The sequence below is a fragment of the Topomyia yanbarensis genome, chromosome 3, assembly GCF_030247195.1.
Source record: "Topomyia yanbarensis strain Yona2022 chromosome 3, ASM3024719v1, whole genome shotgun sequence".
In the NCBI taxonomy this organism is placed as follows: Eukaryota; Metazoa; Arthropoda; class Insecta; order Diptera; family Culicidae; genus Topomyia; species Topomyia yanbarensis.
In genome coordinates, this window is record NC_080672.1 from 25,240,897 (window position 1) to 25,312,330 (window position 71,434).

At 41.0% G+C, this 71,434-nt stretch overlaps 5 protein-coding genes across 8 annotated transcripts in view; 2 read left to right on the forward strand and 3 right to left on the reverse strand.

Moving 5' to 3' along the window:
- Positions 1–229: 229 nt before the first annotated feature.
- LOC131692603 (vanin-like protein 2) lies at positions 230–2,736 on the reverse strand. Of its 2 annotated transcripts, none has more exons than XM_058979755.1 (5): positions 2,528–2,736; positions 2,287–2,472; positions 1,505–2,157; positions 869–1,408; positions 230–807 (listed from the first exon to the last, which is right to left on the reverse strand). In XM_058979755.1, exons 1-5 carry the CDS (start codon positions 2,594–2,596, stop codon positions 624–626), a joined length of 1,632 nt encoding a protein of 543 aa, XP_058835738.1. In that variant the 5' UTR covers positions 2,597–2,736; the 3' UTR covers positions 230–623. The 2 variants fall into 2 exon arrangements, with proteins under 2 accessions (XP_058835738.1, XP_058835739.1); XM_058979756.1 differs by having other exon boundaries at positions 233–807; positions 2,287–2,469.
- Positions 2,737–13,681: 10,945 nt separating this feature from the next.
- LOC131690238 (RNA polymerase II subunit A C-terminal domain phosphatase SSU72) lies at positions 13,682–30,987 on the forward strand. Its single transcript, XM_058975832.1, has 5 exons — positions 13,682–13,800; positions 13,859–14,234; positions 14,616–14,745; positions 14,822–14,950; positions 30,400–30,987. Exons 2-5 carry the CDS (start codon positions 14,002–14,004, stop codon positions 30,499–30,501), a joined length of 594 nt encoding a protein of 197 aa, XP_058831815.1. The 5' UTR covers positions 13,682–13,800; positions 13,859–14,001; the 3' UTR covers positions 30,502–30,987.
- On the reverse strand, positions 30,883–33,290 carry LOC131690237 (large subunit GTPase 1 homolog). Its single transcript, XM_058975831.1, has 4 exons — positions 32,950–33,290; positions 32,083–32,886; positions 31,327–32,025; positions 30,883–31,268 (listed from the first exon to the last, which is right to left on the reverse strand). The coding sequence occupies exons 1-4, from the start codon at positions 33,040–33,042 to the stop codon at positions 31,035–31,037; spliced, it is 1,830 nt and encodes a 609-aa protein (XP_058831814.1). The 5' UTR covers positions 33,043–33,290; the 3' UTR covers positions 30,883–31,034.
- A 6,816-nt stretch (positions 33,291–40,106) lies between these two features.
- Positions 40,107–42,587, forward strand: LOC131691670 (leucine-rich repeat-containing protein 47-like). Of its 2 annotated transcripts, none has more exons than XM_058978245.1 (4): positions 40,107–40,236; positions 40,293–40,800; positions 41,301–41,436; positions 41,491–42,587. In XM_058978245.1, the coding sequence occupies exons 2-4, from the start codon at positions 40,318–40,320 to the stop codon at positions 42,471–42,473; spliced, it is 1,602 nt and encodes a 533-aa protein (XP_058834228.1). In that variant the 5' UTR covers positions 40,107–40,236; positions 40,293–40,317; the 3' UTR covers positions 42,474–42,587. The 2 variants fall into 2 exon arrangements, with proteins under 2 accessions (XP_058834228.1, XP_058834229.1); XM_058978246.1 differs by having other exon boundaries at positions 40,128–40,228.
- Positions 42,588–58,014: 15,427 nt separating this feature from the next.
- The window catches only part of LOC131694231 (merlin), an 18,830-nt gene continuing 5,410 nt past the window's right edge, over positions 58,015–71,434 (reverse strand). For both annotated transcript variants that reach the window (XM_058982756.1, XM_058982754.1), the window contains exon 7: positions 58,015–58,339. In XM_058982756.1, the coding sequence (XP_058838739.1) occupies positions 58,320–58,339 (20 nt within the window). In that variant the 3' untranslated portion in view covers positions 58,015–58,319. The remainder of the gene's footprint in view (positions 58,340–71,434) is intronic.

The window sequence follows — 71,434 nt, forward strand, 5'->3', positions numbered from 1 at the left end:
ATCTATGCACTACAACTGAAGATATTTGGATTTTACTGAACGTACTTTTAATTTTAAAGGTAAAATTCATTTTTTCACTGTAACTCGAAAACTGTTCTACTGTAAAATTTTTGGACCTCATTTTCGGATTCAGCATGAAATTTTACATTAGAAATGGTGTTCGAATATTGAAGTTCAGATTTTTATTTTTATTTTGTAAACTAGTGTTATAGGTCTGGTCAAATACAACACAAAACCACGTTCGATGAGTTTAATATACCCTTAAAATCTTGGTTTATTGCAAAAAAAAATATTTTTCACGATTCTCAAATTTCTACGAGGTCGTTTTACAATCAATTTTCTATTCTCTAAATGTTTTGGAAAGAAGAAGAAATGACCGTGAAAATTACTCAACATTTTTATTAGAAAGCATCTTTGAAATTTTGGGGAGAACGCTTAATTCCGCATCCAACGACCTATTTATGATCAAAATCGGTTGAAAAGTGGAAGAGTTATTAATTTGTTTCCAAATTAGAAATTTTAAGAGGACGGTCTCATAAAATTTTCCAAAAAAGAAATAGTTGTAGAACAAATCATATTCTAGTTTGAACCAAATATTTTTCAGTCGTGGATTTTAGTTTTTTTTATGCTATACCGGTACTATCGGTTCCAGTGACCGGGCTTTCCATCGAAGTTTTCGCTGGCGGTTGTTGAATTGGACTGAAAAACTCAAAATCTTTGTGATTGAACGCGTAGATAGCGAACGTCTGCAAGTTGGTTACAGTGCTTGTGAGCTTGAGCTGAACGCTCTGAGAGTTGGTTGAATAGCTGAAATTGAACAGATAACATAATTAGATGTTTCGGTCATCAAAAACATTCAATCACTCACTTGACACTCGAATAGAACTGATACCGATCGGCGTCCAACGAGTGCAACATATCGTCAAGTGAATTTGGCATCACCAGCGTTCCGTTGGCGATGAAATTTCCCAAAATGGAAATTTCGTTGAATTCCAGATAGTTGGAGTTTTCGTTCATTGGCAGCCCACAGCTGGCCAGTGAAGTGTTGCGACAGGCGATAATTCCACAGGTTGAAATGTGTGCATCAGCGTGTCCTTGAAACGTTCGTACACCATCATAAGCTGCAAACCGATAATAGTGGGTTATATTTCGATCCAGAATCACGGTCAGTTTTACGTAGAAAAAGCAACAGAAGTCTCCCCTGCAAATTATTTGACTAATTTCGTCATGATTCTGGTTCGGGTTGATCTGCATCGTGGTAAACTGCTCCAGAAAGTCTCGACCCATGCGAATGTTCTCGAGAAGTTTTCCATGCAATCGACCGGTAACGGTGCTGGAGTCTACTTTGGAGGGGAGATTTGCTGCAACGTTTCGTTGGATTTTCGGTACACGAACGGGGAAAAGTTTCCTGGAAAGATATTCATTTGCCTTAGTGTATGACTGTTCTCATAAGCTCCAGATACATTATATTTTCGGACTCAGACCAGAAAAAAATCGTACTGACCTTGTCGGTTCTCCGGTCATGAACGAAAATACAGCCCCATTGCGACCATTAAACACACCCGTCCCCGTACTTCCGTCCAGATCGTAATTCGTACCGGACGCAATCAGGTTGACATTATTTGCGTGTGCCCAGCTCTCAAAGATCTGCGTTGACGTTAGGAACGGGGGCTCCGAAGTCCACCACGCTGGGAAAATGAAGTCTTTAATATTCCGTTTGATAAGTTCTAGCGTCGGTTGTGCAAACAACAGATCGAAACAGGTGAACACCCCGAACGTCACTCCAAAGTCAGTCTCGAACGTTATAATCTCCGGCACATGGGTAATGTTGGTACCCACTTCACCAAACAGGTTAAATTTGCGGTATCGTGCTATCACGGTTCCGTTACGATCGAACACGACATCTGTGTTGTATCTGTGGAAGCTATGGGAGCTACATGGTCGGGGGTCTTCCATCGGCACAGATTCACAGTCGAAGATCTCGGACAGATTTATCACAATGTACTTGCCTACTTCAGCAGCTAGACAGGACAGTCGGGATAATAACTCCAGAGAGTCGGGCCGACATGGTATAAGTTTGTCCTGTGGGTCCGGGACGTAAACCGGATCCGATAGAGTGTTGAGGGCCAGTTCAGGGAACACAATCAAATCCGTTAGCTGTTGAGTAGTAAAAAAAACGTTATCTTGTTAACTGACGGCGTGACGAATGAATTAAAATTTAAAGTCACGTTAATAAAAATAAAAAAAAATTGTTAACTGACGAATGGCATCACACTTAACGTTTACCTTCGCATCATCGGATCGAACAAACTGTTCATATACTTCCAAGTGCATCGCCGTTCTTTCGCGAATATTCATATTAAGAAGTTCGGGTCGAAACTCCACTACCCCTACGACGTAGCTGTCATCCTGTGGACCGGAAGAAGAAACATCTTTCTTGAGAGTATCTTCGACGGTGTTGCCGTAGTACTGCTAAGTAAAGTGATATGGTTTTTTACTAAACAATAATGATAGACGAGGATCTCACTTGTATCGATAGTCCAGTTTGAGACAGTAGAAACAGCAATGCACCATACAGATAGGCAATCCTAGTCATTATCTTTCAAATCGTTATCGCAAATGAGAGGTGGCGGTAGCTACTAATGATCTCAGTCGGCAGTTGTTTCCGATTTCTTTTTTCTTGACGAGCAAGTTAGGCTTCTGTCGATGGGTTGTTATAGACTGCATCTTATTTTTGTAAAGTGAATCTCTTAAATACTGAGTAGTCATGAATAATCAAAAATCTGTGATATCATTGTGTAATGTATATCATCGGCGGACAGACGCTAAGTCGCTTTCTTTTTCTTTCATTCATAGCCTTTAGTCAGCTCGTGGGTAGTTCCAACCAATAGAATGAAAGAAAAAATTTCCATTCGTTGTTTGAATAGGTGGAGTAAGATCAGGCCACCAAAATCTGATGATCCCATTCTTGAAGACGAGAGCCGCAGAGTCTCGTATGGTATGCGAGTAGCGTTCTCGATTTCACGCATCGTTCTGCACGTGTTTTTCGCAAGTGTTCTAAATTGTTAATACAATTTATAAATTAAAAATTTTCCCACCTAAAACGGCACTAGATGACGGAGTAACTATTTATGAAAATTGTAGGTTTAGGGGAGGTTTTTATTCAAAATTTTCTTTTTTTAAAGGTCGCTAAGGGACTCTCTCCGCTCGAGACGCGCTCCTCAGGTAGAAACCTTTTCATGGAATATTAACTCAAATTCATGTTAAAAAATCACAAAGCAATTTTCTCGATTTTAGTTGAAATACAACTTATTTTCTAATGGGGGTCCACCATATTAGATCGGCCGTTTTGAATTTCAAAAAACTGACTCAAAGTTGCCGAAAATAACCAACATAATCGATACAACAAAAAAAACTGACTTCAGATTCCTAATCAGCGATGTCCAAAACCCATAATTACATTTTGTCTGTGCTTATAGCTCAGCAAAGTCTTTTTAAGTCTCAGCTATCGAACTTCATTTTTGCTGGGATCTCCGCGTAAAAAACTGTTGAGTTCTTGGAAAAAGAAGCAAAAACGCCGAGATTCGCAGAAAAATTAAGTGTGCATGTGACACGTCGGTTCGTTGGTGATTATACTATCGTTCAATCCTAGGGGCAGATCACTCCTCGCCAGGGTGGTCAACCCTACGGATTTTCCCGTAGATCTACGGATTTCTGTCTTTTCTACGGACCTATGGAATAACTCGTAGAATCTACGGAATTTTCATTATTTTTTTTTTTTTCAAAAATCTGCGGAGATTTAGTAAAACCTATTTATAATCGAGTTTTTCTATCGATGTTCGGCCCAACAATTGTTGAACTTCCTCTCGTTTAGATTAATTAACTTTTCATGGTGTTCCTTAACCCTAACTAGACATAGGTCCAATTTCTTCACCCTCGCCTAACGTTTATGCTAGGTTTGAACGTACTGGTGAACCGGGTTTAAAAGTGAGGGTGAAGAAATCGGCCCATAGTCATTCATGCAGGGTCTCTCCGCTTTCTTCCACACACAGCATCCTGTCTGGTTTATGTCAACTTACCGGCTCAAAGGCAGGTACCGATTCCGAAACCAATAAAGCCGGAATCGGTTGAAGCATTTGAGCGGGTCATCGGAGAAGAACAAACCAGAATTCGAAGTCATACTTCAGCAGGATTTGACTGACATTCTTTCAAATATTTTTCAACAAAAAGTTTAAAAAGATACATATTTTTTTGGAAAACAGACCAATGTGGACAATTTCTCCAATGCTATACAAAATTTTAAAAGTATTGGATCCTTAACTGACCTATATTAAGTGTCTAACCTTTATACTACCGATTATTGTGGTACTCAGATTATTCCGAACGAAAACGATCGAAATAAAATGTTTTGTAAACCCAGAAAATCTATTTTAAATTTGTATGATTTATTTATTTATTTCTTGAAATATAAAAAACACCCAATGTAGTATATCTCTTGGTATATTTTGTATTTTGTTTTACTGAATTCGACAACTAAAATTTTGAACGTTTACGAAGAAGTTTTCTTTATTTTGCTAACCGTGCCAATGAGTCAGATTTTTATATTTGAACCAGTTTTGCAGTCTGGAATGTTTAGTGTCAATCAATGTAAAAATAACTGAAAATTAAACAGTGTTGGCTATCAATTATAGCACCACAGAGAACATACGTTCATCTTCAGTATTCAACTTGTGTAAAATCTCTAACGGTTTCGAAGGTAGTTTGGATATCTAAACCAGGTGCGCTACTGTCGTCATGTTTTTTTGTGGCTGAGTGCGACAGTCAAACTAGTCCGGAACCGATTCGGACTTCCAGCATGAATTCCAGCTCAAATGCGTCAACCGATAGAGTCGGAATCAGTTGTTTTCTTTGAGCTAGATTCCATGCTGAATCCATCCAGGATTTCAAACCGGTTCCGGAATCGATTTGACGGATAGTTGGGATAGGTTGGTGTGGCGGCGCTAGTGTTTTTCGTATATTAATTCAAATGTTTACACACGTTTTTTAAATATTTTTGTTCGATGATGGATGTCTGTTCTCTGTGATAGCACCTTCTACACGTATACGAACCACCGACGGTCTTATGAAGATGAATACAAGAAAAGTCATGGCTTTCGATTTCAAAAGTTTCTCCTTAGAATACATGTCTTGAAAAAAAAATGGAAATGCAACTTGCCTCGTCTGTTTCTTATTTTTAGGCAGCGATCGGTTCAGTGAAACGAAACAAACTAGGCTGGCAGAAAATGCTTTAACTTGATGACGCTGGATGGGTTAAAAAATGCGCCCAAAAGTGTGATACGAAGACATGTTGTTGACACCATTGAAGTCAGTTGTGGAGCAGTGTACGAGGTGTGCCTTTTGAAAGGAAAGCTTTCAAAATCGATCTGACTATAAACTCTGACAAGATAATGTTCATGTAGCTGCTGGAGAACGAGGCAGTCCGATCGATGGTAATTCCAATATAGCAATGGATGCGGCATGAAGTTGACGTCGAGCTCATAAATTTTGGGACACTAGTGATGTGCGATAGTAGTGCTAGCCGCGATGTTAAAGCGCATATTGTAGCTACTAAATTGACTTTCTACAGCTTGCGGTGTCACCTAACGTCATCGGATTCCCACATAATATTCTATAGAAATCACTGATACGGGGGTGAGCGTAACGTAGTTGGTAAATCGATTGCCTTGTACGTAGCGCACCTGGGTTCGAGTCCCGACCCAGCACATAGAGTTAGAAATTTTTCATTTGAGATTTTTCTAACCCGAAGAGGCGAATGACCTTATAATCAAAAAAAGAAAAAAGAAATCACTGATACACCATGTAGCTCTGTATGGTCATGAAGCGTGGCCGTTAAAGGATACAAACTATCGTGTGCTGGACGTGTTTGAAAGAAGAATTCAGCGTTCAGTACTCAGCGGCAAAACGGAAAATGGCAAAGGTAAATGAGACACGCAAAGTACCAGCTGTACCAATATGCTGACGTCGCATGGTTAATAAAGAACGACAGAACTCAGAGGGATGGACGTGTATCGCTAATGTCGGAAGAGAGACCAGTTTAAGAAATGTTTAGCAGCGAACCTAGTAGAGGTCGTCGACTTCGGTGCAACTCACGCACGCGAAGGAAAGCTAAGGGTCGAGCACTAGAAACCCACCCGGCCACGATGATAATGATGATCCTAAGAAGACTCAATTGGGTCATTCAGCTATATATAGTTTTCCATTCCATTCGATAAATTTTAGGTCCAATATACATAATATAACATTATTTAAAAAAAAAAACGATTTTTTTGTTTTTTAAAATAAAGCTTATGTAAACATAGACAAGCATACATAGGAAAACCGCGGTTGTTTACATCTGGCCTATCAAGACAACACTCAAAATGAAAAAATTATATGCATTGGATGGTGTTTATGTCAAATAAAAATAACGCAGCGGGAAAACCGGGAAAACTTGCATTAATTTTTTTTTGACAAGGCATCATTTGTCGTGAAATTCGATATGTCAAATGCTTCGGATAGTATCAAATCAAGACTTTCAACATATTTCTTTATTTCAAATTTAAATTTTATTTTCACGTTTCTTGAGTTGGGAAAAACATTGTTGATCGCGCCAGTGATAGGTCCTACGATGTGTTTTTAGTGGTTCAGGCATGACGCTAGGATTACCTGTCGACACTCATTTGTTCCCCTTTAGGCTGTAGAAACGGCGAAGAATAGCGAAATATGCTAGGTACAATTCTAGGCGGCTCAACGACACATCGCGTAATTAATTCGAAACGGTTTCTTAAGGAAATCGATTTATTTCAATTTGTGACCGAAACAAACCAACCGCACATGGCGGTGGTCAAACTAAGAGTACAATGGTTATTTGTAAGGAACATTTACATTTTAACGGACACAAGACACTGTCAAGTATTGCCCCGTTTACCTACACTAACGTATATATTTAATATTACCTAGATGTGAGTAAAGAGTTGACTGTCAATTTCGATGATATTAGAAGGGGAGCGTCCACGATGTACGTTGCGCCGCAACAATTGTTGTGATCACGAAAATCAGCTTTATCGATGTATGTAATAAAAAAAGATTTTTTTTTTCATTTAATGACCCAATTGATAGTTTTGGATAGATGGCCCAGTAATTTTCTCCATTGCTAAGATGTTTACTAAAAACTGTTCTTGCAATCAGAGCCGTAGCATGTTCGTCTAGCGCCCTTGGCGGAGTCTCAGTTTTGCGCCCCTTGAGTGTTTACTTTTCCATTATTTTTAAGTGTGATTTTCGAACAATAATTTACCGCGTACATGTAAATGAAACACTTACCTTACTTAGTTTATAAAGCTAATCAATATTTCAACACTCTAAAGGTCCCGGCTTTCTTTCGCAGTTCGACTTTCGAACAATACTTTAGCGTGTAATTACCTGGAAATGGCACATCATCCTGACTTATTTTATGATATATCCTCTCAAATTTTATAATGCATATCATGATTCCAGCACCCTCATTTGTGGCCGTGCCCTTGGCGGGCCAACTTGGTCAACCGCGCGCTACGGGCTTGCTTGCAATACCCTAGCGGAACAAAACGAAACATTTAAGTTAAAAATTGTAACGAAATGTTTTCTAGAAGTCGTCTAGCAAACAAAAACATTATTCCAAATTTTTTATTTTATTGTAATTTTGATTATTGTCCTTGCTTTTACAGGCGAAAAACGGTTATTGGCGCTGTTTGTCGATGGTTTATTGAGAGAAACAGCGATGAGCTCTCTAAAGAATTCTTTTCAACGATTCCGTTTCTATGCATAAAATTGTGCGCGATGTATCGTTAGGGAACAACACAATTGACTCACCTTTTTCGATGAAGTCTAAGGTGTCATGCGCAAACAATGCTTTAAGTCCAGACAGAATCAACATCACCTTGTTTAAGAAGCTGCCTTATCCAGCGATTGTTTATTGAATTTATTCAAGGGATTAAGGCAAACCGCTAGTTACCAATTTGCCTTTCACACTGGAATGTCCAGTAAATATACGCTTGACGCTCATTTTTTCAGTATTAGGCTTACTGAGAGAAATATTTGCATTACTAAGGGGTTACTAAGGGTTAGCGTTTTGTGTTTTTTCGCCGCTTATCGTTCTCTGGATTTTATAGACAACCTGCTGCCGATAATTGAAAAGGTGGCTCCCTTTCGTGGAAACAACGAGTAAATGTGAAGAAAATCTGTGAGCCCGGCTGCAAGCCTGTACTCCAAGCATCATCACACGTTAGCGCGTTAGAAGCGAGGACTCGAATAGTGCGGAATACTCAAATAGAGCAAGACTGAAAGACTTTTAGTCGGCAGAGATTGGTTGTGGAGAAATCTCTATCCAACTGTGGGGAATAAGCCTAGATATATTAGTCGTACCCAAAAAACGATAAGTGTTCGTGAGATTTTATTAAATTTCATGCTTGGTGAATATCGGCATTGCGTATCTCTTCTGTGTTTGTATTTGTCCTCTGGCTATATAATTATTGAATAAATCTCTCTGTTAACTGACCATACGAAGAAGTGAATGGATAAGCGAATAGAAACTAATACGTTCAAAGTTTCTGTATTAATGGTTTCCCTATATGCCGAATATTTTGTCGCTCACTTTTCTACCTGGTTATATAGGTAGGTAGGTGTTGGTAACAAGAATAAAATAAAGCGAACGAGCACGAAGATGTCCGCAGCATGCTTCGAATCTGTAGTCCAACCAATTTCGTACCTACGGGTGCTGCATCGCAGTTGATCGAGCGAGAGAACACGAATGAGTGGGAACAACTGCAAGCGCCCGAAGCTTGAATCGGTAGTGACGTACCCATGTATGTGTGGAAGGCTGGTCAATATGTACGGATCGATGAGCGAGCAAGTTTAGATCGTGCTTCAGACACTTGATTACATTTGCCACGAAAGGAAGCCATTTTTATGGAGGGCTCGCACCGAACTTCTAAAATTCACGACAATGGCGCAGAAAACGCTCTCATGAGGTAAGAAAATCTTTTTATATCACAAACAAATTGTGCGGTTATGGTGTGATTTGAAGAAAGGCTAAACTGTTTTGAATGCGAAAATAGTGAAGATAAATGTTATAGTTTAAAGTGAACGCTTACCGACGGAAGGGCGGTTAAGCTTGAAATTGAAAAAGAAATATAAACGCTTGCCGACGGAAGGGCGGTTAAGCTTGGAATAAAAAAAAATGCTTGCCGACGGAAGGGCGGTTAAGCTTGGAATTGAAAATGAATTAAAAACGCTTGCTGACGGAAGGGCAGTAAAGCTATGAATTAAAAAAATAAATGCTTGCCGACGGAAGGGCGGTTAAGCTTGGAATAAAACGCTTGCCGACGGAAGGGCGGTAATGCTAAGAATTATTTAAAAGTATCGCTTGCCGACGGAAGGGCGGTTTAGCATAAAAAAAACTTGGAAGCTATGGAATTAAAAAATAAACGCTTGCCGACGGAAGAGCGGCAAAGCTTGGAATTTAAAAAAAATAGCCTGCGCTTGCTTTGAACTGACAAAAAATATTTGTTGACGGAAGCGCTTTTTTTCTTTGAATTTGAAAATGATGTAAAACACATAACGACGACTTTGAGTTATAAAAAATGACGAATTCAAAATGATTTGTTTGATAGATTTGTTTCTTTGAAATGAAATAGACGGAAATGAATAAAAGTAAATTCACTGGTTTGCCGGCAATTTAACAATATAGAATTTTTTCTACGGAGAGGAAATAAAGAAGTTTACTTGCAAAAATCAAACGAATCTAAACACTTGTCAATGGAAGGCCGGTTTAATGTTTTGAAAGGCCTCTAGACAAAAGGGTGTGGAGTTTAAATGAAAAATATGACAAATTCTAATGCTTGTCGACGGAAGGGCAATAGAGAAGCTGAATTGAAAAAATAAATAAAATGAGTTCAAAGCATGCCATAAGATGGGCGGTTTAGAAACGTTGGTGTAGTGATTTTAATGCTCCTTGATAGAAAACTTTAATTGTAAAATACGAGTTCTAATGCTTGTCGATGATAGGACAAGAGAAAATTCAGAAAGATAAAACGAATTCAAATGCTTACTAACGTAAGGGCGGTTTAGTTCAAAAGATAAATAATACTAATATTTGGAATGACAATTGTGGAATTGAATTGGAAATCTAATAAAACGAGATTTACTTTCTGAATAGCACGAATCCAAACGCTCACCGATGGAGAGATGGTTTGGATATTTTAATGCTATTTGACGAAAGGGCGATTAAAAAGTTTTGATGAAAAAGAACGACTTCGAATTCTTGTCATGCTCCGAAATGAGTACAACTATCAAGCAATGCTCATGAAATTATTATTTTTTAATTTTGTTTCGCTAGCTAACAATGAATTCGACCATACAACTGTTTTTAATTTCATCTGATGAAACGGAAGGGAAATTTTCAAATTAATAAAAACCCAATTAAATGTGATTTTTTTTTGTAATCAAAAACAATTTTTATTGAAGAAAAAATCTACGACTGGGAAAAACGGTGGATCAAGTCAAGTGAATATGAAACATTCAACTTAATCTCAGAATTAGAAAATTCTTCCGAATCTCAACATTATTTTTGAATTTCTATCGAATGTTTTCATATCAAATGAAACAGCGCGACTTTATTCATTAACTCTGTGCTGCATTTCCGTAAAACTATGTTTACTCTGTTGAATTAGAATGAGTATCGTCATAATTTTACTGGTACTATTAGAAAATCAATTACCGATGGTGAGGCCTGTTAACATGCACACAGATTATGCTTGAACAATTTAGCAGATTAGTAGCGTGATCACTACTCTATTACAACATCATTAAAAACATTCGATTCAATGATAAAATCATACACGTTATTTTCGTTAGGAGTAGAGAAGGGGAAGAATGTGGGGAATAAGCCTAGATATATTAGTCGTACCCAAAAAACGATAAGTGTTCGTGAGATTTTATTAAATTTCATGCTTGGTGAATATCGGCATTGCGTATCTCTTCTGTGTTTGTATTTGTCCTCTGGCTATATAATTATTGAATAAATCTCTCTGTTAACTGACCATACGAAGAAGTGAATGGATAAGCGAATAGAAACTAATACGTTCAAAGTTTCTGTATTAATGGTTTCCCTATATGCCGAATATTTTGTCGCTCACTTTTCTACCTGGTTATATAGGTAGGTAGGTGTTGGTAACAAGAATAAAATAAAGCGAACGAGCACGAAGATGTCCGCAGCATGCTTCGAATCTGTAGTCCAACCAATTTCGTACCTACGGGTGCTGCATCGCAGTTGATCGAGCGAGAGAACACGAATGAGTGGGAACAACTGCAAGCGCCCGAAGCTTGAATCGGTAGTGACGTACCCATGTATGTGTGGAAGGCTGGTCAATATGTACGGATCGATGAGCGAGCAAGTTTAGATCGTGCTTCAGACACTTGATCACATTTGCCACGAAAGGAAGCCATTTTTATGGAGGGCTCGCACCGAACTTCTAAAATTCACGACACCAACTACCTGGAATTGCAGGCACCGGAATAATATTTGTGCATTTGAATACTGTTCTTGAGACATGAACAGGAATAACAGATTTGCGGTCGACGTATGCAGCGCATCACCTGGAAAATAATGTTTAAAGCACTTCCAGCGGAATACACAGGGAGTGTGGTAGCACCCTGTTTCCTTTGCAGGGTATTTAAGAAAATTTGGTGAGATCAATCCAATTTATTGTTATTTTATAGTTCATTATATAATTCATACCATACCATAATTATTATATCCACATATCCTCTTTCTATTTCCCTTTCTTACTAACAAACTCCTCCATTCGTAATACCTATCCGCATCTTCTAAAGTAGGTATTCAACATTTCCTTCCCTTAAGCGATCGTAAGGACATGGCCAGGTGCGCGGTGAACTATACCACATTAAGTATAAGTCACTGTATCAGCCACCCATGATGAGCGCGGTTGTTTTTGCTATGCTATGCTACTAAGGGATTACTAATGTCGTTTTCGATTGAGAACCTAGACACTAACCCAGGTTAGTTGCTTTAAACAAACTTTTTTAATGGAACTGAGTTGGGTTCTCGCAAAACAGCGGTGGTGTGAGCGAACCCGAAATATATTTCAGGTTGGAACCCAACTCGGTTTTCAGTTCAGTGGTGCATAACCTTGGTTCGAAACTGGCTTCAAAGAAACGGTTTGACGGTTAGGTCCGAAACTAAGTTAGTTTTTGCCTCAAACAAAAACGACATAAGGGTTACTAAGATATCAAGAACGTTGTTTGGTCGTGTGCCGAATTTCTTTGTCCTAGGTCTTTTTTAGATGATTCGATAGGGGGCCAAGGTAAACAGCTCAACGTGCCTATTCGTGATACCTTGGAAAGCCAAGCCCTGTCTTACAAATATATCTTTTTTTTAAATTTACGAATATATAAGTTATGTGTGGATAATTACATGATCCGAGATCTATCTGGAATCAATTACCTTCTAGTGAAGCGACCCTCATATTTTCGGTAACTCGCATATTCAAGCTATCTTTTTCGTTTTTAAAATTTAGTAATCAAAAACACATAGTTCAGTTTAAAAACACCTTTTAAAAGCTAAAAGCTAACAGGAAAAACGGGTACCTGATTCAAAAACAAAATGGTAACGATTTTTTAATGACAAACTTTAAGAGAAATTGCTTAAAAAAGACGCAAACATAAAATTTAAAATTCACACTAGTTCATGAGATTCAAAATCTTCGGATGTGACCTCATCCAAAAGTGGCCACACTGCTCCTCGCTGAAAAATCTGTTTAAAGGCTAGTTTACAGTTCGGAAAACGTGTCACGGGATTTGGGTCTCTGTGTATTTTAAATGGAGCTCGGGATTTCAAATCCCGTGACGGGAAACAAGTGTACACAAAAATGACAGTTTTCCTGAAGTGTAAACCCAACCGCGGGAAACATCACGGGATTTTAAAACTCTTCACACAGAAATCCGTCCGGGAACAATTCAACACAAATTGTTTCCGACGGGGAAAATAGTATTTTTATAAAGTTTACAATTCGCTGCAAGTTTGATACTGTTTGTATTTTTAAGACCAGCAGAGTTTTTGGTTTGATAGTTTGGAGAGATCTCGGCGGGAAATTTTCCCTGATCAAATCCCGACGCAAATCCCGTACAAAATCCCGCGATCCATTTCCCGAACTGTAAACTAGCCTTAACAAACGTCTTACGCTGGTCTACTTGGTTCGATGCTTTTTGGTGTGACACGTGTGAAACAAATTATCAACAACCGCTGCACAACTCTGACTCGTTTTGATGGATTCGGCGTGAGAGGATTCGGCCTATTGTTATTACACCTTTCCAATCCATTCATAAGACGCGGGGCAACAACCAGAGGTGCCAGGTGAGCAGACTTTTAAGCGAAATTTATTGAAACAATTTACTGTATAATTTTTGGAGAAAGGATTCTTCGTTTTTTTAGATTTCAGCTTCTATGTACTGCACATACAATAATTTGACCAACAATTCCTTACAACGGGTCCGTATGTAGTGATTAATGAAGTATACTTTAGTGATACCATACCATAATATGTTATAATTTGTCGAGCAAATATCACACAAAAATAACTGGCATCGCTGGTGATGACAACTGTCAAAACAAGATCCAAGTTTTGCTCGCAAAAAGGCACGCTCGCGTAAAAATTTATTTTAGTTTTCGGTAAAGTCGCGTTGTTTTGTCGGAAATCGTCGGGTTTTTCAGTAATTTTGTGATTTATCACGTGTTTTATCAAATTACACTAAAATTCATATTTTTTAGGCAAAGAGCAGCCTACCGGAGTTCATTGGGATCAGTGTCGATATTGAGCATAAAAGGAAGAATAATATCAAGCTGCTGTCTTCGATCTTCTGTTGTCGTTGTGCTTAATCAAACCGCAATCCTTGTACCAGTCAAAGTAAACTATGCTTAACCAGTACGTTAGCCCGCTGTCGATCGCCGTCATCTGTTCCTCGAACATGAACCGTTCGATGGAAGCGCACGGTTTTCTCGCAAAGAAACGCTTCAAGGTACGCTCGTTCGGAACTGGCGATAAGGTAAAACTACCGGGAACGGCCGCTGACAGACCGAACATTTACGATTTCGGTACAACCTACGACGATATATACACCGATCTGCTCAGCAAGGACAAACAATAGTATCCTTTTCGGATGGGTTGAATGAGAGGATGTATTTGCTTTACTTTCGTTTCAGGTTTTCGATACACTGAAGCAATACACGTACGAAAGCACTTTCTGGTGTTTTGTATTTGTTTGTCTTAACTTCAACGATGGAATTTTAATGGTTTCAAATTTATAAAATTGTCTTTTTGTCATCCTTTTATATGCTTATGCATATAAAAGGTAGGTTATGTAACGGTCGGCGGGAACAGTGGCGCCATCTATTTTAAAATAGAATAAACTTAGATGCACATTTTCAATTCAAGGTTGCGCCACGCTTCTATGCAATTCAGTAACGCATCAAACCCGATATATAAATATTTTTGAACTAACGAACCTTAACACATAAACTAACTTAGCTATACACAGAACGGTCTTTTGCACATGTTAGACCGCAACAGGCGTATCAAAACTTCTCCCGAAAAATTTCAACTTTGTGCTGAACGATTTGATGTGTTGGTCACATGTGAGGAACGAGTCTACGATCAGGTTTGTAGCTATAGTCTTTCAATTGATTTTTGATATTCTGTAAAGTGAAATTAAATGTTCACATCAATTTGCCCAGGTAATCGAATTCATGGAGTCAAAATCCCCGACGTGTAATCTGCCAGTACACGTGATCAACATCGACATTCAGGATAACCACGAGGAGGCAACGCTCGGTGCGTTTATAATCTGTGATCTAATAACAATGGTAAGTGGAACCGATTTTCGGGAGCCTTGTTTTTCCGTTAAACGTTTAAAAGCAAATAAATCACACAACAGCAGAACCAGACATGAGTGGTGTACTAAAAGGTTTCTCGTCAATAAAGTGTTCAACCTTCTTACATCTGGCTGTCTTTTATCTGAAACCAGTTTGCTTGGTCCCGTTAGATTACTCCCATTTGTTCTTAGAAATTTGATCACCGCTTTACTTTGTTCTCAATAAACGGAACATATGATCGCTAAATAATATCGTAATATCACGATGAATGTCGTGCGAAATCATACAAATGCATGTCGTTATGTTTCATCAATGCTGTAACGCTTCTTTCCAGATTTGCGAAACGTAGTAAAGCAGGCTTTGCCTAGGAGGTTGCTTAGGTTTCATAGCCCATCCAAGATAATTTAGGGTAAGGTAAACGCTGCCAGTAAGATCTTCAACGTGTCGGTATGTTGGTTGTCATCGAGTGCGAAGATGATTCTTTTATTTCACTTTGATTAAGCGAATTGTCCGTGCTGTGGTGGACCAATTATTCGGCACCGCGAGGTTTGTCCAAGGAGGGTTTATTCTCTCCTATTAGCTATGTTGGTTTTGAAAATAACAGCTGACAGCATTTTTTACGAGTAACTAGTGATGATACATTCATCTCGATATATTTGCTTGGATTTCAGTTTGCACATAAAGTTGTTGGAATTATTTTTCTCTGCACGATTTCCCCACTTCTCACCTAGTTATTGCCAAAGATGAATCACCTTAGAACTCTAAGCATCCTGGGATAGTCGCAGAAAGTAAAGTCCATCGGATTATTAACGAAAATTAACTGTCAGCTGTACCATTTTTTGGCTTTGTTTCACAAACAAAAACAATGAAGAAGAAGAAGCCTTGGTGAAACCGCCACCCTGAGCAACGAAATTGTTAACATAAAATGTACAAAAAAAACAAATTTTACGATTGTTTTTAATCATATATGAACTAAATAATTTAAGATAGATGAATAATTTCTCCAAAATCGGTTTCAATCGGGTCATTTCGCGCGGGATGATCCTTCTGTATTCACAGTTTGTGTCCATCTGTTTTTATGAAAAGAATTTTTTGAACCAAAACCTAGAGTGGCAGCAAATGATGTCAAAACTGGGCAGAATTGATGACGATTTCGACAATCGTTGAATCAAGGAATTTTGATGATTAAGGTTAGGAATGATGGACGACCATGGAAACACGTGTGCCGACATCACCAAAAACAACTATCAATCCTGTGACCGGAAAAAATGGTCAAGTGCTGATTATTCTTGTACCCGATACTCGGGCGTCTAACTACTACATATCGTGCAAACATATAATGTTATGTTTGCACGATATGTAGTAGCAAATAGAAAACACATTCTCTAAAGAGCTATTTGAACCTTTCACCTTTGTGAACTAACTCGTGCCGGATTACATTAACGTGATGAATAAAAACTTTCTTTTTTGAAGTCACCTAAATAACAAAAAGGTAACAAGCATCCGGTACTTTGCCTTTATTACTCATGATTCAGAGATTAATAGGTCAGACAACTATTCGAATATCCCGCTTCACAAAACACAGTTTTTGTTCAGCATCATCACACTGTGAAAAGGATTCCATCTTCAACGGAAAACCGGATGACGTGTTAAACTTCCAGCAGCGGATGACGACCTTTGGCTATACGGATGCTGAGGACCTCGTTCGTCTACAACGAGGCTTGAGAGGAACTGCTCTGGAGTCAGTGGAAAGTCGACTGCTTCAGTCATTGTGCGTGCGGCACATTATCGAGAAACTATCGTATACTATACGACTGACCAGAACTCTTGAATCCTACACTCCTGATCAAGATCCAAGTACTTGCACCAAACCACGATCACCTGGAGATGCTGATGCAGTTTGGACTGGCGGTGCAAAACCTTGTGGGCCACTTTGGAGCGACCGGTCAACATAATCGCTGTGGAGCATAATCCGAGTAAGCATTACTCTCCTCCACAGTTAACAGCCAAGGAGAGCGGCATCATCTGGGAAAATCCCTGCAGTGTCTTCTAGGATTATTTGAGGCGAGTAAAGAATACGACGATTGGTTTCCACAGTTGCTAGGTAGATTCCAACATAGCACACCTCCCTATTCAAGGATAGCTGAAGAAGTAGCCGACGATAACATCGGTAGAACTTCATTGTTATTGACCCAGCCATCGGAAGAAACCACTTCCCTTCCCATCAACCAATAGTCAGTAATAGTCTAATAGTCGTATATTTTAGCCTGAAGTTGTAATAAAACCGTTTTTCATTTTTCTTTAGTTTAAATTTTACAAAATCCGAAATACTTGGTAGACGCATTTTAACTTGTAACGAAATGTTAGGCGAAATAATACTCCGCCCAAGTAGTGGTAAAAATCCCACATGCAGTTTTTAAGTACATTGCCAAAAAAAATTAAATTCAATAAATAAAATTATTGGATGGGAGAAAATCAATTTATTTACTGAATTCAACCAAATTTATTGCTTCAATAAAAAAAATCGTTCCGTTTTTTAATAATTATTTCTTTGAAATTAAAAATGTTTTTATCGAAAGCAAAAATTTTTTGGCGCTCCAAAATATTTTTAAACCAATGAGTTTGTTGGTTAAAGTTATAAACAATAAATGATTGGATTCAATAACACATAATTTTGGTTTTAACATGCTACATTTTTTTCTGCGTGAATGTATGAAATTACGGAGATCAATGGGTATAGGTCATCTAAAGATATACTTGAAGCTCAAATTCGTATTTTTGTCGAATTAAAATTAAAAACCTGTTTTAATCCACCTAGCGGTGCAATTGTGCCTTTCTCAATCATGAACACGAGAATTTTTTAGTTGCTTATATTTATTAAAAGCTTTCAAATGTATGCATTACAATTTTATTATACATGACTTGACAACACAAGTATATACAAGAAAATAAATCATTACTCGAGTTCTAAAATTTTGCAAAAGAAAAACCAGCCACAGTAATATTGAATTGAAAAAAGGAGCGAAATCGGTTAAGTCCCAAAAAGTCGATTTTCATCAGAATAAAAAAATTCGAGATGACATAAAATCTCGACGTTTCATGCATTTTAAAGATGTTTGGCTTCAAAAATACGAATTCCCTTTGAAAAAAAAATTTGAGTTCCGGCTTACATGGGAATTTTATATGTGACCGGACGGTTTAGTCTATATGTCCGGAACCATATAAGCGATCCGTGTAAAATTTTATAGACATCTGTGGGGATATTATAGCTATCATTTGGAACTAAGTTTGTGAAAATCAGCCCAACCATTTCCGGAAAACTGATGTGAGTTCGTTAATTTTGAAAGATGGCGGTTTTTCCGGGCACTTCCGGAATCGTCAATGGTGGTCAAGGTAGTAAACGAAAGTTTGGTTGGCCGTCGGTGACCTAGAACTGCAAATTTAAGTTGTTTGAGAGACATTTTAGCTGAATTTTTACCTTTTTTGCTTTCATCAGAGCATCGGTTTGAATCGCAATTTGCTATGTGATCGCACGCCACAACCCGTAACTCCAGAACCGGAAGTCGGATCGGGATGAAATTTAATAGCCATTTACGGTGGCGCAATACCTTTCATTTGAGACTAAGTTTGATTTGGTCTAGCCATCTCTGAGAAACCGATGTGACTGTTATTTTGAATTTAGATACTTCCGCCGAGGCTTCCGGAACCGATGATGGTGACCAATGTGGTCAACGAGACTTTGAATGGATGTTAGTGACCTAATACTACAAATCGAAGCAGTTGTGGTCATATTTTGGAAAAATTTTCACCTTTATACATTCATTGCAGAATTTATTAAAATCGACATTTTCTGCGTAATCGTGCTCACCACCCTGTAATTCCGAAACTGGAAGTCGGATCCATTAGAAATTCAATAGCAGCCAATGGGAACGTTGCACCTTTCATTCGAGACTAAGTTTGTCAAAATCGGTTCAGCCATCTCTGAGAAAAAAGAAGTGACATTTTTGGGCACATACACACACAGACGTACATACACACACATACATACATACACACGCACAGGCATTTGCCGAACTCGACGAACTGAATCGAATGGTATATGTCACTCGGCCTTCCGGGCCTCCGTTAAAAAGTCGCTTTTCAGAGCAATTGCAATACCTTTCTTTTGATAAAGGCAAAACGTGTTTGTTACAAATCACCCCCCAAAAACCAGTTAGGAGGCCCCACATGGTGGGTGGAGTTGACGTAAGTGATATTGAGCCGCGAAGAACCTCTGCAACACCTATTTGGGTGGATCGGAAGGTCCTCATGAAGGCCGGCTGTTTTATAGTTGAAAAATACAGCATCTTTCAAAAAGGAAATACTGTCTCCTAGCATGCCGGATCGTTGGAAAGGATTTCTTGGGTTAACGAGAGGAGTTAACGCTGCGAGTGGAGATCTTGGAGGCATTTGCCATAAAAATCTTGATTATATCGGCCGATAGTACCAACTTGGGCTTCCGCGCGCTTGGTCAGCATCAGCGCTTTCATTGTCACTGATCCCGCTGTGGTCAGGTATCCAACATATGGTGATCAGCGGGTCGCAGGTTGCCTCGATCGCCTGAATGTACGGGTGCAGGGATTCTCCGGATTCCAATACCGAGATGACCGATAGTGAATCAGTGAGGATGATCGTCAGGATATCCTGTGGTTTTCGGGTGATGGCTAAAGCAATCGCTGCTGCTTTCACGGAGAACATACGTCTGTGAAGATCAAGTTGTGGTTGGAATATTTCTCATGAATGAGTTTGCGTTAGCTGGCTCGGACAGTTCCGGGGAGTGTGGCACTCTGGCACTGGTGTCCGTCTTTGTACCCCGCTCAGCCCATCTGTGGTTACGAACTCTGTGACAGGGGGCAACGAAGGTATGTCAATTCTAAGTTTTTTCTCCAGATATTCCTAAGTTTGTTTGAGAATATATAGTGATCGCAGCAGCCCGCATTGAACGATAGGAGGGCAGCCTCCACGCAGGCGGCCTAGGCAGAGGTGCTGGGTAGTAGATTTGATTCTTGATGCATCGCTCCATTGTACAGGGAGAGGGGGAGGATATCCATGAGCACGCTGCGGTTATGGCTGGTGATATCAATGCCTTAAAATATTCTGTAACCCGATATGCAGGGCGGTACTTCTGTTCCACTTGGGGTGTCAAGCGCTAATCACGCCTATTAGCCTCTTCCTGCGCTCTTGATCGCGTTTAAACATCCTGAATTGTGGGAGGGATGCCAGGCGGCCATCTATAGTTGGGTTCTCATCGGAATGGAATTGGCATACCCACGAGCTCAACCGGACTGCTGGTAGCCACGTGGTGGGTGTTGCAACAGTGCTTCATCGCACACTTTGATAGAGCCCTCAGGGACACGGTTGGCTTCGGTGAAGGAGACAGTCGGAGCCCCCGATGTATACCTGGAACGAGCGGTCGGAGAGATAGCCCGTCAAGAATACTCCCAGTTGCCAGTCACTCCCCAACTATGCAACTGACGGAGTACTTCCATTCGCCAAACCGTGTTGCCTTCACGATATCCATGATCCTAATATCCGCGTACAGGATATCTGCCAGCGCCTGATGGTGGTTTTCCTCCAAGTGGGTCATTAGACGCCAGTTCACTAAACGCTTCATGGTTTTTCCGATGTAGGGGAGCAGACTTATTGGTCGAAAGTATTTTGGAATACGGGTGCCTTCATATCTATTCGGTACAGGTACCACTACCAGGACGTGGAGATGGACTGCCCAATCCAGATTGCTCTTACCCTCTGGGGGTGTCATGCTGAAGGAGGTGGCAACTTACGTTGTCATTACCACGTGCTATGGAGAGATCATATGTCACTTCCGGTGAAGAGTTTGCTGAAATTCTTCGTGGAACCAGAAGAGATACCTTCCAGAAAATTTATCCAATTTGCGTTTTTAATCACTTCAATAGCTTTTCTGGCCAAGTTTCGCAATCGGCGGAAAGTGTTTGCTCTTCCCTCCTATAAAGGGCAGTACAACCGGATATTGGACGCATTAACCGACTCGTTAGTCGGACGAACGCCGGTTGTTATAAGAGAAGATTTTAGTGCTTGGGCCGTGGGGTGGGGTAGCAGGCTGACCAACGCAAGAAGTGACAGCCTATTGGAAACACTGGCAAAGCTGGGCGTAAAGCTGTGCAACGAAGGTTCCGCTAGCACATTCCGTAAAGACGACCGGGGATCTATCATCGACGTAACATTCTGCAGCGCGTCGCTGATGGATAACATGAATTGGCGAGTTAGTGAGCAGTATACACATAGTGACCACCAAGCGATCCACTACATCATTGGTTAGCGAAATTGTACGGTAACGCCGAGAGTGAGGACTGGCGAGCAGAAGTGAAAAAAGAGGACCTTTTTGTGGAAGCACTTCGTGCTGACAGCGTCACTCCAGTTCGGATTCCGGAAAGGGATATCGACGGTGGACGCCATCCGCACAGTCATCGTGAACGCGGAGAAATCATTGAAGCAAAAGAGAAGGAGTAGTCGCTACTGCGCCGTGGTAACGTAGACGTGAAAAACGCGTTCAACAGTGCTAGCTGGGGGGGACGATTTCCGTAGCACAGAATGCGGGTTCCGAACTATCCGAGCAACGTGCTGAAAAGTTACTTCCAGAACCGAGTACTGGTCTACGAAACGAACATGGGTCTGAGGTCGATAAAGATCACGGCGGGAGTACCTCAGGGCTCCATACTCGGCCTAACGCTTTGGAATATAATGTATAATGGGGTGTTAACACTGGAACTGCTCAGGGGAGTGGGGATCATCGACTTTGCAGATGATATTGTGCTAACGATAGCGAGCGAGACCCTTGAAGAGGTGGAGATGTTAACGGCGGAGACAATAGGCATCATGGAAACCTGGATGGCTAACGTCAAGTTGCAGCTGGCTCACCATAAGACCGAGGTAGTGCTGGTCAGCAACTGTAAAAAGATCCAGCGTATCGAGGTCAGCGTCGGGGACAATCCATCCAATCGATGCGTTCGCTGAAGCACCTGGGTGTGATGGTCGACGATCGGTTAAATGACAACAGCCATGTCGACTATATATGTGAGAAGGCTGCGAGGACAACTAATGCATTGGCAAGGATTATGCCGAATCACGGAGGAGCAAGAGACCTCTGCTGGCGGGCGTTTCGTCCTCAATACTGTGGTATGGCGCCTATCTCAAAGCGAAACCGGATGAAGTTGACAAGCACGTTTCGCCGCTGTTCGTATCGCGAGTGCGTACAGAACGATATCGTCGGAGGCGGTATGCGTAATTGCCGGGATGATCCCCATCTGCATCACTCTGGCTGAGGGCGTGGAATGTTACCAGCGGAGAAATGCACGTAATGCAAGGAGACTGGTCCGAGTGGACTCGTTGGCTAAGTGGCAGCAAGAATGGGATAACGCGGAGAATGGAAGGAGGACCCAGCGACTCATCCCAAATGTGTCTGCTTGGGTACATAGGATGCATGGAGAAGTGAACTTTTATTTGACGCAGTTTTTGTCCGGGTATGGATGCTTCCGGAAATACCTACATCGGTTTGGACACGCTTCGTCACCCCTTTGCCCGGAGTGTGTGAACGTGCAAGAGACACCGGAACATGTAGTCTTCGAATGCCCCAGGTTCGAAGAAGTCCGAAGGGGTATGCTTGATATAACAGTGGACAATATCGTCCAAGAGATGTGCCGCGACGAGCATATCTGGAACGCTGTCATCAGAGTAGTTACGAGTATACTCTCCGAACTGCAGAGGAAGTGGTGTAGGGACCAACAAAGCAGCATCATTGGCTAGAACGCCGCCGTGGAACCACAAATCGGGTTTCGGGAGAAATTGCGCCGCCGGGAAACTCTCCGACGTTGTAGACTAGGTCTACCGCCGGGGACCGGTTGAGTAGTACGGGATGTAGCACCGGATTCGGGTCGTCGGGGCACCATTGAACCAGACGTCAGGCTTCACCGGAATCGCCGGACCGACCTCGACACCTACCGGGTAGCTCGTGAGTAGGCTAGATCCACCGCCGGGGTTTAGACCGAGTAGACCGCGTCGAATAGCTAGAAGAACCGGAAACTACGCTCCACCCGAAATCTGGATGGACCTCAACACCTACTGGCTGGCCCGTTGAGCAGGCTAGTTCCACCGCCGGGGACTAGACCGAGTAGACGAAGCGGGGAGCTTAATGGCTCACAGAAACGTACATCGGTATCGGGAGCAATCTACCGACGGGAAATTCCCGGTAGGATAGACTCGCCGCCGTAGACTACCCAACAGAATCGGGACAAAAAGGGAAGCTAATTGGCTCACGAAACTCAGTCGGAGTAGGATAATATCTGAGTTGATCTCGACAAAGCTGGGAGCTAAATGGCTCAAGGAAGCGGGTATCGGTATCGGGGGAAATTCCTCCGCCGGGGAACTATCAGTCGGAGTAGGGTGAGTTCACCGTTGGGCACTATCCAAGTAGATCGTGATAAGGCCGGGAGCTGAATGACTAACGGAAAAATGAGCTAAATGGCTCAAGGAATCAGCACCTAACCGGCTCACATAATAGATGGAGTAGAAGTAAGAGACGAATCGAGAGTTAACCACAGACTCAGTGCCGACAATTGCAGCAAACCAGTCAATGATAACGACTACACCTCCCGGCTCACACTCGTTTTACAGTGGAACATGGACGGCCTTCGGGGTTGCTTGGGATGTACAGTTGCAAATTGCTCCACTTCGACCAATATGCTTAGCTCTCCAAGAAACTTATTCGAAACGGAACTAATCCCGGACCGTGGCTGATCAACCGGGAGGCTAGAAGCGGAGATAACATTCTTCCAGACTCTTGGGCTCGGATTCAACATCGGTACAACTCAACGCGTATCATCATTGTACAAGAACCCAGGCGTCAGTCAAGCCATCAAAGACCATCGCAAAGCACTCTGTATACTGAAAATGGGCCCCGCTAGCCGCCCCATGCAATTACAAAGGGTTACAGAGTTTCGTAGATCACGAAACCGGACCAGGAAGGCCATCGAGACTTCGAAGATTAAGAGCTGGAACGCATTTTTCAAAGGGATATCTCCCGATGTTCCACAGAGCTTTGGAGGACAGTGAACGCTCTCAGCGGGAAAAGGAGGCAAGTCGTCTTCTCCTTTCAAGGCAACGGAACCACAACACTCAAATCCCAAGAAATTTGCTGAAGAACTCTCCAACACTTCAGCTCGTTATCCTCAGACGCTGCCATCTCTCCAACCTTTTTAGCACGCTGCAGAAGAGTTGGAAGAGCGCCCATATCCTTCCACCGGACACCGGACAAGATTTCAACAGAATTAACGGCGGCACTCGCTACCGCCTACGGCAAATCTTCCGGACTATATGGCGTCGGCTACCTTATGCTAGAAGAGTGCTGTTGGAACGTTTGAACTGCATCTGGAATTACCAATCCATGCCAACCTCTTGGAAAAATGGCCCTAGTAATCCCCATAACACAGAAGGGTGACACTTCCCGTACGGCGAAAGCCTTCCAGCCGATTAGCCGCTCCCCTGCGTAAATGAAACTATGGAGCAGATGGATAACGAACGGCTTATGATTTACTTCGAAGAAAGCAGGGTGTAAGGGTGGGGGGACTGGACCCCACCTTGGAGCCTTTGGAGAAATCCTCTGGCAGGCCCTGGCGGATGCTCTACATGCCAACTTAGCAATATGTATTGGACATAGCTAAGGCTTACAACACAGCCTACTGCGAGGGGGCTCTCCGGCAACTCGTTAGCTGGTGAGTCACCGGTAACTTTGAGAACTACACCAAGGACTATCTCAACAATCGTGTCTTCCGAGTGGTAAGCTACAGTCCAAAACGTATGTGAAAGAAAGCGATATCCCGTTCACGCCGTCACCTTATTCCTCGTCAGCATGAACTCCTTCTTTGCATCCCAACCGGTGGTATTTATATGTTTTCTACGCCGACGACATCATAACCAAGGATGCAAAATGCCTACCTTTTCTACGGCTGTAATTTTTCTGCCTACATTCTCATTTCTCTTTTGACGCTGCTGTCGTTCGCTATTGCAGGACGCCCAGCGCTGTACTGCAGTCTGTAAGCAAAGCAGTAACATGACAAAGAAATACTGCCCCCAGTCCAGCCACCAGCCGCGAGCGGTACAGCTTCTCTTTCCTTATTTTACACTTTTTAATATTTTTAATCTATTCAATATTTTCAATCACAAACGACGGTAATAAATGCCCTTCGTTTACACCACGACCGGCATCATCGCTTTCGTGTGCGGGCCTCTCCCTTTGACTACGCAGAGAAAAGTGTACAAAGCGAGAGAACAAACTTTACTACGCCACACTCTCACCGAGCAGTCGGAGTATAGCAGCAAAACAAAAATGTATTCTACTGTTGTACGGGAAAATGTACTCGGTTTGGCTACCGTTCTGGCAAGAGCTGTAGTGATGCGTCACTGTAGCGGGCTGTACGGCTTGTGCAAATGTAAATATACCGAAAAAAATGTAGTTTACCAGTACCTTTGGCATCCCTGATCATAACCATCGTGGTGAAAGGGTCGATCAGTTGAGTGCGCATATAGCTCCAATTCGCAAAAACGCCATCAGTAAATTGGTTGAAGCAGTGGGATTCAACATAGTAGCACCCAAATGCTCATTAAGGACCATTCATAAATTACGTTACGCTTTCAGGGAGGAGGGGGTACGACAAAGCATGATATGTTGTGACATATGGGGGAGAAGGAGTAAGCTAGAACGTAACGTAACATGTTTTTATCGAAGAAAAAAAAATTAGGAGTTTGTTACGTAATAGGGGAGGGGGGGTATCGAGAAATTTGTGACAGTTTATAACAATTTTGAGCAATTTTCGCGTTACGTAATTTATGAATGGTCCCTTATCTCACTATTGCAATGTTCATCACCTAGCCACTTACAGATCAGTTAAACTCAGAAATACACTTATCCCTTTCCGCAGTGAATAAAAATCCTCTGTATCACGCTGGACCGCGTTCTCACTTTCGTATCGCACGTCTGGACAGTGAAAGCAGGAAGCGCCTCATTCGAATCAGTATGCTCATCAATAGCAAAATAATCTACGGTATTGAAATAACCAGCCACAACATGACGATCCTTGCTCCCCTGTACAACGGAACGACTCGGTTCGCCGCTAACCTACTGCCGAGCACTCCCGCCGAATCAGCCTGTGTCAAAGCTGGCAACCTCCCTTGTCGGTGGGCGGCCGCTTACATCATAGTCAAAAAAGCTCGCCTCCACAGAACCCGGGACCGACCCTGGTACACGAGAAGTCAGAACATCAACATCAACCTATCCACGTGGCTGCGAACAGGCCCTCCCCCCGAGTTCGTCAGGCTAAATTCCTGGAGCTGATGAACCAACTATTCTCGAACGTCCGGATGTAAACTGACGCTTTCAAGCTGCAAGAATGAGTTGGAGTGGGGGTCCGCGGAACAAGAGCTGGTCTGGCCTGCCGCTTCCCCACAAGCTGCTCCGTTTTCTCTGCTGCTGCCATCATTCCCGCGATTGCAAGGAGACCAGAGGGAAGCCGACTATCATTCTGACGGACTCTATGTCGGTCATATCCGCCCTGGAAACGGGAACGTTACGCAACGCTTACATACAGGTTATAGAGAACACCGTCGATCCGTTGCCCCATGACCCAGCATGGGTACCCGCCCACTGCGGGATCAGCAGGAATGTGAAAACCAACTCCTTTGCAGCTCGCGGGAGACACACCCGAAGATTGCTGATCAAATTGGTCCCATCGGCTGATATCATCTCCCGCTTCAAATCAGAAAGTATGACTCAATTTATTAGCCACTGGAGGAGCCAACTCGGCCACCTCTAAAAAATCAAGAGAGGACCGCAACGATGGACCAACCGGAGCAACAGGTTCGAACAGAGAGCACTCTCTCGGTTACCAGTTGGACACCCTAAAATAACTCACACACATACGATCACTCGAACTGAATCCCCCCCTTCCCCCGGTTGCCAGGTATCCCAACACTCACCTTCTGGTCGAATCCAGAGTTTCAAAACCTCCGAAACCTCCAGCAACTACCGTCTTCAATCCGAGACATTCTGGCCAACGACAATTCATCCCTGAGAGATGCCGAGCGGCTCGAGAAATTATTGGAATCCCCACGGACTCTTCGTCTCATCCGCTCCGGAGTACACTAAAACCCAAAGCACTTCAGTGACCCACAACACAGCAACCTATCACTAGACCTTGGAATGTAATAGAAATTTGTATACACTTTATTATCTTCTCGGGTCAGTGACCAGGTAGGTTAAATCCCGTAATTAACAACCAACCAAATCACAACACAGTCCGTTGATCCATAGAAGCGTAGACACGACAACGAACAGAAAAACGTCAAATACAAGATTTCCATCTATATCGAAAATAGTGCAAGAGAAGCTCAAATACATGACCTGTTGAACACAACAAAGTACGTCTACTTGGAGGAATTAATTTCCTGATAATAAGTACCAGTGGAGCTCGTGTGTTGAAGATGCGTTTAGTCGTGTATAAACAAGAAACTCCTTACCTCAAAAATGCGACGTGAATGACTTGAATCAGGCGAAGCATATTGCTAGTAGTAGTCACTTCACGATAGAGTATGGCGTCTACATTCCTTCTCCAAATGTGGAGATTGACGGTGTTGTAAGTGTTCGCTAACCTAAGATTTTGGAGTGCAAGCAATGTGCATCGATGATGGGAAGTACTATCCATCAGATTCGTTTCGCGTTACTTTCGCCGGATCTGCACTTCCGAGCTACGTTGAAGTGAGAGGCGATCCTCTTACTATGCGCCTGTTTGTGCCGCGGATCATGAATTGTTCCAATTGCAAGCAGCTAGGTCATACGGCCACCTACTGTAGCAACACGCAGCGGTGCGGTAAATGTGGGGAACGCTATGCGGATTTAGATGCTTGAAGGAGCCTCGCTGAGAAGTGTGTTTACTGTGGGGATCATCCGCATGCACTTTTGAAATTACCAATGCACAAACTTCGCGCGGATAAACTGAGGTTATTTACCTAAGATCGCTCCAGACGCTCTTACGCAGTAATGCTTAAATGCACTACTCCACTTATCTCCGAAACCCGATAAGCTCTCTTGCAAACTGCCGATAACGCCTCTAATGACCCCTGCGAGGGGCATCCTTTGGTTCAGCTTAGAAACTCTAGGAAAAGACCTAATCCAAAATCACCATAACTTCCTCGTAAGAGCGCTAGGTTGTCCTAAACAGAGGTACAAAAGAAAAAAACATCCATCAATTAGAAGTTCTGCTACAAAATCCGAAGATAATACCTACTGGTTTCCTCTGAAAAGCTTGCTAGTTGCTATTCTACCAACAGTAAGGAAATTTGTAAAACAGTTGACTGAACAATGGCCCCTCCTTGCAGCGATCGTATCCTTCGATGGCTACTTTTAGGAATCAAAAAGGGCTACTCCTTAAATTGAACCAACCTCCCTTCGATGTCAGGCATTGAAGTTGTCGCTTATCAAACAACAATCGAAGGCTTCTATTTACGTTCCGAAAATTCTCCAACGCGATTGAACACTTTCCCTCGTCACGACTGCTCCACGAGTTTATCTCCAACGGTACAGGATGGGGTTGTCTGTAAGACGATAAACGATCTTCGACAATTCAAGACCTTTGTGACAACTACAATGTGACATTTCGGAACACAAGGGGAAATTACACGGACTCGAAGACGACCAGTGAAAGCTAATGCACAGGACATATATCTATGGTTGACATGACTACGGTTAGATTGCAAGTGGAAGGTAATATCTGGTTCAAGACCATAGGAACCAATCAATGTACCCTATGACCTCACGCGAAACATTGTTTGGAAGAGCTACGCTGCTGCGATATACAAAACTATCGATTCGACACAGGAAGGAAGTGTTGAAGTTTTTATCTAACTCGATCCTCGATACCGCGATTCAAGCTCAGACGAAACGAGTACCCAGCGTGAACACCCAAAAACGTTCTCCCAATCCGTGGTGGGACAAAGGAGCGCTCATACGTATACGCGAAGAAGGCTGCCGCATATAAAGCCTTCCGGAACGACGGGTTAGTCGCTAGCGATCGACTGTACGCGATATTAGACGCGCGAATGAAAATATTAATGAAAGCCAGGAAACGTAGTCACTGGCGCTGGTTTGTCGACGGGTTAAGAATAGAAACATCGATGAGGACTCTTAAGGGCACGGCCCGACGTATGCGAAACCGAAACAGTACGAACGAGAGCGTGGAATATTCAAACCGCTGGATATACGATTTTACCAAGAAGGTTTGTCCGGATTCCGCCCTGACCCAAAAAATCTACCGCGCCGCGTCCCCTCACAATACTCCGAACAAAACACCACTTTCGATGGTGGAGTTCTATCTTGCTCTCTTCTCATGTAACAATAAAACACAACTTGTTGAAGAGTCTTGAATTTAATAGGTTTCTTGACATTAACATTGTCCCACATGACTGGAGACAAGTGAGAGTCATCGCCATCCAAGAACCAGGAAAACCAGCCTCCAACCACAACTGGCACCGGCCGATTGCAATGCTGTCCTGTATCCGAAAGTTGTTTGAGAAAATGTTTCACCCACACAATTGGGTTGAAGCAAACGGCTTACTCTCAGATACACATTTTGGTTTCCGCAAAGACAAAGGGACGAACGTTGCGTTGCACTAAACGTAAATTCAAATGGTCTATGCTGACAAAGAACAGAAGTTCGGGGGGGGGTCTTCCCCAGGGCTCATGTTTAAGTCCCATTCTCTACAATTTTTACTTTAATGATTGACGAATGTCTTATCAATTCCTACACGCCAAGGTAGCTTGCAGATTATGGTGTGGTCTCTGTTACAGGTCCCTAAGGCTTCGACTTGCAAGGACCACTGCAAGATACCTACAGCTTAAATAAATGGGTAAAACTATTGCTCTGGCTAGGATACTTGGGCAGTGAGACTTCCGCGAAATACCGCCAAATATAAGCAAAAAAGTTGATACGCAACCTCGCCAAAGGTTGGACGGGTAGAAAAGCCTTTGAAATCGATCACTGCTGTGTTAATGTTCTACAGTCACAGTTGCTTTTTGTTGCTTGAATTCGTTTACTTCTATAGAAGCACTACATACCAGCACTATAAGACTCTGATCAACAAAAATTGCAACAGATCCAACATAATTTGATTTGAACAGTAGAATGCATACAATTCCCCTAACCAAGATTCAAATAAGTAGGTTTTCAAGAACCCATCAGTAATAACGGTTTTGGTGGCCGACGCGGCTCTCGGTGGCCCTAAAGCAAAAATAAGAAAAAGAAATACTCGCTCACCTAAGGATAATGTATAATTTTGTTCCTAACAATCTTTCTTCCTTTTGTTCTTTTCTCCTGCAGATGGCTCAAAGCGACGATCTGGATAACGATATCGATGAACTACTGCACGATTTCGAGAGCAAATGCCAACGGAGCGTGCTGCATTGTGTGCTGTTCTACTAGTGCTGAGTTTGGTTCAAACCAGCTTCTACAATTATAAAAAAAAAACTAGAAATTTTATTTCCCAATTTTCACTCTCCCCTTTCCCTGTGTACTATACTGCTACCACTTCTACTACTACTTCTACTATCTTTTTTAGTTTTTAGCAGATAGGTAGAACTGTATAACAGCGAAGTGAAACCCAAGGAAAACTGTTTCTCTTTGTAACAATGGTGAACTGAAAAAAAGATATTTTTTACCAAATCAAGCAGAACTAGGATCACTAGAGTTGATACGATCTTGACAAATTTATAATAGGACAGTTGTAACAAATTTAGCTACTGAACAGGACAACGAGCACTGATCACCAATGGAAACCATTTCAAATAAAAAAACGCGGGCAAGTGATCTGGTATAACTGCACGAAACTGTGAAGCATAGGTATATATTTAATATAAAGATGTGTAATTCTTTTGTACATTTAATAAAGTTACAAAACAGTTACCGAAATCACTTCGCACTAGAACTTCAGCCTCCCAAAAACTTCCTACAATAGTTTAGTGCTGATCAAGGTGAGCATATTTGCGCCGAAGCTTTTCCCGTTTTTCTCGTTTCTGGTGTTTCCAAGGTTTGCCCGCTATCAGCACACCCGCTTCCTGTGAACTAGCTGCTCCAGCCACTCCCATCGGTCGCACATTCGGAAAATCATTACGCCCTTTCACGAATCCTGTATAGCTGCGTTCCTGGAAGAACTGCTCGTCGATGTCTTTACCGGTAGTGGTAATGCCCATCTGTGGAAAATGGAATTTCTCGGTAAACATATTTTCTTTCTTGTCAATAATTCCCTACCTTCATCGCACGTTGCTGCCTTGGTGGTAGTAGTTTCACGTCCACCTCTTCCTTGTGGCGCTCGGGAAACTGGTGAAACTCTTTCTGTTCAACCCCAGGCGGTGCATTGCAGTAGAGCAATTTACCATTCACAAAATCCTTCAACACATAGCGAGAACCACGCGATTGATCCGGTTGACCATTGGCAGTCATATAGCCCCTATTGTAGGCAAAAGCCAGTAACAGCTCCTCCGAATAAGGTGACCTGTTGGGATCCTCACCTTCGACCGGCTTGGCTATCATTATGCCATACGTATCCTCTAGAACATGCCGCGGAATGAGTGTACATAGCAGATTGACCGGTGGGACATGATCCCGCATCTGATCGATCGGTAGAATTCCATTCAAAATCATGTCCGCCTTTGTAGTACAGAAACTTGGCATAACGAGACCGGGACAGTCACAAAACAGCAACTCACTATCCACATACAGAGTTTGAAAGTGCTTTGTTTTACCGGGAGTAGCTGAAACGGAAACTTTTTTCTCCAGGAATACGGCATTTATGGTGCTACTTTTGCCTACGTTCGGATAGCCTACTAAACCAACGGTAACTACACCTGGAGTGACACGTTCGGATTTGTGCAGACGCTTGAACAGCGCAATTAGTTCGGTATTGGACAGAATCTTTGAGCTGTTACGTAGCTTTGTCGACGAGGTACTCTACAAAAAAAAATATTTAAATTCATGCTAAATATCAAATTTGTATTTATTACCCACCTCATTATCACCTTCGACGAGTTCTTCAATTTTTTCCTCCAAACGCTCCAGCGTCTCCTCCGCTTGTTCAACCTTAAAATCCAACTCTTTCAGTTTTGTTTCTAGCACCTCCAACTCTTCTCTTTCCGCTGTCTCTGCTTCCGCCTCTCGCTCCCGCTTCGCGTTTTCTACCGATTGTGCAGCGGAAAAGAACGCCACTCTTACGTTCTGTTCGTCAAAATATTCCGCCCACCGTTTCCTCTGATCGGCGTTGAGAAAGTCAGACTTATTGATCAAAATCATGTTCATCTTTCTCTCGTCCACTTCCTTTACGTATCTCTCCAAATCATCACTTCGGAACAGCAAAGGATTCCTGGCATCAACAATCTGAACGACGATATCCGACCGTTCCACCACTCTCCACAGCTGACGCCAGAAATCCAAATTTTTCTCGTAAGGAGTCATTAGCATACCTTCCTCCTCCTGTAAAGCTGCGAGTCCTCTTCGCCACTCGAGAAAATTCTCGTTCTCCATCAATTGCAGCTCTTCCGGTGTCGTTTCCTTGGTCCATTTGGGTCTCCTCGGAATCTTCAGCAGATTTTTCTTATCAACCTGCTTTCGCTCGATGGCAACCCGCTCGTTCGTGGTCAGCAATCCGACCTTGGATTTCGGATTAACGTAACTAATATTTAACTTTTCCGCTTGAAATTCCGTACCAGCCAGTTCAGCCGTTCTAAGAAATTCCTGGAACGAAGATTCCTCCGTGACGGACTGCAAATTCAATCGACCCCAGTCGTACCCATCCTGAACTTCGGTGGTGTGAAGCTAAAATTGAAATAGAACTTTAATGAAACCGAACCGTAATCGGTGACTGGCAGGATATTCTACCATGCTATTATTATCGACTGTTTTTCGATTACCGTGGCCGAACCGGTCCTTGATCAGTGAACGACCTAACTGGTTAGCTTTCTTTTTTCCCATTGCTGTGGAATGGGATCCGCTGGGTTAATATCAAAACAAACACGTGCTCAAGAACGCTCTGTACGTTGACCGATTCTCTTTCGTGTATAAATTTATGGAAAGATCACTAAATTCGTAGATGCGAATATTTAATCACTACAGTGGTTAGAGCAGAAAACTACTGTGGTATCATGTTTGAATAAATTGTATTTGAAATTCGTGAAAAACACACGAACAGTGCACGATCCGAAAACCAATCGCAATTCAAAACAAACTATTTGACAGTATTAACTAACTAGTACTAAATTATTGCGAGGGATTTCCCAGTAGTCTTGGACTAAAAATTTAATATTGTAGAAAAGAAAGGTGTAAACTTTTCAACACTTTCCTGAAAAGGGCGATACTGGCAGCGACACTACACGCAGAAGAATCAGGCCTTTTTGAATCAACAAAACGTTTAGTTGAATCTAAAACGTGACGAATAACTGTTTCAAACTGAAATGGCGTTTTTCGAAAGCATGTATTTGGTTTAGTTCAACAAATAACTCTATTTACATTTTAAATAGAACCATTGTTGGATCAAAATAAAATTTGTTGGATCTAACTGAACCTATTGTTAAAAACCAACCCAGGGACAACTTGACAGATAGTGCTTGTTTCATATATGTACCACCGATTTGATGGTGGCGCTAGTATGCCTACTCCGTAAGAGTACCACGAACAACGAAACGAAAAAGTTTCAAGATAAAAGCGTGTTTCGTTACGTGTGTTATGAACGCCGTCAATGTGGCTAGAACAACATTGAGAAAAGCCTATTCCAAAATGTGGATAAAGAAAATTATTATTAAAGAATAAATTTATCCCTAACTGGAAACCGTCAGCAAAGTTACATAAATCTTATTATAAATTTAGCTGGAGGTCGTTGTTTTTAGCAACCGGCTCTCTTCCTTCCAAAAAATGTTTTGGTTTTCTTGTTGTGTGAAGTTTGTAGACGGTAAATCATTGGAGCTTTTTTCTCGAAAAATATTAAGAAAAACATTTTAGCCAATGAAAGTGAGTCACCAAGCTTAACAGTTCGTGAACCTACGACATCTTGTTTCAAGTTCATTAAGAACTTCAAGAATTCTAGTATTTTGATCGGGAAAATAAACAATATATGTAGGATTTTTTACCTATTTATCAAAATTGGTTTTGAATAGAATTTGTGTGCTTTTATCAGAATTCTGGCAGTAAACCGGTAGTGCTCGGTTTCAGCAAGAATGCTGCCAGGAATGTACAATTTTGTTCGACTCCTGCCAGAGTTTTGTTCGACTTTTGCAATAATTAAATCCGGAAGATATTGCGATGGTTTTGCATCGGCTTCCTTCAGAATTATTCTGGCATTTTACTCTAGTCAGATAGAAAACTAACGTAACGGCGGCTACCGGAGGATTCCATGACTGGGGAGATGTTAATTCAATCCGGAAAATTTTCAGCACTTCTAATATAAGTGGAAGTGGCTTGATTTTAAGTCATCTTCAAAATGAAATCTATGTTTCTGTTTAGGTATGGCGGAATAACGACAGCTTCTTATTTGAGCAGCGAAATGCATTTGATGATAGAAATGCTTAAATTGTTTATTTTTTACAGATATGGAAAATAATAAATGGGATGCGCCTTTTTCAAATGACATCACCAAATCTCCACAAAATTTGCTTATGAGTTCAGTATATGGGAGCTGTCAAGTTGCCCTCGGGCTGTTAAAAACCAACAGAATCTTTGTTTAATTTCACCTAAATTTGAGTTGTTCTCTCCTTTGGTTAATACAAAAAATTAGTTTTTGTTTCTTCGAACTTCGGTTAAACATGTTATGAATTTGTAAACGAAATATTTGTTGAAACTATTGAAAAGCCAACAAATGAATTTGTTCGTAATTTCAAGCAACAGCATTGATTGAATCAAACCTGAATCTTGTTTATCACTATATCAAACGGGAAAATTGTTATTAAAAACTAAAATTTGTTTATTTTTACTATTTGTCAATTGCTAAAATTACCGTACCGCAATTTCTCTTGTTACCAACTTAACGCTCAAGTTTTGAATCCGATCGATGTGGAAGAAATTTCATAACGAATTCGTCGGTTTGCGTTTTGAAATTTCGGATTCTTAAAAGTTAGCCTTATGAAAAGTTTGTCGTTTGAAATCTAGCCTTCCATAAAGTTTGCCTTATGAAATTCGGCCTTGCGAAAAGTTTTCCTTTTGAAATTTCGCCTTTTGATTTTTCAAGCCTTTTAGAATCGGCCTTATGATTTTCAGCCTTATGGTCTCGACCCCCGTAATCATATGTTTGTCGAGACGTGATCTAGGGGCAGATCGTCAAACCCCTGCAAAAACTAGTTCTATATTCAACAAAACGTCGAACCAAGTGAATCAGCGTAGGAAGTTTGCGGGTAAAACAGTGAGCAATATAGAGTATTCTAGAGTTAAGTTTAGTACGCACCTCGTGCGAAATGAGGTCGCGAAATATTGTTCCTTCTTCCGTGCGGAATAATGACATTTACTCGCAAAAACTTGACAGACTAGTTTCTGTGCGTTTGCCGTTAGATGTCGCTTTTGGCAGGTGAATAGTGCTATCAGTTGTTTTTTGTTTATTTATCCGGAATTTCCCTTCGAAGTGAATTTTGACAGTATGTTTATTGCGCCAGTAAATAGTGTCTATCTGCCTCCATTAATTTCAAAAATCTTTGTGTTAAAATAATAGGCACGTTTACATTTTTTTGAGTGTACTATTAGGTTGAAAGAAAAACTTTTAAGTTAATCAAGAATAATAATCAAGCTAAGCTAATGAAGAATAGTAGCTAGGGGCAGATAACTCTAAGAATGTAAAACAAATTTGCATCAAATTAAAAAAAATTATTTAATTTCCATTTTTGCATCAACTTTGCACTCCCTCATAGAAAAGTTTGTTTAACAAACGTCCTACGCTGATCCACTTTTTTCGACGTTTTGCTGAATGTAGGGAAAGTTTTTTGAAGGGTTTTGACGTCATACACGCAGCGCAAAATACATTACACGCAACACAAAATACATTATGAATTTCTATTTTAATGGAAAGAAATGCATTTAATTTCGCTGATTTTTAAAAATGCATCACAAGTGATCTGCCCCTAGATAGTAGTCAAAATAAAAGTTTTATTGTCAAACTAAGAGTATGCGTTTTTTTTGCTAAGAGTGAGAACCAACATTTTTTTCTGTGTGTGTAAACAAAATCAGTGCAAACAGGATCATTGTATTAGCATTAGCAATGTAGAACCTGATTTTTCTTTGCTTGTGTCTTTATTTTATGGAAAAAAATGTTTATTTGTAATTTGTAATTAAATTTATCAGCAGAACGAAAACTGGCTAGTTTATAGGCTCATTGAACATATGTTTCGTTGATAATATTTCACGGGTCAGATATGCGTGGAACTTTCACGATGGGACAAAATGACGATTTTTTTCAAATTTTCAGAACAAACCCTACAATTTGAAATGTTTACATGAAAATATATTTGATTTTATAACGTTTGGCAGTGAAAAGTCAAAATCGATAAAAAGTGACACGGGACAGAAATGCTTGGAACGACAGTAAAGAAATAAAAAAAAAGGTTTCAATTTTGTTTAGTACTAGTTTTCACGGAAATCGCTTTTATTGTAAACCAGAAAAGTAATTTATTATTGTAAATTTACTAGTTAATTTCTGTCCGGAAAAAGTTTTCTGGATTACTCAATAGACTGGCAACAATTTAGACTTTTTTTTCGGAACATTGTTAAATCAAACGGTAATTGGCTTCACATACCATTTGTCAAATATGAGCTTTTTCTGAAAATTCTAGTTCACTCACAAGAATTCAGTAAAAAATGCCAACATCGTCTTGTGCATCCTAAAATCTGCAGATATATAGCTTAAGAGCATGTTCAGGAGTGTTTTAGTTCTAGATTCATAATTTTGACAGTTCTATAAAATAAAACTGAAAATTTTAAAACTAGAACTCGCTGTCCCCAGCAGTTTCAGCGGATGTTCTATTCGGTTTAAAATTCATATCTCGCCATGCCTTCAGCGTTACTGCATTCAAATTCATTTTCCTCAGTCTATCGGGTCTAAGCGTCTGTGCTGAAAACTTTGCATGTATTTCAAACACAGTTAAACGTGTTTTAAAATCAGCAACAAATATAACGGCGTCGTATAACAGTTTTAAATTTTAAAACAAAACTGTTCGAAATTATAAAACAAAAACGCACTGCTGGGGATGTGAATGTTTCAGTTCCAGTTCTACTTTGAAACTCCTATACAAAATAAAACGCTCCTGAACATGCCCTAAGGTGTAAGGATCAACATTGCCGAAGACTGCAAATTGATCCGATATTGCAGTAAAAAGATATTCTCATATAAAGTTATGTAATGCCTCTCTTTCTCGCACATGCTTAGAATAGGAAATTTCCAAAAACTTGTTTGGTCTTCAACGTTAAATAACTTTTTAGGGGAACCTCCAATCAATATGCGATCTTTTATAAAGCTTCGTTAAAAAATAAGCTACGTCACCGCAGGTATGGTATGCAGAGTTACTATGGAATTTTTATTGGATTTTAAGTTTTTATTTCCGAGTTTCCATATATATTCCTATAGAAACTTGAAACCTCTTGTGGGTGAACTAGAGCTATCGCATAAAGTAGTAGATACAGAACACTAGATTAGGATTGTCGCTGGCATCAGTGGTTGGAACATCATTGTTTTGATTCCGGGATATACCTGTCAAATGGGCCAAATAAAAAAAAGCAAAAAAATAATCCTCTATCGTCGATTCTATGCGACTAATATTTTTTGTTTCTTTTAGCCAGCAAAACAATGGCCATTCTTGGTAGATGTATTTTCACTAATTAGATTGCACAAATTGTTTAAATCTGTACTGAATTTTAATGAATTTTCATTTCCTTATGCGGTATATACAAACTCTTCTATTTCATAACAATAACAGTCGAAAATGTACACCGAGAAAATTCGTTATATTGAATATATTGATTTCACGCATATTTTTTTGCAACTTGCAGTAGCACATAAAAATTATCTGTCACGCATAGATATCATGTGAAAGCTAATGAAATTATAACAGATATGCCACATAGAAATTTGTTTCATAGCAGATATATTTTGGTGTTTACCAAATTTTCCTCCTTAGGGTGAAATATAGCATCACGTATTTTTTCTGTTTGACTCTCGTTTATTCTGCAGAAAATTTTATGCATTGGACGTTTTCGATTTTGAATGTATAAAACTCACAGCAGAATAAATGAGACTGAATTGGGTCATTAAGCTATATATAGTTTTCCGTTCCATTCGATAAATTTTAGGTCCAATATACATAATATAACATGATTTCAAAAAAAAATTCGTTGTAATACGTAAAAACGATTTTTTTGTTTTTTAAAATAAATCTAATGTAAACTTGGCAACCATACATAGGAAAACAGCGGTTGTTTACATCTGGCCTATCAGGACAACACCCAAAATGAAAAAAAAACTATATGCAATGTATGGTGTTTATGTCAAATAAAAATAACCCTGTGGAAAAACCGAGAAAACTTGACTTATTTTTTTCTGACAGGGCATCATTTGTCGTGAAATTCGATATGTCAAACCCTTCCTATAGTGTCAAATCCAGACTGTCAACATATTTCTTTATTTTAAATTTTAATATTATTTTCACGTTTCCTGAGTTGGAAAAAAATATTGTTGCAATCACGAAAATCAGCTTTATCGATGTAAGTAATAAAAAACGACTTTTTTTTCTCATTTAATGACCCAATTGAAGAAAGGCAAACTCTGCATTTTACTAATTCGAAGTTCAACTAAACGGTTTGTGGTTACAAGCAGGCCATATTTTTCTGCGTGTACCAAAAGTGCGGACCAAAGACTTTTACTAGAGAGACTTTCGATAACTTGGCAGATATATACCGAAAGCAAAAAAAACATGTTCCGAGGCGAAAACAATGGGAACACCAGCGACAATCCTTATCTAGTGTTCTATGGCCTGCTTTATGGCCTGCTTGTAACCACAAACCGTTTAGTTGAACTTCGAATTAGTAAAATGCAGAGTTTGCCTTTCTTCAATTCAGTCTCGTTTATTCTGCTGTGAGTTTTATACATTCAAGATCGAAAACGTCCAATGCATAAAATTTTCAGCAGAATAAACGAGAGTCAAACAGAAAAAATACGTGATGCTATATTTCACCCTAAGGAGGAAAATTTGGTAAACACCAAAATATATCTGCTATGAAACAAATTTCTATGTGGCATATCTGTTATAATTTCATTAGCTTTCACATGATATCTATGCGTGACAGATAATTTTTATGTGCTACTGCAAGTTGCAAAAAAATATGTGTGAAATCAATATATTCAATATAACGAATTTTCTCGGTGTACATTTTCGACTGTTATTGTTATGAAATAGAAGAGTTTGTATATACCGCATAAGGAAATGAAAATTCATTAAAATTCAGTACAGATTTAAACAATTTGTGCAATCTAATTAGTGAAAATACATCTACCAAGAATGGCCATTGTTTTACTGGCTAAAAGAAACAAAAAATATTAGTCGCATAGAATCGACGATAGAGGATTATTTTTTTTTGCTTTTTTTTATTTGGCCCATTTGACAGGTATATCACAGACTAACAGACATAACACTATGAGGGAATTCCCTCAAAAAACATCGATCCGACAATTTTCCCAGAACACTAGCTCCACCTTTTATTCACAGTCCCAATCACTCATTTACTGGTGGGTTACCCCTCAGGTTTGGGAACAATTTTTCACTAGTGGTCTATCCCCCATATGCTTGTTGATATGTCAGTGGCGCCATAATTTCAAATGTGGCCACAGTCCCAACTACAAATATATTTAAAATGACCGTTAAAGCGGGCGAAGCTTTGTTTTTGAGTGTTATGTCTGTTAGTCTGTGGGTATATCCCGGAATCAAAACAATGATGTTCCAACCACTGATGCCAGCGACAATCCTAATCTAGTGTTCTGTATCTACTCGATTTATAAATCAATGAATATGTCCCTTTATTTCCTGCTTTTAGTACAAACACTGGCATCAGACATCCTTTCTTTTTGCGCTGAGCACATTATTTATTTATATGTTGTATAGTGTGGTCATCGCATCATATTAGTTGATACTATCAGGTTTTTCCGTGAGTAGTTACGATTTCGCAATCAATACTAATAATTACTACGCTTTGTTCTATAGTCCTCAACTCTCAACCTACAAAATCATGTGGCCTGAAATTCAGACCGCTAAGGATGAAAACCGACGTGAATTGAAGCTTTCGGGTGCCGTCGTCCGAGATCGCTTTGAAGCCGACGATGGCCGTTTGGATGAAACTATCTACCAGCTGACGACTCTCAACTTACTGGACATTAACGATACGCCTCTCGGGGAGATATCTCCCAAGATAGGGGAGCTGAAAAATCTGCAATCCCTGCTCTTATTCCGAAACAAAATTAGCACGATTCCAGCGGAGCTTGGACAACTTTCGTCGCTGAAGGTGTTGGATTTGTCCGGGAATCAGATTGAATCTTTGCCGGTGGAACTGGGTCAGTTGAAGCTACTGACCACGGTCAACTTTTCCGGCAACAAGCTGACCCGGGTTGATTTAAGTCAGTTTGAATACCTGAACGTCTGTAATTTGGCGGCTAATCAACTTGAGGAATTCCCGATGCTTTATTGTGGCAAGGATGTACATTATCTATCTGAGGTAAGACAGTATTTTGTAATTAAATGATCAAATGAAAGGCTGGTTGAATAACGGGAATAAGCTTATCAGGGAAAAGAATCTTTTACGGTAAAGTGATCAGATGTTTTCATAATGAATGCGGGACTTATTAACAATGTAGGTTTTCCAAATATTGCACAACTTGTCTAAGACTGAGAAACTTTTCGTAAGGATTCATGATCTGGCTCACATTAGAAGTCAAACAGGGCACCATGGTAATCAGAACAAATTGGCTCAATTTGCATATTTCTCTCGTTCGGAGGTTAGACAGCACGGCTTAAAACTTTTGTGAGTGTTTTCAACAATATGAATCAACAATATGGGCATTTTAGAATAAAAATCAGCGATTTGGTAAATGCGGGACGTTTTGACATGCGCGACAAGACCTCAAAACATGGGACTACCGCCTAATTCGGAACGTCTGGTCACTTTATTTTAGGAGAAATTTACACGAAATGATTGATTTTTTTTTTAAATTTTAGCTGAACTTGGAGAAAAACCGAATCAAAGAAATTCCAGCTAGTTTGACAAAACAAGCCGGACTTAAAAACTTGAATGTCGCAGAGAACAAGATTGAATTAGTTCCACAGCTCCTGGTGAAATGTCCAAAATTAAAAGGTAAGATTGGGGTATGCCATTGAAAAAGAGTTGCTAATTTCATTTTGTTTCCAGAAATCAATCTCAAGGATAATCCATTGAAGGACAAACGTCTCAAAAAGCTTGTGGACCAGTGCCGTAGCAAACAGGTACTGGATTACGTTGAAAAGAATGGTCACATCATAGCGGAGCACAACGAATCTAGTGTCGCCGACAATCGTGATTCGGCCAACAACGAGTTGGAACTGCCAGTGCCAGTCGAACACCGTCAAAAAGTTACCATTATCATTCCGGCTAACGAGGCGCGCAAAGTATTCATCAGCCAAGAGGCAAAATCAATTCGTCCCTACGTGCTCAATTGTATTGTCCGAAACTACACAATCAGTAGCATGAAGAAGTTCCTTCAGCTGCAAAACGAACTACATGACAACGAATGTGGCAAGCGCGAGCTAGCAACAATCGCCACGCACGATCTGGCCAAAGTAAAGGGCGATGTTCGGTGCCAAGCTGATTTATCGGAGCAGATTCAGATCACACCGCTAGGGGCGAAAGCTAAAGTAACTGCCGCAAAGTATTATGATGACCTGAAACAGCAAGCCGAAATAATTCGGAAGGAGAAAAAGCGAAGCACCTATTCCGGAGTTCACAAGTTCATCAATCTACTGGAGGGAAAGGTTTTCGTTTTCTTCGCCGACGAAGAAAAAGTAATCAGTCTTCCTCCGCTAACGAACTGCGATGAAACGAAGATTTCGCCCGAAACCAAAGACATGTTGCTGGAGGTGACCAGTTCTGTCAGCTTGGAATGTTGCCACAAGGTAATGGTTGAGCTGCTGAAAAAGATGCTTCTGATGGATGTCCAGGTTACACGAAGTCGCACCGAAGGAAAGAAGAAAGTTAAGGGAAAGGGAACCACTGTTGTAACGTACGACCGGTCGATTGAGATGATAGTGGAGCAAGTTCGGCTGCACTGTGACGATGGAACGTTTCATTCGGTGTTCCCCGGCAAGGGTGACCTCGCGTATCCAGAGGAGGAGAAAATCGACATCGAGTTCAAGTGAGGTTAACTTGTAAGTTCATCATTCGAATGTGAATTCTTTAATGAAAAATGGATTCAATCCAGTTTGATATCGCCCTGTGAGAATAAAGGTGCATCAAATGCCATAGCGGAAGGATTTAACTGTCATAGTGTATAACCAAATCCCTCATTCGTACAACTTTGTCACTTCGACCACCAATCAGCTTATGTTTCGTGGTTGCCCCCTTTTTGCTTCTCCCGAATCTCTTGTAATTGGAAACAGATTGCCTCTTGATCAACAGGAGGCGTACCAAATATTAAAATTTTTGACAAAAAAAATGTTTAAAAAATGTTCTCATTGCTGTTCATCAGTAATCAATCGGGCCGTCCAAGCAATTTTTGCATCCTATGTATATTAAACGGAGGTAACCCTACTTTCGAAACCGTTGGCGACCGCGTTAATAATTGGTATCTGTAGAGTAGGAACACACATGTACCAACCAGACATGAAAACATCCTAACCACTTAGAACGGACTATGCCAGTCGAAGGCCACAGGCCCAGCCCCAACCCACACCAAAAACTATTACATAGGATAATATTTCTTTTCTTCTAGTCACTAGGTGACGTGACTGTGAGAATAGGACCCTTGATCGTTAGATCGGCGTCGGCTACGTGCTATCTCAGCCTTCTGCTGTAGCAGTGGAATGCGAGGGTGCCAACGGGCGGGCCTCAGAACCCGTACCGTAAAATTTACGCCCCAATCCAATGGTGACGCGATCCGTGCCGAGGAATGATTGACGGGGGAGGGGGCATTAACACTTCGGACTCCAGCCCCACGTAAAACTAGAACTAGGATTCGAAATGATAATAAATATCAAGTCACACACGGAGCCTGTGGGGCACCAGCCCACAGTATTTTTGCCCTTCTTCTGTCAAGCGGGGTTCTGACGGGTGACTTCCTTTCCTTAGCTATTTGTGGGAACGAAACGGAAAACACTAAACACACTTTTTTTCCTTTTTTATTTCAACTATGTTAGTCACATTTTCTTTACATTTTAACGACATTCAATTAGTTAGAGATTACTGGGTAGGGAAAGTTATGAGAATTAGAATCCATAGTACTCCAGTGGGAGCAAGGACGTGAAGTAAACAGATCGGAAAACTAGAAGTGGCTGGGTCATTAGAACAGGCTTAATATCGTACGGGCTTAATCTTTGTCTTCTGTTAATGAGGGTCGAGCTTAGGCAATATAACTACGAATCACCCGAGTTCACTAACATGTGTCCTGGCATCGATAGACGTATCCATCTTTACCGTGACAACCGACTAATTTTCATAACTTTCCCTACCCAGTAATCTCTAGCTAATTGAATTTCGTTAAAATGTAAAAAACTAAAAACACTGTAAACATAAGTTTGTGGAAGATTATGGCGGTGGAGATGGAAGAGAAGGATTGCGCGGAAAGCAAAAATTGGAGAGCTGCTGAATAGTGGCTCGTTGGAGGATGTTGTGTCCTGCACTTCGTCCATTCTGGGGCCCTATTCTCACAGTCACGTTACTTAGTGATTAGAAGAAAATTTTTGTTCTAGTCACTACGTGAAGTGACTGTGAGAATAGGGCCCCTGAACTCCCCAGATAGAGACGAGGATCGGACAGTGATCAAGGAGGACACAGACCAGTCCGGCAGAGCAACTTGTGAGTCGAAAGGCTCCGAGAATAAAACAAGAGAAACAGGAAGTACTCGTCACCTAAGCGGAGCGGCGAGGAAACGCTTTGGGTGGCTGCTGAGAAACGGCCACAAACCCACTGAAGCGCTAGAGTTGGCATAAATCCCAAACGAGTAGGCACCATCTAAGCGACAGCGTTAGACGGACACGGAGTCACCGCACAATAGTGGGTGTGGCAAGGAACCGCAACCGAAAAAGATCAAGGGGCAGGATCCTAGAACGACACTAAAAACTGAGCAGCGCACAACCTTTAACGAAATAACCAAGTCGTACTCAATGACCATCATTCCGGTTGAGTATCCAGCCATGAACAGCTAAATGCTACTCGATGCGCGTTGATCATGGGGCAGAGCTCAAGCAATACGAGAGCCAAATTTAGGAAGTGCACATACAAACACGGATATTTCGAAATTGCCTGTGTAGACAAAGATACAGCCAAGTGGCTGCAGGATGTCACAGCTGCGATCAAGCCCTGGGAAGTTTTGATGAACAGAGAAATAAAATTCTTTCCAATTACAGGATTCATTCAGCGAGACCTCGTTGCAACACCAGTGGAAGCATCGACGACTAGAGGAAAGCAGGAGATTGTGATCGCATCTGCCTACTTCCCTGGTGATGCTGGTACAGCACCACCTTCTGAAATCGATGCCCTCATAAATTACTGCAGAAGCATAAACAAGCCCTTTATCATGCCAATGCAATAACACAATATGGGGTAGCACGGATATAAATACCAGAAGTGAGTATAATAATTTTAAGTCTGGGAAGAATAAAAAATGTCAGGAAAGCTAGTGTAACCAAAAGCCTTTATATTCAAAAATCTGCAAATATCTACAACCAAATTAAAAAATCTGCAAATATCTGCAACCAAACGGAAAAATCTGCAAATATCTGCGCCATCGAAAAAATCTGCAGCTTAAATTAAAAGTCTGCGAATTTGCAGACTTGTCTGCAAATCTGGCATCTCTGCGTCAAATAATGTCAATATATGTGACAAGGGAGTTGAACCTACACTTATCAACGCAGTTAAAAGCGTAGTACTAGACCTCACGTTATACAACGCTCAAATAACGGAAAAGATAAAGAGTTGCCACGTTTCGGACGAACCTAGTCTGTAGGATCACATAATGATCGCCATAGAAGCCAATAAACTCATAGTGCAAAAACACTGGGAAATTAGGAAAACAAATTGGTATCAAAGAGAATAGGGAAAGAGACGAAGAGTGAAAATCAGTCAAAACGGCAACACTACCTTTATGATGATTTCAACACTAAAATTTTGGCAACCGCTTCCACAGGCAGCACTTTAAATGACTCCTATTATATTTTGAAAACAAACCTTTTGTCGATCGTTGGATTTGTTTATCAAACGATGCGCATTTCGAAACAAAGAGATGAAATAATTCTAGAGCTTGTTTTTACTCATACACATACTCTAGAATACACCTCACAATCACGATTAAACCAAATTCTGACGAAAATTGAAATTTCTTTTTTGATAGATGTACAATACTTATCTCCTCCAACTCAGGCGTGAGTAATGTTTATTTACATTGCACGATTGGTCTGCTCAATAAGGTATTTTTGGCTTCACACTATTCGTCTCTTTCCCTATTCTCTTTGGTCTGAGCCAAAGAGAATAGTGAAAGAGACGCAGAGTGAAAATCAGTCAAAACGGCAAAACTCCCTTTACGATGATTTCAACACTAGAATTTGGCAACCGTTTCCAAAGGCAGCACTTTAATGTCGTTTTCGATTGAGAACCTGGAAACTAACCCAGGTTAGTTGCTTCAAACGAACGTTTTTAATGGAACTGAGTTGGGTTCTCGCCAAACAGTGGTGGTATGAGCGAACCCGAAATATTTTTCAGGTTAGAACCCAACCCGGTTTTCAGTTCAGTGGCGCATAACCTAGGTTCGAAACTGGCTTCAAACGGTTTGACAGCAGTTGGGTCCGAAACTGAGTTAGTTTCTGCCTCAAGCGAAAACGACATAAATGACTCCTGCTATATTTTGAAAACAAACCTTTTGTCGATCGTTGAATTTGTATATCAAACGATGTGCATTTCGAAACAAAGAGATGAAATAATTCTAAAACTTGTTTTTACTCATACATAGACTCTAGAATGCACCTTACAATCACGATTGCACTAAATTCTGACGAAAATTCAATTTTTTTTTGATAGATTTACAATACTTATCGCCTCCAACTCAGGCATGAGTAATGTTTATTTACATTGCACGATTGGTCTGCTCAATAAGGTATTTTTGGCTTCACACTATTCGTCTCTTTTCCTATTCTCTTTGATTGGTATGTGTAACCCGTTAGGGTAACAATTTAGCATTGGTAAGAAATATACCACTTTTTGGGTATACATTCCGTAGTGTGTATTGTTTACGTAACAGTCAAAAAGGGCAAGTTGCTGGCTAACGGGGGGCTATTTGTCAACTCGGATGCGCTAATTGCCCTTCAATTTGCCAGTAAATTGCTGGCAATTAGGGGGCTATTTCAAATGCAACATTTGGGCGATTCGCCGCCGTCATTTTTTTGCCGCCCAACTCGTCCTTAAATCGCCCACGGAACGCGCCATTTAATCGCCCTTAATTGCCTAATATGAAAATTAAAAATAATACCTATTTTCGGATTCATTAGCTATTCACATATACTTACCAGTATACTAGGTAATCACCACCAACTTATAGGAAGAATCAAAGGTGAAATTGGTATTGCACACCAAAACTTATCACAATCTGACTTTTATTAAGACTTTAGGTCAGAGATCTTGTTCTACTATACTTACACACGATTCCACAATTTTCTACATTCTTTGGCTAAATGAAGTGCGCTAGACAAACAAAATACAAGTGAGAACACACAAAAAACGATTTTAAGATTAAATAAGCCAAATATGAACCGCCACACGCAGAAAAATGTATATTAAATTCCAAAATAATTCGCTTAGAAATCAAAATTATATATTTTCGAATCAGCGCCTAATTGCAAATTTTTTAGATTCAAAAATATTTGTTATTAGATTCCGAAAAAGTAGTTGTTGATTCTACTATCAAGTACCCATAGGATTTTGTGTAGATTCAATAATAATTTTGTTTGAATCTATCATATCTTTTTTGAAACAAAGTATGTTATTTGTTAGTTGAAATATGCTTTTCTTTTTAAAACAATGAAAAAATCAATTTGAATCAAAAAACTTTTATTTTGTTTTCAAAAAAGGTGTAATTAATATTAATATTTTGATTTTTCCTCTACCCTGAGATGCTCGTATTTTGCACCGAATCCCAATCCCAGATTCCAATTTGCATAATTACAACTCGTAAACGACAACTTTTCCAACCTTTCCGCTAAAAATGCTGTTTTAGCTCCTATACTTCCTCTCGTTCGATAAATTTCTACGGTTTATTAATTTTCTGGAATAATAACAATAATATTAGGTTCTTAGATATTACCCCATTAATAAAAATTTTTCTCACCTAAGAAACTACTCACGACCGCATTGCACTAATCAAATTTTATTTACATTTTTATATCGCCCAAATAGCCTAAACCTTGCGCCTTGAACTCCAATTCTTTATTCTCGACCTCCGATACGTCCATTTTTTATTTTTGTGATACAACAAAGAACGAACCAAACACAGTCTTTCCATTTTCAAGCAATATTTCAAAATCTAACAGCAATATTTTTGTTTTAAAAAATGCTATTGTACAATTAACCAATGTTTTTTTGGTTCAACTAAATACTTGAATTTGAATCAAAGTTTCAATATATTTGATTCGAATATTCCCTGCTTTTTGCGGGGTTTTTGAATCAAAATGCAGATTATTTTGTCACTAATGCCAATATTTTTGTACCAACAATGTTTGATATTTGAAATAGAGTAATTTTATTTCTGTTTCAACAAAATCTTTGACTTAGAATCAAAGTCGCAAAATATTTCATTCGAATATGCCTTATTTCTCTGCGTGCATGTTTGGAAAACGAAAAAACAACCAAGTCCATTTCAGCCGCCAGAAAATTTGTCTAAGTATTGAAATTGCCTTTAAATCACATTCGCAAATTGCGTTTGTTCCTAGGGGCAATTAGCACAGGCGAGTTGAGTCAAACGTCAAACTTTTTAAATCGCCTGACTACCCAGTCAAAAAGGGCAAGTTGCTGGCTAACGGGAGGCTATTTGCCAACTCGGATGCTCTAATTGCCCTTCAATTTGCCTGCAAATTGCTGGCAATTGGGGGGCTATTGCAAATGCAACATTTAGGCGATTCGCCGCCGTCATTTTTTAGCCGCTCTACCCGCCCTTAAATCGCCCAGGGAACGCGCCGTTTAATCGCCCTTAATTCCCTAATATGAAAATTAATATGAAAAATAATACTTATTTTCGGATTCATTATCTACTGACATAAAGTTATCACTGCACTAGGTAATCACCATCAAACTATAGAAAGAATCAATGGTGAAATTGGCATTGCACACCAAAACTTACCACAATCTGACTTTTATTAAGAGTTTAGGTCAGAGGTCTTGTTCCACTATATTCACACACGATTCCACAATTTCCCACATTCGTTGGCTAAATGAAGTGAACTAGACAAACAAAATACAAAGTGTTGAAATTACCTTTAAATCGTATTCGCAAATTGCATTTGTTCCTAGGGGCAATTAGCACAGGCGAGTTGAGTTAAACGTCAAACTGTTTAAATCGCCTGACCATGTTCGTCCGCATTTTTTTTGACAGGGAGGGATCATCCATAAATGACGTAGCATTATATGGGGGAGTTTTGTATTTTGTGATGATGTGTGACGACAGGGGGTTAGGGGGTCATGTCATTCTACGTAGCTTTACCCGTTTCATCTAACATCGTTTTTTTTTATCTTTTTAAATTTTTACGGGGTCAAGGGGGGAAGGTTTACCGTCAAGCTACGTAATTACCAGGGGGTATTTAGGGGTTTGTGACGAAACCCTGTCAAAAAAAATGCGGACGAACATGGTCAGGCGATTTAAACAGTTTGACGTTTAACTCAACTCGCCTATGCTAATTGCCCCTAGGAACAAATGCAATTTGCGAATGCGATTTAAAGGCAATTTCAACACTTAGACAATTTTTTTTTTTTTTCAAACATGGCGGTTCATGTTTGGCTTAAGCTTAAAATAGTTTTTTTTAACAATTGGCGTGTTCTCGTTTGTATTTTGTTTGTCTAGTGCACTTCATTTAGCCAACGAATGTGGGAAATTGTGGAATCGTATGTAAATATAGTGGAACAAGATCTCTGATCTAAACTCTTAATAAAAGTCAGATTGTGGTAAGTTTTGGTGTGCAATGCCAATTTCACCATTGATTCTTCCTATAGTTTGGTGGTGATTACCTAGTGTAGTGATAACTTTATGTGAGTAGATAATGAATCCGAAAATAAGTATTATTTATAATTTTCATATTAGGCAATTAAGGGCGATTAAATGGCGCGTTCCCTGAGCGATTTAGGGGCGATTAAAGGGCGGGTAGAGCGGCTAAAAAATGTCGGCGGCAAACCGCCCAAATGTTGCATTTGAAATAGCCCCCTAATTGCCAGCAATTTGAAGGGCAATTAGGGCATCCGAGTTGGCAAATAGCCCCCCGCTAGCCAGCAACTTGCCCTTTTTGACTGGGAATGCTACGATGGGGGAGGGGGGTGTTAAAATCACTCAAAGGATGCTACGTCATTTATGAATGATCCCTTATGATCATACACCTTTTTTTTGTAAATTTTGTTTGTTTTAGCTTTTGTGGACGATTTTGTTGATCTAGAAATGTGTAGAAAATTTTGTTTGACATTTGTGTATAAATAACAAGGCTTAGATAGGCCACCGCTCTTCTCTTGCTGTATCTTAAAATACGTTTATTTAGGCCCAAATGCTGTAGCTTAACGAGGCCGATAATTCATTTTTTTTATATTACATGTCACATGTTAGTGGGGGAAGGGAAAGCCGTATTTAGGGGCGGCTTGCTCCCCTCTTATGTAAGTAAAGGAAAAAGGTAGGAAGTGGGATACATATTGTGTAATTGACATCGTCGTTTGCTGATTGATCATTGTGGCGGATATGCACACTTTGTTGTAGTGTTGTAGTTTCCAGCCTGTAATCGCAGGGGCGAGGGGAGGGTCGATATTTCGGATAATTATTGGCACTCTATATCATCTGCATGTGCGGTATGTCATGATGTTCTGGATAGACGGTTATCAAGAAGAGTGTGCACCGAAGACTCGTGAAGCAATGCCATATTGTAGATACAGGGATAGGTTGGTGAGATTCTACTGTGAATGAGAGAGGGTAAAATGTATTAAACTTGGACATCAATGGTTTTCAAAAAGATATAGATAAGAAAAATATAGGGGTGGTCACGGCTTGCCAGGACGTCCCGGACTGGCACATAGGGTGATCTACCTCGGGCCCGAAGGGAATCTATTAGTTGGGACCTGGCAACACAGTACTCTGCGCACAGCCAAACAACATGCTCGATGTCGTGATAGCCGTTCTCACAAACACAATGATTATTTTCAGCAAGCCCTATACGACGGAGATGCGCGTCGAACGAGTAATGGTTGGACATGATCCTTGACATCGTACGAATAAAGTCCCGGTTCACATCCAACCCCTTAAACCAAGCATTCGTTGATACCTTCGGGATAATGGAATGTAGCCACCGTCCCAGATGCCCATTGCTCCATGAGGTTTGCCAACTATCGAGCGTCCTCTGACGAGAGATACTGAAAAATTCGTTGAAGCAAATTGGTCTTTCGTAAGTGTCGCCTTCTAATGCGCCCACCTTGGCTAAAGAGTCCGCCTTCTCATTGCCCGCAATAGAACAATGTGACGGGACCCAAACCAAGGTAATCTGGTAAGATTTTTCAGATAAAGCACTCAGATATTCCCGTATTTTCCCCAGGAAATACGGTGAGTGCTTTCCAGGCTTCGCCGCACGGATGGCCTCAATGGAGCTGAGACTATCCGAAACGATGAAGTAATGGTCTGAGGGCAGGGTGTCAATGATCCCGAGAGTATACTGAATGGCAGCTAATTCTGCGACGTAAATTGAAGCAGGATCATTGAGTTTGAATGAGGCAGCAAGATTTTCGTTGAAGATACCGAAGCCTGTGGACCCGTCGAGAATTGATCCGTCAGTGTAGAACATTTTGGCGCAGTCGACTTGATGGTATTTGTTATAGAAAATATTTGGGACCACTTGTGGGCGAATATGATCCGGAATTCCACAAATCTCTTCCTTCATGGATGTATCGAAAAATACAGTTGGATCAGAAGTATCTAAGAGATGAGCACGGTTGACGTTATATGTACATGAATTGATGTTCTGTGCCATGTAATCGAAGTACAAGGACATGAATCGGGTCTGAGAATTAAGCTCGACAAGCCTTTCGCAATTTGCAATCACCAATGGGTTCAGAATATCGCATCGAATGAGCAATCGATATGAGAGGTCCCAGAATCGATTTTTCAGCGGAAGAACGCCCGCCAGCACTTCGAGACTCATCGTATGGGTCGAGTGCATGCAACCCAAGGCAATACGCAAGCAACGGTACTGGATTCGCTCCAGTTTGATGAAGTGTATGTTCGCAGCGGAGCGAAAGCAGAAACATCCGTACTCCAACACTGATAATATCGTTGTTTGGTACAACCTGATTAGGTCTCCTGGATGGGCACCCCACCATGTTCCAGTTATTGTACGGAAAAAGTTGATCCTTTGTTGGCACTTCTGTTTCAGATACCTAATGTGACATCCCCAGGTACCTTTAGAGTCGAACCATACCCCGAGATATTTGAATGTTGAAGCTTGAGCAATAGTTTGATTCATTAATTGAAGCTGTAGTTGCGCTGGTTCACGCTTTCTAGAAAATACGACTAGCTCAGTTTTCTCCGTGGAGAACTCGATACCCAGTTGGAGAGCCCAAGCAGACAAATTGTCCAAGGTATTTTGCAGTGGTCCTTGCAAGTCGACGGCTTTAGGACCTGTAATAGAGACCACACCGTCATCTGCAAGCTGCCTTAGCGTGCAGGAATTGACAAGACATTCGTCAATGTCATTCACGTAAAAATTGTAGAGGAGAGGGCTTAGACATGAGCCCTGGGGAAGGCCCATGTAGCTAAATCGTGATGTCGATAAATCGCCATGCGAGAAATGCATTTGTTTTTCAGACAACAGGTTTAGCAAAAAGTTATTTAAAATTGGCGAAAGACCATGCTGGTGCAACTTCTCATAAAGAATGTTGATCGAAACTGAATCGAAAGCCCCCTTAATATCCAAGAATACTGATGCCATCTGCTCTTTGTTAGCATATGCCATTTGAATTTCTGTTGAGAGCAACACAAGGCAATCGTTCGTCCCTTTGCCTTTGCGGAAGCCAAATTGTGTATCTGACAGTAAGCCATTTGTTTCGACCCAATTGTCGAGCCGAAACAGGATCATTTTCTCGAACAACTTCCGGATACAGGACAGCATTGCAATCGGACGATACGAATTGTGGTCGGAGGCTGGTTTTCCTGGTTTTTGGATGGCGATGACCCTCACCTGTCTCCAGTCATGTGGGACAATGTTACCCTCAAGAAACCTATTAAATAAATTCAACAAGCGTCTTTTGGCAGAGTCTGGCAGATTCTTCAATAAGTTGAATTTAATTCTATCTGGCCCCGGGGCTTTATTGTTACATGATAAGAGAGCTAGTGAGAACTCCACCATCGTAAACGGTGTTTCGTTCGCGGTATTGTAAGGCGACGCGGCGCGGTAGATTTTCTGTGCCGGGGCGGAATCCGGACAAACCTTCTTGGCGAAATCGAATATCCAACGGTTTGAATATTCCACGCTCTCGTTAGTACTGTTTCGGTTTCGCATACGTCGGGCCGTGCCCCAAAGAGTGCTCATCGATGTTTCTCTTGTTAACCCGTCGACAAACCGGCGCCAGTAACTGCGTTTCTTAGCTTTCATTAAATTTTTCATTCGCTTTTCTAATATCGCGTACACTCGATAACTAGCAACTAACCCGTCGTTCCGGAAAGTTTTATACGCGGCAGCTTTCTCCGCGTACACGTCTGAGCACTCTTTGTCCCACCACGGGTTGGGAGAACGTTTTTGGGTGTTCACGTCGGGTACTCGTTTCGTCTGAGTTTGAATCGCGCTATCGAGAATCGAGTTGGACAAAAACTTATATTCTTCCTCCGGGGGAAGTACCTGTGTTGAATCGATAGTTTTGGATATCTCAGCAGCGTAGCTCTTCCAATCAATGTTTCGTGTGAGGTCATAGGGAACATTGATTGGTGCCGATGGTCTTGAACCAGTGGTGATTGCAATTACAATTGGTAAGTGGTCACTACCGTGGGGATCAGATATTACCTTCCACTTGCAATCTAACCGTAGTGATGTCGAGCATAAAGATATGTCCAGTGCACTTGCTTGCGCAGGTGGTCTAGGAATCCGTGTCATTTCCCCTGTGTTCAGAATTGTCATATTGAAGTTGTCACAAAGGTCTTGAATTGTCGAAGATCGATTATCGTCGTATAGACAGCCCCACCCCGTACCGTGAGAGTTAAAGTCTCCAAGAAGCAGGCGGGGCGAGGGAAGGTGTTCAATCACGTTGGAGAATCTTCGATATCCCATCATGGCCCTAGGAGGAATGTAAATAGAAGCAATGCAAAGATCTTTGCCTTTGATTGTTGTTTGACAAGCGACAACTTCAATGCCTGGCGTCGAAGGGAGGTTGATTCGATTGAAGGAGTAGCACTTTTTGATCCCTAAAAGTACCCCCCCATATGAGTCTTCTCGATCCAAGCGGATAATGTTAAAATCGTGGAAGTTGAGGTTTATATTAGAAGTTAGCCATGTTTCACATAGGGAAAATGCATCACAATGATTGTAATTTAGCAAGTGTTTTAATGAATCAATTTTGGGGATAATACTTCTGCAGTTCCACTGTAAAACAGTGATCAGATCCCTGATTCCGTCTAATAAGTTAGCCATCGAAGGATACGATCGCTGTAAGGAGGGGCCATTGTTCAGTCAACTGTTTTAAAAATGTTCTTACTGTTGGTAGAATAGCAACCAGCAAGCTTTTCATAGGATCGGTAATGTTGAAAGCTGTGAATATCCAGTCCACAATGTCAGAAAATTTAAGGAATCCCGTTTTAGGTTGAGTTTCTGACTGTAAAATTGGAGCACTTGGGATTTTTGGTGCCCCGGGGAGTGCTGGGAACTCCTGGTTGTATCTCAATTTCCCAAAACCAGGAGGTATTATCTTCGGATTTGTACCAGCACTTCCAGTTGATGAATTATTTTTATTTTGTACCCTTGTTTGGGACAACCTAGGACCCTTACGAGGAAGTTCAGGTGAGTTTTGATTAGGTCTTTTCCTAGAGTTTCCAAGCGGAGCCAAAGAATGCCCCTCGCAAGGGTCGTTAGAGGCGTTATCGTCAGTTGGCAAGAGAGCGAATGGGTTTTCGGAGATAAGTGGAACAGCTCTTTTAAGCATTTCTGCGTAAGAGCGTCTGGAGCGATCTTTGGCGGATCGCTTCAGTTTATCCGCGCGAAGTTTGTACGTTGGGCATGTCAAAAGTGCATGCGGATTCTCCCCACAGTAAACACACTTCTCAGCGGGGCTACTGCAAGTATCATCCGCATGGCGTTCCCCACATTTACCGCACCGTTGCTTGTTGCTACAGTAGGTGGCCGTGTGACCTAGCTGCTTGCAATTGGAACAATTCATGACCCGCGGTACAAACAGGCGTACAGGTAGACGAGCTCCTCCCACTTCAACGTAGCTCGGAAGTGCAGATCCGGCGAAGGTTACGCGAAACGAGTCTGATGGATAGTAATTACCATCTTCGATGGACTTTGAGTGCAATTGCTTGCACTCCAAAATCTTAACTGATTGAAGGTTAGGGTCCTTAAAGCGGCCAGCCCCATCATTCATCAGATCATCGACAGTTAGACCCGCATCACTTACCACACCGTCGATCTCCACATCACGAGAAGGGATGTAGACGCGATACTCCAGCGTAAAGAGGCTATTGCTAACGATATCATTGGCCTGTTTCAAGTCAGTAACGACTACGCGCAGTTTATCTGACTGAACCTTTTTAATCTCGGTTACGGCCGAGTAACGTTTTGTCAGCTCCCGTGCAACAGTTATGCTGTTTAACGGTTTATTTTTGGGCCGAAAGTATACCACCCAAGGACCAGCGGATCCATCCTGGTAAACCTTGACTCGGGGGGGCTGTGAGACATTGGGGGAAAGTGGGGGAAGTGGATCGACCATAACATTATCTGTCTCAGTATCAGATATACGTTCTTCTTCTTCATAATATTCCTCTTCGGAGGGTGATCCTTCTGTTTGTTCCATTTTGTTGCGGGAGCAACACGCTCGACCGCACTGTTTAACTTAAATCAAAATAAAAAATCAAAAGTAATAAAAAGAAAAAAAAATCGATAAGAAAAGTAAAAAACGAAACACTTCACCAGTTGGTTCCTGACGAGCTGGTAGGTGGATTGATCCTTCGTTTGTTTTATCCGTCACCCGCGTGACCTTCACACAGTAGAGCTGATATAGCTCGTCTAAACAAAGCCGTCTTTCAGGCAAGAAAAATGTTTAGTAACGCACTTCACTGCACTACTTTAACTGATATCGCAGGTAACAATTATCACTCGCGGGACTGTTTATTAGTAATGCTTTACTGCAGCCTCTGCCACAGCAAGCACCTTCGTACCACCGAAAAAACTAAACCACACCGGAGAGAACAAAAAGCACTTGTTTCCCGGTACAAAGTTGGGTTACGAATGATTCTCTTGCTGTAATAAGTGTGCTGACGGGGATGACAGTTATGAAGCAGATTGAAGATTTGTTTTGGTCATGAAGAAGACGGTCATCGAGTGATAGGGCAGAAAGTTACGAACCACGAGAAGAGAACGACGTCGGATTTTGTTCCCCGGTCGTTAGAAAGTTGTACTGTAGGACACATTCCAGTCCACGTGTAAGTGCACCAAATAACACTCCCGCGAAAGTGCTGACCCGTGGTTCGGGAACAATTGAGGTGTTGAGTCGCCGAAAACGGGAAGCTAATCACCAAGGAGTCGCTTCCTCCGCCAATTATAAAGGACCTATAATTCGTAAAATCGGTCCGGAAGAGGAAGACAACTCTCCCCGTCCTTCGTATAGTAAAACCCGGTCATTGTTGAACCAGAGCCATTTCTAGGCATATCTACCGGTGCCATCAACTATCGAACTTTGAACAGCTATAACTTATTTTAACACCCTATATCCTTTATTAAAGTTGTTCAGCATATCCTGGGCTATACTTCTATCCAATTATTAGTATTCTGCAGGATGAATTGTAGTCTGTAGAATTGGAAATGCAAAAAAGGAGGTTATCACATACTAATTTCTATACAAATTGCAAACGCAATGCGCTACGCCGGGTAAAAACCAATCGTCCCCAAATTTTGCAGTTATTTGGGACCACAAATGGAACCAAAAAAAGCTGTGCTCGGTTGGTATAACTACATTACGTTTTCATAAAATAAACACTAGTGGACAAATAAACAACTCGCTTCCGACTACATTGGATTCGGGCAATTTGTAACATGTAGAGCAAACAGGGGCAGCCACAAAAGATAACCTGAATAGTGGTCGCAGTGGCAAAGTTTTCCCTAACATGTCTCGTGCTTCCTCCTAAATCGACTCCTATCTAACGATAGCGCTAAATTACCCTTTGTCAACCGTTCCGCTACGAATTTTAGCAGTCTCACGTGCTCGTTGAATGAATATCACAGTATCGTCCAAATAGACGAATACGTTTGATTCGACATCGAATCCAATTACCCGTCCCATAAGCAGGCACATTGTGAATGGTGCATTGGTTAAACCAAACCAAAGTTTGTAGCTTTGGACCGAAACGAGCATTGAGGTGTGCGGAATGTCGTATAGTCCCTTGATTTTTCCTTCAGAGGAATCTGGAAATAGGCATCCTTAAAATCCGCTACCGAATAATACTTCACCTTCCCTAAACGATGAAAAATCTATCATGTTCCTTATCGGGTATGAGTATTTCTTAGTCCAGGCGTTTATCTTGCAAGAGTTCAGGCAGCTATCATACCTTTTCGAACTGGTACCAAAGCGCTGGCCCACTTGCTCGAAACCCACTTCGATAGGATCCATCTGCTTGTTCCGTTCAATCTCAGCCACTTTTTCAAAAGCACCATTCAGCTAAGCTGATGGTTTTTCCAGCAGGTATTTTGCATGAACTGAATCGTGATGATCTAATAAATCGACTGATATTCTTCTTTTAGAGTTTTGAAAAGTTTGAAATGGATAATCTGGTGGCAAAGCTGAACACAATTTTTCTTACGCACACTACGGGACCATTCATAAATTACGTAACGCAAAAATTGCCCAAAATTGACCCCCCCTCCCCCTATGTAACAAATTGTCACAAATTTTTCCATCCCCCCCTCCCCTGTTACGTAACAAATTCCAAGAAAAACTTCGATTTTCTTCGATGAAAACATGTTACGTAACGATCTAGTTAACACCCCCTCCCCCCTATGTCACAACTCTTCGTACCCCCTCCCCCCCCCTAAAAGCGTTACGTAATTTATGAATGGTCCCTACCAAGCCTTGAAGTAACTTGAGCCTTAAGAAGACGATATTCAGAACTTGCAAAGATCGATAAAACTATAGAGAATATTATGTCTAATAAAATTAAAATCTTGTAAAGGGGGGAAACTTTCGATTTTCCTGATATTTTTTCTTTGTTAAATTGCTGGATTGAGGAGAAATTCTTTTACTTTTTCTACTAAAATCAACACATTTGTTAAAAAAATTTATTCACAATTAAAAGCAACTTATGAGCGTAACAAAACTGTCCGTTGTTTGTTGAAATAGATCACACTTGGTTCCCAAAAAATAAAACGACAGGCACTTTTGACACAAGGCATATGGCGGCATTGTCCAACGTTCACCGCCCCCACTCCCTTCCTACTTACCCTACTTTTGTCACTGTGATAAACGGTTGGCATCGCTAAGAGGAGGTTCGAGCGCTAGTAAGAGCTCAATATTTGAGTATGTCTCACGGTACGAATGGTTCAGAAGCATTCCCCATAGCATCGGTTAGGCTAAGGACTCCTCTGGATCCCTGTTGGAATGGAATGAAAAAAAGTAAATCTTGAGTGTTTGGAAATTTTGATCGAAGCGATAAAATGATGCGTGACTTCACTCCTCCAGCTGATGGTGAGCTACCATGAATGAGAACCTGAGGTCACAAAAGAAACAGTACCAACAACAGAAACCCAACCACAAAAATAGAACACTAAAAAGAAAGAAACAAATTGAAAAAAATGACTATGATAAAGCAATTTGTAGGATATCATCACACAAGCAATAATATCAGTTGAAATATTACAATTACCTTTAACCAAGAGGGTGGAAAAAACCGACTCTAATAGACTGCGCAGCACTAGAATAGCAAAACAGGCATACGATGGATGATGAAACTAATGTTTGGCTCGGTAGAATAAGTTGATCAAAAATAGTATTTATTAGTCGTTCATGGCTGACTTAATGTAATCGCTTTCCGTATATATGTATAGTAAAATATAATTTCTGATTGTTTGTATTCGTAAAAGTGGTGAATGTAGTAAGATTTAAACTATTTATGGATGGATTGCTGGATAAGATTGTTGATTGGCACTAGGTTTCAAACGCTAAGCTGACTTTTGCCCCTGCGTGAGATGCGCACGTGTTTCTATTCTGGTAGAGAGTTTCAGCTTTTTACTAGATTTATTGAGGAAATTAAGGGGAACGTTTGATAACTGAAAATACTGCCTACATGTGTCTGTTTAAAGAAACACACAGAATCTAAATACGTGTAATAAAATACATCTAATTGTCGCTAGTTTACTGAAAATTAACATATAAATAGTTTGCTACTTAATTAACAGCTGTTTCTGCTCTTCTAGCAAGGCACTAAACTCTTAAATGTATACAAAATGTTCCGAAATAACAACTACTTCAACTGTTTCCGGCTAATTTTCAACTACTGCTATTACTTTCACAACAAGTATGAATTCAGGATGAGGGACCGTCCACAAATTACATCACGCAAAATTGTCACAATTTCTTTTTCAATATTTCCCATTTGTGTCTTTTTCGACCGTCCGCCACCAATGGATGTGACGTAACAAGTGTGCGATCCCTAACACATATGTGGATTTAGGTTATTTGACATGGCGCGTGCATGAGTAGTCTAACTTGTAAGATTACACGACGTTTTCCAGCAAAAGTCATTTATGATTCACAATTTGTCAGTCGAATTTTATTGGCCCTAGTGAAAACAGGTATCGCAAACCTCCTCCTTTGGGACGTCTGGTGACCGGCTTTTGAAAGCTCTGTCGCTGGTGTCATTGCTTGAGTTATATCAATTTCTTGTCTACGATACCAGTCACTGAAGAAGGTACTACGAATCCAAAAAGCTTTTGGTAACCAGGAATCGGTGTTCCCGCGATTAAACGTGTTTTTGAGCAACCCTCGTGCAACTTATTCCGACTTCGCCGGTTTTACAAATTGTTACTATTATCCCTGATGACGCGACTACTTGGGTCTGAAACACTACACGTCCGAATCTCACAATGAGTAGTGATATCTTCCAGATAAGTGCATAAAAGACGTGTAACGTGTCAAATACAAGAACTAGGAGATATCGGAGATATCTAATACATTTAAGCTGATTGTAGTTGGCAGCGGCATTGCATAAATCAACCGGTAAATATTGGAAGCCGTCTCTCATACTTAGAGAGCTGTCGAAAGTCCAGAAAACAATGGAGTTTCTAGAGTTGTATTGCCAAGTTTTAGAGAGATGCGAAACTGCTAATCCAGTCCGAGCTCCGAGGCGGTTTCCGAGCAGAAGCAACCGTCGACACAACAGAAACCATCTACTCCACAACCGAAGTTCACTAGCCAACGAACATATACGGCAATGTCGAATCAACAGGCGAATGAAAAATGCGAATTTTTGTAGTACTACCCGAACTACCAGCGCGACAAGTTAAGCACTGTTTTTAGCAACGAAAGGAAGGAAAGAACGAGAACAGCTACAGTTTGCTTCAACTGAGTTCTACAAGATGACGACACGAATGAACTCATAATGAATGAAGTTCATTTTTGACAATTCTCGGTGGTTTGTTTACTTTGTCAGATGCGTGAGTGCGAGCGCAACGGTTGCTCATCTGTTACATTCGAACTCACGTAACTTCTATGTAAATAAACCACCGAGAATTGTCAAAAGAAGTTCTTCCGGCTCGTTTTGTGGGGTTATGTCGGTTGGTGTAAAACCTAACTGCTTCTGGAAGGCAGCGATGCCAGATTTACAGACATGTCTGTATTTTACAGACTTTTGATGGTCTCCTACAGACGTAATCAGAAATCTACAGACTTTTGAAAGAGTAACAGTGTTTAACAAAATTGCCCTAAAATAATTTAATCCAAATACGAGTGATTCCTTCACAATAGTTTACTAATTTCAAGCTTCTTTTAAAGTAATAACATAGTGTAAATATGATTTACACAATAATCTACAGACTTTTACAGACATTTTAATTATTCTTCTACAGACATTTCACAAAAACATGTGGTATCGCTGCTGGAAGGGTCATCGTTCAAACAACAAAAGCTGTCATAAATGCCAGAATCGGAACCAAAATCAGTTTCCTGAAGATGAGGCTACACCGAAACCCGACTTTTGGCAAAAAAGCAATATCTACGGTGAAGAAAGAATCCAAATCTTCTGGCCATAAGTTCCAACTGAATGAGCAATCCGTGTCAACTACGTGATCGTACCACCGAATGCAATTTTCGAGAGTGGTATTTGTAACCGCCAGTGTCTTGGTGAAGGCTAGAAACGACCTGCACATCATTGCGGCATTCTGACAGATAATAAGCGGAAAACTCTAGGCATTCAGAAGCAGGAACAAGGAATCAGAATATATTGGCTTAAATGGCACGTTCCCCGTATGTAGTCGGGGATTTGTACCTTGCCGTGTGTTTTTATCATTTCCTGAGCGGAAGAAAAGGAGAAGATGGGGATGGGGGAAGTAGAATTGGAAGGGTGGGAAAAATAACTGTACAGAAACAAAAACAAACAGCAGCCTCGAAAAATGTAGTAGATTTTTCGAAATCACTGAGCACGGTTGTTCTAGAAACGCCTTTGTTTGTAGATTTCTCAAATAATTGTGGTGCGTGAACAAAGCCCAGGACCGTATTTTTACTCTTGTCCAACTTGTCGAAATTAGCAGGGCGGACTCAGGACCAACGAAGTCAATCGCTGAACCTGCCCTGGCCAATTCGTTAGCCCATTCATTCCCAGTGATACCGGAATGTCCGGGCACCCAGACACGGTAGATAGTGTTGACAATGCTTAGTTCTTTGATTTGGGTTCGGCACGCGATCACTAGCTTGGACCGTGATTTGTCTGAGCTAAGGGCTTTGATTGCAGCCTAACTATCGGAGCAGAAGTTTATAACTTTGTCGGACAAGCTCTGTTGAAGGGCCGATTATACCTTGCACAAAATCGCGAAGATTTCTGCTTGGAATACAGTACAATATCTACCTAGAGAGTGAGATTGTTCCAATCTCATTTCACGACAGTAAACACCAGCACTAGCGCGTCCCTCAATCAGAGAACGGTCAGTGTAACAGACCAGCACCAGTCAACGCCATGAGCGCCATTCTTTGCAGATGGTTTAGCTTTGACTGGACTGTCATCACCTCTCCCCTCTGCCACTACACAAGGCATCCGTATGACAGCATTGGACGTACAATTGTCGTGTAAGTGCAATAGATGTAGTTAGGTTTGAGACCCCAGGCTTTTCTAAAAGTTCGTCTGCACTGCCCGAATGCCATGCACGCTTTCTTGACTCTGAACTCAATGTGAGAAAACCTATTCAGTTTAAAATCCAATATAGCGTATTTGACTTGATCTGCACACAGTAGCTCAGAATCAAAGAACTGCAAACGACGAACCCTGGTTGTTATTTGTTTCTTCGTAAAAAGAACCATCGAAGTCTTGTTTGGGTTAACTGATAATTTAACTTGTCGACACCACTGTTCGACAGTCCTTAATGCTTGTTGCATTACGTCAAAGATTGTTCCGATGCAAAGTCCAGTAACTAGTATTTGGTAATCGTCAGCAAACCCGTAGGTTGGAAATCCAAGCCGTCGGCAACCAAGTTCCAAACAAAAGTGACAGAACGCCACCTCGAGGACAACCGCAAATACTCAACTCAGCCAGTCGCAGTGACGAGCAAAGAATGCGGTTACTAAGCATTGCGTTTATCCAACCCGAGATACATGCATATATTCCATGACCACTAGAATAGACTGGAAGGACACATTGTCAAAAGCACCCTCATTAACTAGGAATACACCAAAGCTAGATTGCTTGAGCGAGAAGGCTTTCTCAATGTTGTAAACAACATCGTGAAGCAGAGTGATCGTGGATTTCCCACACTGATATGCATGTTTCATTTTGTGCAATGGATATTCAACTAAACTAACGTTCCTGATGTGATGATCGAGTATCCGTTCCAAAGCTTTAAAAAGAAAAAAACTTAAGCTGATAGGTCTAACATTCTTGGCTTCTTCATAGCTTGAGAGCCCTCTTTGGGAATAAATCTAACAGTTATTTCTCGCCATGCTTTCGGGATATACCCGGTAGCAAGACTGGAAAGCATAATCTTTTTCAAGAATTGTTTAAGAATATCAAATCCCTTTTGCAGTAGCACGGAAAGTATGCCATCTCTTCCGGGTGATTTGTATGGAGCAAAGCTGTCATCTGCCCACTTAATCGATTCAGTGGAAACCAATGTGCGTGCTAACGCCCACGAGTCCGAATCACCAGAATGACATCTGTGAATATTGTTCAACTCCGAATCGATACAACCTGGAAAGTGTGTGTAGAAGAGACAATTAACCCTCTAGTGCCCAAATTTTTTTTGGCTTGAAAAAACTTTTGGAGGTGGGCCTCGTGATGAGAAAAACGAAAATAATGTTGAAAATTCTTGGAAGTAATGGATTTTTCATTAAGGCCTTAAAATAAGTAGGCCGCCTAGAGGCGGTGTTGGGCACCTGGGCGAATAAAAAACAAAAACTTTTTTTTCTTCTAGCTACTTCAATATAAGCGAATACAGATGGTTTCTTATATTTTGGACTCCATCAGAACGCAAAATACTTAAACTGTAAGAAGTATTTCTCTAGTGCTTTGGTTGTTTAATTATTGACTTCTAATTTATAATAGGGGAGTCCAAGGTCTGCTGGCAGTGGTTTCACTTATCATGTTTTGTGCTTTTAATTTAAGAAGATCGTGTAAAAGTGAATGCGTTGCATAAAAGAGCGGACTGTTGATTACAGAATTTTAAATATGTGATGCGGAAATCTCGCCAATTTACGACTATACACACAATGATGCCACCTGGCCACTTTTGATGATAAAGTATGGATCGCGTGAGATGTTTTTTGAATAAAACTGCAAATCAATGATACTTGTTATTATTTTTCAGCCTCAATGCTCCTGCATTTTAATTTCGGCGCACACTTTGTATTCAAAAGCTAAATTTTCGAAATTTTTCAGGTGAAATTCCGAAGTAAACAAACAAAAAAACAAATTTTACTTGTGGATACGTATATTACATATCGACATAGATTTTTCATTAGGGCTTAAATCGCAAATGTAAACAAACTGCGTTTTCGCTATTACGACATTATGCAACAAAAATACTACAAGACTGAGGTGAAAATTAGTTAAAATGGTTTTTAGTTCGATGTATAATTAAAGAAAACAAAACGGCGAAACATGCATTTTCTTCGAGATTTTGACTTAGGCCCTTCTTCTCATATGGAATATAAAGGCCAAACTTACATTTTTAGACAGAAGCGGGCGTACGGTTATTATTCACAAATAAAAGAATAACCGGCGATTCTGTTATATAAATGATAAGCAATATCTACTATGATCATGTCTACTCGATAGTTGTTGCACATAAACATTCGAATATTTCGATATTTTCATGAAATTTGAAGAAAAGATTCACGCGCCCTTTCTTTTACATTGGGTTTCTATGCGCCCATTTGCTGAGCCCTATTAAAAAGTATACTGTCAAGCTCGCCCATTTACCCAGCCCTACCCAGCAAGACAGAGTCAGTTTAGCCCATTTACCGCGCCCTTCTGAAAATTATGTACATGGTTTAGCCCTTCCGCAAATGGTGGTTGCTGAAGGGCGAAATCACGACTGGGATGCAAATTGGGCGTAAGCATTTTTTTAGTTTCTACTTCATTTTTTTAGTCATAAGGTTTAACGAAAAATGCTTCCGGAAAAACACGGTCATAAAGTAATTTATACCCACAATAAAAACTTCATTTAGAAAACCTTCGCCGAATATTGAAACTGATTTTTCTCCATTTGAGTACATTGCGACTTAGGCCCTAATGAAAGATCTGTGTCGATATACGGCCAAGGAAAGTTCTTTTCGCGCGCTAGTCATTCGTGGAATAGCCTTGAACTCGCCCTAAATAACCAAAATGCAGAAATTTAAAAACTTTACCTAGTGTAATGAGCCTATCCTAACCATATAAAACCGTTACAGCGGCGTTAGCCATCTTTGTTCAACGTATTGGTTCAAATGGCGATTTTTGATATCATAATGGTTCATAAGAAGAAAGCAAAGATATTGATGCCAATTCATACGCATTGCATCAATCGTATTCCGAGTAATTAATGAAATTGTGAGGCACCCATTCTAATACGACTCAAGTAGGCTCTTCACTCTAATACGCTCGAAAACTCAATATCACTTACAACGTGTACGAAACAGAATTTAATGCAACATGAACACATTGGAGAATGGATTAAACAGTACTTGAAGTGCAGAACTAGAGACAGCGCCATATGTCTAATACAAAAGGAGAAAAAAAGATTCGGCCAACTAGCCCCAGACTCACCTAAATATTATTAAATGATAAGAATATCCATATTCTAACTGCAGCATTCACCCAAAGTTTTTAAAACATACTTCTTTTCAGCTAAAATTGCACATAATGCTAGTTTCGGTACAAGTAATCACTAATGACTGAAAATTTTTTTTCGCTCAGGTGCCCAACACCGCCTCTAGGCGGGCAAAGTATTTTACCAAAAAACTTTAACTTCCGAATTACTCCACTTAACCAATTCACATCTACAGTGAAATGCTAGTAACAGGCTACTCAAAAATATTTTTTTTAGTTATTGAAATTTTCAAAAACAGTTAAAAATTTGTTTAATGAAGATTACCACTAAACACAAAATAGTTTTTTTCCACGTTTTCCTCGAATTTTCAACTTTAAGCTTGATATGCCTTTGACAGAAAGCTATGAATATTCAAATAATGTGTGTGTATGAAGGGTGTGAGCGTTGGGAAGAAATGCTAGTGCGGATGACAACATACAATCATGTTTTAGTAGTTTTATTTAGATTTTTATAGAGACCGGCTAGAGGCGGTGTTGGAAACTAGAGGGTTAACATCTTTTTCGTCCGTCATAAACACCATCTCTGGTTTTTAAGGAGTTCATCTGAAAATCATTCGATTTGGAGAGAATTTTATTTAACCTGCTAGCCTCGTTCAGACTAGAGACTTTAGTGTATAGGTTTTGCCAGCCAGCCCGTTCTGCAGATCTAAGACATTTCTTATATGCACTACGAGCTGACTCATAACTTTCGTCATTTTTTCAAACTCAGCCCTCCACCAAGGGGTTCCCCTAGTAGATTTAACAGTACGAAGTGGACAATCTTCTTCATAGAATGCTAATATGAATGAGTTTGTCGTATCCACGACGTCATCTAAGTCGTCTAGTTGACTAATTGTTGGAAAATATCCATGAAATTTTGTCGCCAAGTTTTCTAAAAAGAGGTCCCAGTTTGTAGATTTAGGATTACGATATGTTACCACATTGAAGGTGACATCAAAATGATCGAAAAATATATATTTATGATCGAATAGAGACGGTTCAGTTTCATTTGGAATCTGCCAATTTCCCAGCACATGCAAAATTCTATCAGAGCAAAGTGTTATGTCTAACACCTCCTCCCTCCCAGATCTCGCAAGTTTTCCCACATTCAGAATATGGAGATTTGTACTACTTATGTACTCTATCAGTTCAGAGCATCTCAGATTGATGTCTGAGCTGCCCCAAATTATGTGATGAGCATTCGCATCACTGCCGATAATGAGCGGAAGCCCATTTTTGCTACAATACGATACAACGCTTTTGAAATCATCAGAAGGAGATGACTCGTTATGCGCTAGATATGCTAAACAATATATACATTTTTTATCTACGTTTCCGACAGTCAGTGTAACTGTGACAACACAGATATCGTGAGTTGTGAGCTCCGATATGAGACACGCGTCAATAGCCTTATTTGCAAGAATGCAAGCACGAGGCATTTCACGTGGGTTAGTCATGCCTGTCTTGTTGTAAGCAGTGAAGGCAGTGTTAAGTAACTTTCCAAAATAGAAATCTCCTTCATGGAAATAATGGTCTTGAACCAATGCTATGGAAACTTCACCTTCCTGCATGAGTCGAGATAAATTCATAGTTGCTGTATGTTTATGCTGGAGCTAGATTTGTGCTATTCTAACCATTGTTGATTAGAGAACTGTACATTTCATTTGCAACATAAATTGCACAACAACTAGAGGACACCAAGCGAGTGGGGATGTTAACGCATATAGTGAGCACGGAACTACACCTTGACTTAGGGTCTCCTACTTTCAATCGGCTCCAACGACATGGGAGCAGGACCCCAGTGCACAGTGGTCCCAAAGAGCAAAAAAGGGGGTTTTTTAGATTGCGTCAAAACGGTTGACTTTAGCAATATGGTGTCTTTGAGAAAGTTTCTTGGAGTAGAACTCCCCTTCTTTCTGTCTTATCAGATTAATGATTAATCTCCCTAATAGTGAGTTACGGAATTTATTTTCTCCAATAATTCAGATAGACAAATACTTACTTCAGCAAAGTTGTAGAGAAACTCGTTGCAAACATTTTACCCGAAGACTTCAACTCTCTATCTTTTAAGGTTTTTGAGATATGAGACATTATTTGTAAAAGGCCCCTTAAAAACAGTTTTTTCATCATAAGTTTTCTTCTAGATTTTTTCCATTATATAAATGTTCTAGAACATTGTTTGGACTATTAAACTGCATTACTTTGCCGAAGACGGAAACTTGCTATCGCTAGTATGTGTGGAGATATTCACGTTTTTTTTATTGAAAATAGCTCTTTTTCCAATGCCGATAACTTTTAAACGGGCAAAAATGGGCAAACCACTTTGTAAACAAATTAAAGTGCAAGAAAAGCACAACAAATGCAGGAAAAATCAGATCTCCCAAAGGCGGCCCTCTATGGAAATACTAGAGCCTAAGTTTGTCCATACTAGAGCTGTTCCGGCATTAAATACATCACCATATATTACTGTTAGTTTTTTTATTTCGATTATAGAGGTTTTAACCTTAAGGTCATTCGCCTCTTCGGGTTAGAAAAATCTCTTATGAAAAATTTCTAACCCTATGTGCGGGGTCGGGACTCGAACCCAGGTGCGCTGCGTACAAGGCAATCCATTTACCAACTACGCCACACCCATCCCCTACTGTTAGTTCGGAAATAAAGGGTTAAAGTCGTAATAATTATCCTTTCTTACTTTTGTAAGCACGTCTTGAGTAAATACCCAAGCAACCGAAAGTTGATATAAAGGAACTACATAAGCTTCTCGTTTTAAGTAATTTTGCAATACGTTTTATGTTCTAATAGCGGGTTAAGCAGTTCTCTTAAAGCTTGAGCAGCTTGAAAGTTCCCTAAGAACTTTTTGTGAATTTTAAAGTGTGCTTTTTAAGTATTATCCGAACTTCTGTTTGCTTGTGTCAAAAGTTACAGTTGTTCAAAAACTTAATGCATACGCCTGACACCGGAAACTGACAATTCCCTTGCGCCTACTTCATAACAATGGCGCAAGTGCAACCAAACGGCGAGTAATCAATTGCATTTGATGACGGAATGAGCCAAACTTCAGCTCAAGTATTTCCATAGAGGGCCGCCTTGGGGAGATCTGATTTTTCCTGCATTTGTTGTGCGTTTCTTGCACTTTAATTTGTTTACAAAGTGGTTTGCCCGTTTTTGCCCGTTTAAAAGTTATCGGCATTGGAAAAAGAGCTATTTTCAATCAAAAAACGTGAATATCTCCACACATACCAGCGATAGCAAGTTTCCGTCTTCGGCAAAGTAATGCAGTTTAATAGTCCAAACAATGTTCTAGAACATTTATATAATGGAAAAAATCTAGGAGAAAACTTATGATGAAAAAACTGTTTTAAGGGGCCTTTTACAAATAATGTCCCATATCTCAAAAACCTTAAAAGATAGAGAGTTGAAGTCTTCGGGTAAAATGTTTGCAACGAGTTTCTCTACAACTTTGCTGAAGTAAGTATTTGTCTATCTGAATTATTGGAGAAAATAAATTCCGTAACTCACTATTAGGGGGATTAATCATTAATCTGATAAGACAGAAAGAAGGGGAGTTCTACTCCAAAAAACTTTCTCAAAGACACCATATTGCTAAAGTCAACCGTTTTGACGCAATCTAAAAAAACCCCTTTTTTGCTCTTTGGGACCACTGTGCAGTGGCTCAATTCTTGGCCGGATACCAGACGGCCTCTGGGCTGGTTCATCTGTACACATCGAAATTTGATAATCGAAACTCAGCAAAACTTCACCGAACTACCATCAGCCGAGAGTCTCAGCAAATATTCGGCAAAATTAAGCGGATCATCGGTGAAAAAACTTCGGTGTGTAGAGTGAACGTTCCGCTGCGTAAATGCAGCATACTGGGGAGTTCGCCCAACTCTTCCCAGGCTCCGTTCGCCATTGAGAATATTTTAAACCACCTCAACAATTTTACTCATAGCACAGGTCGCATAACACTATGGAATCGGGGTTCCCTTTTTGGTGGGTTTTTACCACTGGAACAGGTAGTCCGTAGTGTAATTCTTAGCCGGTTGAAACAATCACTACCGACACTACACGGCTTATCTAGGCTGTTCGGAGAAAGAAGGTGACATTAAAGGACAATTTCAATAGATGGCCGAACAACACTCTACCTAGCAGTCAGAAAACAACAGCATTCAATACACGAAACCAAACAAAGAACCCTCCCGCGTCGATTCTGACCGGGGATGTTTTGAGTTTTCCCGATGCACCCTCGACTGTCGTCGGCGCGTGCCCGGGTTTTACCCAGGCAATTACCTCCAGATAAAATGCAACAGTCAACAACCGACTGTCCTCAAATCTTTTCAGTCAATACCCGCCAGACGGCAATCCGCCGTCAACCATCGAAACACAGAACAAAAATCCCTCACCCGACCCGTTGCTTCGACTAAGAGTAAATAACCAACCTAGTACCGGAGAATCGATCCCCAGTTAACCGGACTACAGCTACACCAAGTGTCGGTTCCACAATCTAAACCCTGTTGCATGTTACTTCTGGCACCCAGTTTGGTCCCGCTACGCTGAAAAACGCAACAACTACATCGCATCTGCTGAATCCGTGTACTCAGAAACACAATGGGACAGCACTTGCAACAAAAGCTGCACACCCTACATGGAAAACGATACTTTCCCCACGTCGCCCACGACTCGGGAAGAGCTGGAGATACTCGATGAGTCCCCGACGGTTGCCGGTGCGGGGAACCCGAGGCTTTCCCGGGTAAGTTCTACCAACCCCGCAATCCGATCGGTTTAATCCGTCGCATTCTACCTTCCTACAGATCGCCATGGCACAAAATGAGCCGCATCAACGCCAAACCACAGAGTCACTGAAGAAAACATCAATCCCAAACTACTTACAACAAATCTTGCTCACCTTGCACCAAAAAAGCCTCTTTCCTCGCGTCGCATCTGACTCGCGAGAAGTACCAGAGACATCCGATGAGTCTCCGACGGTTGTCGGTGAGGAGAGCCCGGGGCATCCCGGGTAAGTGCCACCGATCCTGTAACCTGATCGAAACCATCTTCAATTCTTCAGGGTCCTACGGCACAAAACCAGCCGCATCAACGTCAAATCGCAAAGTCTACGAATCTACCATCAAACCCAAAAATCTTTACAACAAAACCTGCTCGCCGTACAGCAAACAAGCCTCCTACCCCGTGTCGCCACCGATTCGGGAAATGGTGGAGACATCCGATGAGTTCACGACGGTTGTCGGCACGGGGAACCTTGAATTTAACCAATGGTCTAGCTTCATCGCCGAAGCCTGCGCATGGTCGGTTCTCGCCGACACTGGAAACAGCGATCACTTCCCTATTGTAGTCTTCTATGATCGGATGACCCCCTCGACATCGTGGCGTCGCCCTTGGCTCTATGATCGGGCGGATTGGCCAACCTACGAAGACACCCTCTATCGATACCGCGACTATTCGCCTGAGGAGCTTGTAGAGGTCAGGAGGTTACAAAATCATGCATTCTCCAAACCATCGGAGCATCATCAAACCGAGCGATTTGTTGGTGGAATTTAGAAGTAGCAACGGCAATCAAAGATCAACGAAAAGTTCTTAGAACTCTTAAAAACACCCCCCATGACCATCATCGATGGAATGAGCGATCGACAGACTTTCGCCGCGTCAGGAAACAGATCAAACCAGTCATCCAGAATGCCAAGGAGGTCAGCTGGGCCACCTTCCTGGACTGGATTAGCTTCTATTCGTCGACAGCGGATCTGTGGAGAAGGGTCAATGCCCTAGGCGGCAAAAAAACCAAAGCTGCTTCACATTATCGATTAACGATACCACTACAGTTGAGCCCTCTGAAATTACTAATGCAATCGGTCAACACTTTGCCCTTCTTTCTGTGGACTCCTCTCTCCTACCTGGTTCCCTCAAAACGATGAGGACCATAGAAGCCCTTCTTTCTGTGGACTCCTCTCTCCCACCTGGTTCCCTCAAAACGATGAGGACCATAGAGCCACTCTTACAACATTCATACCAGATGCTAGTCAGGATTACAACAAACCTTTCTCTGGAGTTGAACTAGACACTGCACTGAGTACTGTAAAGAGCAATTCTGGCGGACTCGACAACGATGGCATTTACCCCCGATTGGCAAGCGAGCACTAGGTGGATTCAACAGGATATGGGAAGGACAGCTGGAGAACCGTT

What these genes read in the sequence shown, in the direction of transcription:
- LOC131692603 (XM_058979755.1), bottom strand. Translation starts at nt 2,596, where the DNA reads ATGACTAGGATTGCCTATCTGTATGGTGCATTGCTGTTTCTACTGTCT. An exon ending in AAACTGGACTATCGATACAA is followed by an intron (nt 2,473 to 2,527) that starts GTGAGATCCTCG and finishes CACTTTACTTAG; the next exon opens with CAGTACTACGGCAACACCGT. An exon ending in CAGTTCTATTCGAGTGTCAA is followed by an intron (nt 808 to 868) that starts GTGAGTGATTGA and finishes GTTCAATTTCAG; the next exon opens with CTATTCAACCAACTCTCAGA.
- LOC131690238 (XM_058975832.1), top strand. Translation starts at nt 14,002, where the DNA reads ATGCTTAACCAGTACGTTAGCCCGCTGTCGATCGCCGTCATCTGTTCC. An exon ending in AGGAACGAGTCTACGATCAG is followed by an intron (nt 14,746 to 14,821) that starts GTTTGTAGCTAT and finishes CAATTTGCCCAG; the next exon opens with GTAATCGAATTCATGGAGTC. An exon ending in TCTGTGATCTAATAACAATG is followed by an intron (nt 14,951 to 30,399) that starts GTAAGTGGAACC and finishes TTTCTCCTGCAG; the next exon opens with ATGGCTCAAAGCGACGATCT.
- LOC131690237 (XM_058975831.1), bottom strand. Translation starts at nt 33,042, where the DNA reads ATGGGAAAAAAGAAAGCTAACCAGTTAGGTCGTTCACTGATCAAGGAC. An exon ending in TCGTCGAAGGTGATAATGAG is followed by an intron (nt 32,026 to 32,082) that starts GTGGGTAATAAA and finishes TTTTTTTTGTAG; the next exon opens with AGTACCTCGTCGACAAAGCT. An exon ending in GGCAGCAACGTGCGATGAAG is followed by an intron (nt 31,269 to 31,326) that starts GTAGGGAATTAT and finishes CATTTTCCACAG; the next exon opens with ATGGGCATTACCACTACCGG.
- LOC131691670 (XM_058978245.1), top strand. Translation starts at nt 40,318, where the DNA reads ATGTGGCCTGAAATTCAGACCGCTAAGGATGAAAACCGACGTGAATTG. An exon ending in ATGTACATTATCTATCTGAG is followed by an intron (nt 40,801 to 41,300) that starts GTAAGACAGTAT and finishes TTTAAATTTTAG; the next exon opens with CTGAACTTGGAGAAAAACCG. An exon ending in GAAATGTCCAAAATTAAAAG is followed by an intron (nt 41,437 to 41,490) that starts GTAAGATTGGGG and finishes TTTTGTTTCCAG; the next exon opens with AAATCAATCTCAAGGATAAT.